This window comes from Macaca nemestrina, chromosome 1 (genome assembly GCF_043159975.1).
Source record: "Macaca nemestrina isolate mMacNem1 chromosome 1, mMacNem.hap1, whole genome shotgun sequence".
In the NCBI taxonomy this organism is placed as follows: domain Eukaryota; kingdom Metazoa; phylum Chordata; class Mammalia; order Primates; family Cercopithecidae; genus Macaca; species Macaca nemestrina.
The window spans coordinates 120,237,802-120,309,552 of NC_092125.1; the positions used below are offsets into that span (position 1 = coordinate 120,237,802).

The 71,751-nt window shown below is 46.9% G+C and overlaps 1 long non-coding RNA gene and 1 pseudogene across 1 annotated transcript; both read left to right on the forward strand.

Annotated features, from left to right (window-relative positions):
• Window positions 1–11,397: 11,397 nt before the first annotated feature.
• LOC105479176 (uncharacterized) lies at window positions 11,398–21,951 on the forward strand. Its single transcript, XR_985737.2, has 3 exons — window positions 11,398–11,599; window positions 21,197–21,284; window positions 21,583–21,951. It is a non-coding gene; the product is annotated as an uncharacterized lncRNA (long non-coding RNA).
• Window positions 21,952–28,983: 7,032 nt separating this feature from the next.
• Window positions 28,984–29,641, forward strand: LOC139362002 (putative uncharacterized protein encoded by LINC01356; annotated as a pseudogene).
• The last annotated feature ends 42,110 nt before the right edge of the window (window positions 29,642–71,751 follow it).

Here is a 71,751-nt window from a genome sequence, read left to right on the forward strand (position 1 = left end):
TTGCAGGTGAGCACATGGAGGCCAGCAGGGAGCCACTGCATGACAGCAGAGCTCAGGACCTCTCTCCTGATCTGTTGGCTGTGTAGGGCTCCTGCATCCCCAGAGGTTTCAGGGACTTCACGGGGCGGCAGGAGAACTGAGAGATAAGTAAAGGACGCAGCGGTCACGGGAGGCAGAGCACGTCTCACAGCAGCGTGAGCTTTGTCTCCTTCTGGCATGGTGGTGGCTGGGAGGTGGTGAGAGGGTCTGGGTCTCAGATCACCAGCTGTGACACAAGCCCTGTGAGCTCGGGCAAGTAAAAGTCTGCATTTGTAGAAAAGAAACTCTTTTGATTCCATTGTGAAAATGGTTTCCCTTTCCTTGGTTAGAACCCAGCCAGATTTAATTACCAGGAGCCAGAGCCAGAGAAAATCATTCAGGGCAGAGATAACTCTTCTCTAAGACGTCTAGCCTTGGGCAGAGACAGGAGAGAAATACAAACTTCCAAGCCAGGGACAGGCCTATTTAAAAGATTAATAATTTAAAAGGTCTGGATTTAGGATGGAAGCAAAGAAGGGCTAAATAATTCAGAAAGCAAATTGAGGAGCAGCTGTTGCTGACGCTGACTGAGGTTCTTGCCTGGCTGGTCTCAGAGCCGCATCCTCAGCCTCCTGGGAGAAAGAGCACAAATTGTCATGATGGGGGAAGACAAAGGCTGGAGGGAACACAAAGCCAGCCTTAAGTGCAGCCCCCCTGGCTTTGTTTCTCAAGACACTCGTATTACTAGCAGCTTAAAACAACAAACATTATTTCACACCGTGGCTGACTGTCAGATATCTGGGTTCTAAGTTGCTGGGTTTTCCGGCTCAGGGCCTCTCATGAGGTTTCAATCAAGATGTCTTTCGGGGCCACAGCCATTGAATGTTTGAGCCTAAAGAATCAAAGACAGACATGCTGTTACATAATAAGGCAAAGTTATATTAGCTCTATATTGGCCCTATACTGTTTTTTGCTTCACAGGAGACTGGGATCATTGCCTCAAAAGTTTACCAGTGCCAAGCTCAAATTTTTTATATACCCAATTGCTTTAAATATAGTCCAAATAAACAGATCGTTAGTCATTGACAGCCTTCCACTTTTGCATACCCCACAAAACAACCTCCCACATTTACTAGCCACAGATACAATAAACTCTGGTGCTATAAAAGGCCCCAGTTGCTGGGCGCGGTGGCTCACGCCTGTAATCGCAGTACTTTGGGAGGCGGAGGAGGGAGGATCACAAGGTTAGGAGATCGAGACCATCCTGGCTAACATGGTGAAACCCCGTCTCTACTAAAAATACAAAAAATTAGCCAGGCACGGTGGCGGGCGCCTGTAGTCCCAGCCACTTGGAAGGCTGAGGCGGGAGAATGGCGTGAACCCGGGAGGCGGAGCTTGCAATGGGCCGAGATCCCCCCACTGCACTCTAGCCTGGGCCACAGAGCGAAATTCTGTCTCAAAAAAAAAAAAACAAAACAAAAGCCCCAGCCATAGCTGCCCTTTGGATCTCTCGGACTCTAAGACTCCACACTCTACTACTGAGGGCATCATCTAGACCTCTAAGGATCCTCTCCAATCTCCGTGTCCCCCAGAAGCTCCCCCGCCCTCCTTCTCTTCTAGCTGGTGGCCTCAGTCATTACCTGCGGAAGGTCTCATGCTGTGGAAAGCTTCCTCAGTAGGCAACCCTGTCAAAGCACGGCCCAAATAAAGCTTGTTGTGTGTTATTGCCACCTCATGGCCATATCTTTTTCTTTTTTTAATTTTTATTTTAGGTTTGGGGGTACATGTGAAGGTTTGTTACATAGATAAACGAGTGTCACAGGGGTTTGTTGTACTTTTTTTTTTTTTTTTTTTTTGAGACGGAGTCTCGCTCTGCCGCCCAGGCTGGAGTGCAGTGGCCGGATCTCAGCTCACTGCAAGCTCCGCCTCCCGGGTTCACGCCATTCTCCTGCCTCAGCCTCCCGAGTAGTTGGGACTACAGGCGCCCGCCACCGCGCCCGGCTAGTTTTTTGTATTTTTTAGTAGAGACGGGGTTTCACCGTGTTAGCCAGGATGGTCTCGATCTCCTGACCTCGTGATCCGCCCGTCTCGGCCTCCCAAAGTGCTGGGATTACAGGCTTGAGCCACCGCGCCCGGCCCTGTTGTACATATTATTATATCTCATCCAGGTATTAACCCCTAGTACTCAATAGTTATCTTTTCTACTGTTCTTCTCCTTCCCAATCTCCCTTCTCAATAGACACCAGTGACTGTTGTTTCCTTGTGTTCGTAAGTTCTCATCATTTAGCTCCCACTTATAAGTGAGAACATGCAGTATTTCGTTTTCTGTTCCTGCGTAATTTTGCTAAGAATGATAGCCTCCCTTGGCCGGGCGCGGTGGCTCAAGCCTGTAATCCCAGCACTTTGGGAGGCCGAGACGGGCGGATCACGAGGTCAGGAGATCGAGACCATCCTGGGTAACACAGTGAAACCCTGTCTCTACTAAAAATACAAAAACTTAGCCGGGCGAGGTGGCAGGCGCCTGTAGTCCCAGCTACTCGGGAGGCTGAGGCAGGAGAATGGCGTGAACCCGGGAGGCGGAGCTTGCAGTGAGCTGAGATCCGGCCACTGCACTCCAGCCTGGGTGACAGAGCTAGACTCCGTCTCAAAAAAAAAAAAAAAAAAAAAAAAAAAAAAAGAATGATAGCCTCCAGCTTCATTCATATTCCCCCAAAAAAATCTTGTTCCTGGCTGGGAGCAGTGGCTTACGCCTATAATCCCAGCACTTTGGGAGGCCGAGGCGGGTGGATCACCTGAGGTCAGGAGTTGGAGACCAGCCTGGCCAACATGGCGAAACCCCGTCTCTACTAAAAATGCACACACAGAAAAATTAGCCGGGTGTGGTGGTGGGCGCCTGTAGTCCCAGCTACTGGGGAGGCTGAGGCAGGAGAATCGCCTGAACCCGGGAGGCGGAGGTTGCAGTGAATCGAGATCGTGCCACTGCACTCCAGCCTGGTCGACAGAGCAAGACTCTGTCTCAAAAAAACAAAACAAAACAAAACAAAATCTTGTTCCTTTGTATGGCTGCATGGTATTCCATGGTGCATATGTACCACATTTTCTTTATCCAGTCTGTCACTGGTGAGCATTTAGGTTGATTCCATGTCTTTGCTATTGTAAGTAGTGCTGCAATGAACATTTGCAGCATGTGTCTTTATTGTAGAAAGCTTTATCTTCTTCTGGGTATATACCCAGTAATGGGATTGCTGGGTCGAATGATAGTTCTGCTTTTAGCTCTTTGATGAATTGCCACACTGCTTTCCACAATGGTTGAACTAATTTACACTCCTACCAACATCGTAACATCATATAAGTCTTCCCTATTCTCCACAACCTCGCCAGCATGTGTTATTTTTTGACTTTCTTCTTTTCTTTTCTTTTTTTGAGACAGAGTCTCCCTCTGTCACCCAGACTGGAGTGCAATGGCACGATCTCGGCTCACTGCAACCTTCGCCTCCTGGGTTTAAGCAATTCTCCTGCCTCAGCCTCCTGAGTAGCTGAGATTACAGGTGTGTGCCACCACACCTGGCTAATTTTTGTATTTTTAGTAGAGTTGGTGTTTCACCATGTTGGTCAGGCTGGTCTCGAACTCCTGACCTCGTGATCCACCCGCTCAGCCTCCCAAAGTGCTGGGATTACAGGCGTGAGCCACCGTGCCTGGCCATTTTTTGACTTTTTAGTAATAGCCATTCTGACTGGTGTGAGGTGGTATCTCATTGTGGTTTTGATTTGCGTTTCTCTAGTGATCAGTGATATTGAGCTTTGCTTTGCTTTTTTTTTTTTTTTTTTTTTTTCTGAGACAATCTCGTTCTGTAGCCCAGGTTGGAGTGCAATGGTACGATCTCGGCTCACTGCAACCTCTACTTCCCGGGTTCAAGCTATTCTGCCTCAGCCTCCCAAGCAGCTGGGACTACAGGCGCCTGCCACCATGTCCAGCTAATTTTTTTGTGTTTTTAGTAGAGATGGGGCTTCACCATGTTGGTCAGGCTGGTCTCGAACTCCTGACCTCGTGATATGCCCACCTCGGCCTCCCAAAGTGTTGGGATTACAGGCGTGAGCCACCGCACCCCTGGAATTCACTACACATGGCTACTTGCTGGAGTCCTCAATTCCTCACACAAAGGGCCTCTCCACAGGGCTGCCTGAGTATTCTCAGAGCAGTTGGTTTCTCCCAGAGTAAAAAATCCAAGAGAGTATCACCAAGATGGAAGCCACAGTGCTGTTTTATGACCGTCTCTCTCTCTTACACACACACACACACACACACACACACACACACACACACACACACACAGAGCATCACTTCCATTTTATTCTATTTGTAAGAAGTGAGTCACTAAATCCAATCCACCCTTGAGGGGAACTAGGCTCTAGGCTCTACTTTTTTCTTGGAGACAGGGTCTCGCTCTGTTGCCCAGGCTGGAGTGCAGTGGTGTGATCTCAGCTCACTGCAACCTCCGCCTCCTGGGTTCAAGCTATTCTCTTGGCTCAGCCTCCTGCGTAGCTGAGACTATTGGGTGCATGCCACCATGCCCAGCTAATTTTTATATTTTCAGTGGAGAAGGGGTTTCACCATGTTGCCCAGGCTGGTTTCAAACTCCTGACCTCAGGTGATCCACCCACCTCAGCCTCCCAAAAGTGCTGGGATTACAGGTGTGAGCCACTGCACCCAGCCTAGGCTCTACCTTTTTAAGCCTCCACCTCTTTTTTTCTTTGTTTTTTTGAGATGGAGTTTCACTCTTGTTGCCCAGACTGGAGTGCAATGGTGCAATCTCGGTTTACTGCAACCTCCACCTTGTGGGTTTAAGTGATTCTCCTGCCTCCGCCTCCTGAGTAGCTGGGATTACAGACATGTGCGAACACGCCTGGATAATTTTGTATTTTTAGTAGAGACAGTTTCTCCATGTTGGTCAGGCTGGTCTTGAACTCCCGACCTCAGGTGATCTGCCCGCCTTGGCCTCCCAAAGTGCTGGGATTACAGGCTTGAGCCACTGCACCCGGCCAAGGCTCCACCTCTTGAAGGGAGGAATATCAAAGAATTTGTGGGCATATTTTAAAAACCACCACAGCACTTTTACAGGCCTCCTCTCTCACCTCACCCCTCATCCCAGGGCCCTGTAAGGGAAGCGGGACAGCTAAGGAGACTCAAGAGGCTGACACCCCTAGCCGTGCTCACATCACTGCCATATGAGGCCTGGAGCCCAGGACCTCACAAGCCAACACAGCCCAGAGAAGAAGCCCTCCCCTCTGTTTGGCATCATTCATTTTCACACCACTTTCTCTCTCTTTTCCACCTTCTGGTTCTGAAGACAATCCTGTGAGGTACCTCAGTGATTACTGAACTTAAAGAAGCCAAAGGAGGCCTGGCTTCTGGTCATGATTTGGCACAGATGAGCTGTGTGATCTCAGGTAAGTCCCACCTCCTCTTGGGGCCTACTTTTCTTCTTCTGTAGAATGTTAAATGAGTAATTTTTTTTTTTTTTTTTTGAGACGGGGTCTTGCTCTGTCACCCAGGCTAGAGTGCAATGGCATGATCTTGGCTCACTGCAACCTCCACGTCCTGGGCTCAGGTGATCCTCTCGCCTTAGCCTCCTGAGTAGCTGGGACTAGAGGCTTGTGACACCACGTCTGGCTAATTTTTTTTTTTTTTTTTTGACTTTTTGGTAGAGACAGGGTTTCACTATGTTGCCCAGGCTGGTCTCGAACTTCTGAGTTCAAGCGATCTGCCTGCCTTGGCCTGCCAAAGTGTTGGGATTACAGGCATGAACACCACACCCGGCCACAGGATTAATATTCTAAAAGGATATACTATTACACAGATATAAAATGCAAAGCATTTAATTCATTAATTAATAAGGAAACCCTCATTAATATAATTTGAATATTATAGTCAATTTTAAAGAAAACTGTGAAGTTTAGAGTCAGATAAAGAATGTTGAGATGCATTTACAAGTGGATGCAAAACTCGAAGAACTGAAAAAACTGGTCAATATTTATGTGTGACAAAGTATTATCTTTTCCCTAAGCTTTGCAAGGTTCATGGCAGTGATCCCTATAACAAAAGACAGATCAGCAAGATAAAAACATACATCTTTATTTAACCAAAGTTTTATGTGACACACGAGCCTTCAGAAACAAAGACCCAAAAGAACTGAAAAATCTGTGTATTTTTATGGGCAGTCATGCAGAAGTATGATCAAAAGACAAAAGAGTATTGCAGGAAAGTTTACACTTTTCCTCTGAAAGTCTGATAATTGCATCTGCTGAAATAAATGGACAATAGGCAGATTAACAGGAGAAAAGGCTTATGAATTCATTAATATGCAAGTCCAAGAGAGTCACACAAATGAGAGTCACACAAAGTAAGTTCAAAGGGCCAGATAGCTGAAGCTTAAATGCCCTCTTCATAGGAGTAAGGGAGGTGGGGGGGTCTAGGCAATTTTAGAGAAAGAGTAAATGATTGTTAGGGGGAATGAATGGGCCCAAAGAACAGGCAATAGCTTGTCACAAAGTTTGTCTGGGCTCTGGGTTTGGTGTCCAGTCTCCTTTCCTGTGAGTTAATCTTCTCTGTTTAATGAGAGGGCCCAAGACAATTGCATTCCTTCTGAAGAAACTTCCCTTGGTCAGATAAGGGAACTTCAGAGAAGGCCTCTCCCTGTGTTCTGGGAAAGGCAGAGGAGCCAGAGACAGGAGCAGGAGGGAACTGGGGGGAACTTAGCAAAGCCTGTTTGTTCAGATTCTTCTTGGTATCTCTGTGTCTTTATTCCTCTTTTTTTTTTTTTTTTTTTTTTTTTTTTGAGACGGAGTCTCACGCTGTTGCCCAGGCTGGAGTGCAGTGGCGCGATCTCGGCTCACTGCAAGCTTCGCCTCCCGGGTTCCCGCCATTCTCCTGCCTCAGCCTCCTGAGTAGCTGGGACTACAGGCGCCCGCCACCGCGCCCGGCTAATTTTTTGTATTTTTAGTAGAGACGGGGTTTCACTGTGGTCTCGATCTCCTGACCTTGTGATCCGCCCGCCTCGGCCTCCCAAAGTGCTGGGATTACAGGCTTGAGCCACCGCGCCCGGCCTCTTTTTTTTTTTTTTTTTTTTTTTTTTTTTTTAAAGATATAGAGAGAACCCCTCTGAAATGAGGGCCTTATGACCTACTTCAGGAGTAGTTCAACTCAGTTTTATGGCCTGCTCCTCAGGGGAGAACAGTGGGAGAAGGTCAGAGAGCCCTTCCTGCTTTTCTTGTTTTCTCAAATGCCGAGGCATATATATAAATCCTATCATACCCAAAGGAATAGAATCAACCGCATTTCACTGTGCAATGGATGCAATTTGCATTTCTTTAGAAGGAAACTGTCTTACTATCAGATTTTTACGAGTCAACTTTTATCTCTACAGAGTGGTAAAATATCCTAATCAAAGACAAACTAGGGGCCGGGTGGCTCACGCCTGTAATCCTAGCATTTTGGGAGGCCGAGGTGAGCGGATCACTTGAAGTCGGGAGTTCGATATCAGCCTGGCCAAATGGTGAAACCCCGTCTCTACTAAAAATACAAAAATTTGCTGAATGTGGTGGCAGGTGCCTGTAATCCCAGCTACTTGGGAGCCTGAGGCAGGAGAATTGCTTGAACTTGGGAGGCGGAGGTTGCGGTGAGCCAAGATCATGCCATTGCACTCTAGCCTGGGTGACAAGAGCGAGACTCTGTCTCAAAAAAAAAAAAAAAAAAAAAAAAAGACAATCTAGGAAGAGATAAAGAGATTATCTGGAAGGATGAACTATTTAGGCCAGGACTCCTACTTAATTTCAAAGTCCTACAATTTTTTCTTACAAGGACAAAAGTGGGCATTCATCTCTAATCCTTTCTCATGCCAGTACTCTGGTTCTAAGCCCCACATCACAGATGGGAAAGTGGAGGCTCAGCTTGTGGTGGTGGTGTTCTGTGAGCTGTCTCCTTCCAGCAGCCCCCACCGGGGTTTACCTCCTGCTTCTCTCCTTCCCTCAGCTCATCCCAGCAGCATAAAGACGAAGCATCCTCTGTCCTTTCTGGACACCAGAGACACCTTTTGAGGAGAAGTGGGTTTTCTGGCTTTTTCTCTGTCTCCAGCCCAGAAGCAGGACACTTAACCAAATTGACTTGAGTATCTAATAAGTAGCACATAAGTCAGAACCAACCTAATGAACAAGGGCACTTATGTTAATAAACACCTTTCAATCCATGCAGGGAGCTAACACTCAGAATACAAAGGGAAGAAAAGACACTATCTTGAAACACCTGGGCTCCCACCTAGGCTGAGCCTCATGAAGTCATTATGGGTAATTATGGGCTATTACATGCTATCACCTTGGCAAGACAACTAGCCTCAATTGCCAAGAGTCACAGGTCCCTCGAGTCAGGGAAGGTAAGGGCAACTTTCTATTTTCAGTTCTTTTCCATCCTACTCCTTGTGAGCACCACCACCAGCACCTCCATGCCATCATTCAGGTTTCACCCTGTTTTGTTACCCTGTTTCCTTTTGCTACTGGGAACTCCAGAAGTCTCAAAGAGCTTTCCCAATTCTCCACTCAACTCACTTTGAGCCGGTTTCTCCTTCCCAGGGGGAGCTGAGGAGGCCTATGGGGCCCAAAGTGGGGAGAAGAATGGGTCCCTGAGTTGGGAGGGCCAGACAGGAAAAGCTACAGCTTGGCCGTAGCTGAATTACAGAGGATAGGACAGCAGGGGAAGGCGGGTGGGGCTGAGAGAGAGAAGGGAAAAGGAAAAACAAGAGAAACTGAGAGCTCAGGGCAAATATTTAAAGCTTTTGCAGATCTCCTTCTTTTTTTTTTTTTTTTTTTTTTTTTTTTGAGACGGAGTCTCGCTCTGTCGCCCAGGCTGGAGTGCAGTGGCCTGATCTCAGCTCACTGCAAGCTCCGCCTCCCGGGTTTACGCCATTCTCCTGCCTCAGCCTCCCGAGTAGCCGGGACTACAGGCGCCCGCCACCTCGCCCGGCTAGTTTTTTGTAGTTTTAGTAGAAACGGGGTTTCACTGTGTTCACCAGGATGGTCTCGATCTCCTGACCTCGTGATCCGCCCGTCTCGGCCTCCCAAAGTGCTGGGATTACAGGCTTGAGCCACCGCGCCCGGCCTGCAGATCTCCTTCTAAAGGGGGTAGACAGTGTGATGGTCTTTTCAAAACTCCTGTTCAGTAAGACAAAGGACAGCCGGGCGCGGTGGCTCACGCCTGTAATCCCAGCACTTTGGGAGGCCGAGGCGGGCGGATCACAAGGTCAGGAGATCGAGACCACGGTGAAACCCCGTCTCTACTAAAAATACAAAAAATTAGCCGGGCGCGGTTGTGGGCGCCTGTAGTCCCAGCTACTCGGGAGGCTGAGGCAGGAGAATGGCGTGAACCCGGGAGGCGGAGCTTGCAGTGAGCCAAGATCGCGCCACTGCACTCCAGCCTGGGCTGGGCGACAGAGCGAGACTCCGTCTCAAAAAAAAAAAAAAAAAAAAAAGACAAAGGACAAAAGTGTGGGCATCCATCTCTGATCCTGGCCAAATTCTTTGTGGTAGATTAAACATGGCCACAAATTATTTGCTGCTCCTCAGAGGTGGGGGTCTATTTCCTCAACCTTTGGATCTGGCCTGCTTTTGTAACTTGCTTTGACCAGAGGCATGTAGGGATGGGATGCGGCCTGCGTTCCAGATGGAGTGCAGGATGCACTACCCTAAAATATGGTGCCTTGACATATTAAATAATTTGGCCAGGCACAGTGGCTCATGCCTGTAATCCCAGCACTTTGGGAGGCCAAGGTGGTCGGATCACCTGAGGTTGGGAGTTCAAGACCAGCCTGACCAACATGGAGAAACACCGTCTCTACTAAAAATACAAAATTAGTTGGGCATGGTGGCACATGCCTGTAATCCCAGCTACACAGGAGGCTGAGGCAGGAGAATTGCTTGAACTCGGTAGGCAGAGGTTGCAGTGAGCCAAGATCGCACCATTGCACTCCAGCCTGGACAACAAGAGTGAAACTCCGTCTCAAAAAAAGAAGAAAAAACAAAAAAGAATTCAAACGGAGGAAATGAATGACGAAACAGCATGTGCAGGGGTGATTGTGCTGGGTGTGTTGCCTGATGTGCAGAAAGTCAATGCACCGAGACGCCAAGTTGCAGCAGAGAAAGAGGTTTATTGCAGGGCCACCAAATGAGATGAGATGAAACCTCAAAACCACCTCTTCAAAGAGTTTGGGTCTAGGGACCTTAAGGGGTTTGGACAAGTAGTGGGCCAAGGTGTTGATTGTTCAAAGAGTGAAGGGTGACTTCATAGGATGGAGGTGAAAAAACTGCATTTTTTTTTTTTTTTTTTTTTTGAGACACAGTTTTGCTTGTCACCCAGGCTGGAGTGCAGTGACACGATCTCAGCCCACTGCAACCTCTGCCTCCTGGGTTCAAGCCATTCTCCTGCCTTAGTCTCCCCAGTAGCGGGGATTACAAGTGCACACCATCACGCCCAGCTAATTTTTGTATTTTTAGTGGAGACGGGGGTTTCACCATGTTGGCCAGGCTGGTATCGAACTCCTAACCTCATGATCTGCCCGTCTTGGCCTCCCAAAGTGTTGGGATTACAGGCGTGAGCTACCGCACCCAACCGAAGAAACTGCATTCTCAGACTGACTTGGTTCCTTGGTGTGGTCTTTGGACTCACTGGCGTTAGTTCTGAAAAACATGTCAAATGAAAAGACGTAGGCTCCTAACGTCGAAGTTGCTATCTACAAGAACAATAAGGAAATTCATGGTTTATGTCCTGGCCTACATAGTCCATAAGGGGCTATAGGGAAATGGGTCATAGGACAACCTGACTAATGCTTACTCTGTACTTTTATCTAAAGCCTAGCATGTAATTATTGTTAACACTGTGGGGAAGGTTTCACGGGGAAGGTCTCTCTGACCCCCTGACTTTCTCCCATGAAGCGGGCCCTAAAAGAATTCTCTGACCTTCTTACAAAATAAGGTCATAAGACCCTATTTCCAGGGCCTCCTTCCAGAAGAAAAGAATGAAGACGCAGAGATGCCAAGAAGCTGTGAATAAACAGGCCTTGTTAAGTTCTCTCCAGTTTGTTACCATTAGATCATACCCGCTTTTGTCCAATCATACTGTATGATAGTCCACTCTTCACGAACCTTAGCATAAAAATATAGTTTTTTCCTGTTTCTTTGGGTCTTCATTTCCTTATTAAGTCTCTCATATGATGTAAAACGTATTAAATAAATTTGTATGCTTTTCTCTTGTATTTAATATTTTGTTATTGGGATCTCTGCCACAATCCTAGGGTGATACTAGATAAAGATGCTAATTTTCTTCCCTACAGTGACTTTAGAGATGAGGGCGTAAAGGCTTGGTGGCTTCCTTCTCATTGTCTCCTGGATCTCTCATTCTGGGGGAAGTTAGACGCCATGTCATGAGGACATTCAAGGAGCCCTCTGGAGAGTTCCCACTGTGAGGAGCTGAGGCTTCCTGACAATAACCAACACCAACTTGCCAGGAGAGGAGATGAGCAGAAGACAAGGGAAGCAGGTAAAAAGAAAAGGGGTGATGAGTGGAGAACATTGAGGAAGGCTTTGTGTAAAATTGTAGCTGTCAGAATTGGAATCCCCCAGAATCTCCTTTAGAAGCCTCTTTAACTCAAGGTACCCAAGGCCTCAAACTCTTTTTTCAAAAAAATAATAATTATTTTTTATTTCAGGGCCAGGCGTGGTGGCTCATGCCTGTAATCCCTGCACTTTGGGAGGCCGAGGTGGGCAGATCACGAGGTCAAGAGTTCAAGACCAGCATGGCCAACATAGTGAAACCCTGTGTCTACTAAAAATACAAAAAAAAATTAGCTGGGGCCGGGCGCGGTGGCTCAAGCCTGTAATCCCAGCACTTTGGGAGGCCGAGACGGGCGGATCATGAGGTCAGGAGATCGAGACCATCCTGGCTAACCCAGTGAAACTCCGTCTCTACTAAAAAACACAAAAAACTAGCCGGGCGAGGCGGCGGGCGCCTGTAGTCCCAGCTACTCGGGAGGCTGAGGCAGGAGAATGGTGTGAACCTGGGAGGCGGAGCTTGCAGTGAGCTGAGATCCGGCCACTGCACTCCAGCCTGGGGACAGAGCGAGACTCCGTCTCAAAAAAAAAAAAAAAAAAAAAAAAAAAAAAAAAAATTAGCTGGGCGTGGTGGCATGCGCTGTACTCCCAGCTACTTGGGAGGCTGAGGCAGGAGAATTGCTTGAACCTGGGAGGTGGAGGTTGCGGTGAGCCAAGATCACGCCACTGCACTCCAGCTTGGACAAGAGAGTAAGACTTTGTCTCAAAAAACAAAACAAAACAAAACAAAAACAAAAAACAAAACACACACACACACACAGATTAGGGAAGAAGACCCCCGCTGAGAGAGTGGCCATATTGAAGAAAGTGGATTCACCTATTAGTTCTGAGATCAAAATGGAGCTGCCTAGTGATGACAATAAAGGGAACTTGTAGTGAAAGCACTTGAGTGCTCTAAGCTGATGGAAGCATAGGAAGAGTGGTAAGAGGCAGGGGATGCCAGCAATCTCTAAGGTTATGAGAAGCCACAGCCGGGCGCAGTGGCTCACACCTGTAATCCCAGCACTTTGGGAGGCCAAGGCAGGTGGATCACAAGGTCAGGAGTTCAAGACCATCCTGGCCAACATGGTGAAACCCCATCCCTACTAAAAGTATAAAAATTAGCCGGGTGGGGTGCCACATGCCTGTTATCCCAGCTACTCAGGAGGCTGAGGCAGGAGAATTGCTTGAACCTGGGAGGCGGAGGTTGCAGTGAGCCGAGATCATGCCACTGCACTCCAGCCTGGGCGACAGGGCGAGACTCCGTCTCAGAAAAATAAAAAAGAATGAGAAGCCACTTAGGTATTCAACTGGGCTTGGACTCAGGGAGTAAAGATAACAGAGCTATGTCTATCTTGGAAATCACTCTCTCCATATCTACCTCCAGTCTAGGCCAGGAGGATACAGGTAGGCCTTAATAGAACTAAGTGAGACTGCGTTTCCTTTGAAATCCAATCTAAGATTTGCATCTCATGGTACTGTATTTAGGGTGGGCAGTGAGGGAAATTTCAAGGTGTAGGAAATGGAAGAGAGTGTGCAGCTGGGCGTGGTAGCTCACGCCTGTAATCCTAGCACTTTGGGACGCTAAGATGGGAGGATTACTTGAGGTCAGGAGTTCGAGGCCAACCTGGCCATCATGGTGAAACCCTGTCTCTACTAAAAATACATAAATTAGTCGGGCCTGGTGGCATGCACCTGAAGTCCCAGCTACTCGAGAGGCTGAGGCAGGAGAATTGTAGGAGGCAGAGGTTCCAGTGAGCCCAGATCACGCCACTATACTCCAGCCTGGGCAACAGAAGGAGACTCTGTTTCAAAAGAAAAAAAAAAGAAAAAGAAAAGAGAGTGTGGGTACATGGGTGATGAGAAGCCTAAGCTATTCATTTATCTGTCTAGAGAGCTCTCCACCAGGGCACAGGAGAGAAAAAAGTATTGTCTTCCTCACACATTGCTAGGTTCACAAGTGACACCCCATAACAAAACGCAGATTAATAAGAGGAAAGCATAACAAATTTAACAAAGTTTTATAAGACATAAGAGTCTTCAGAAATGAAGACCCAAAGACCCAGGGAAAATTGTGTTTTTTTAAAATGCTAAGTCTGCCGAAAGAAGTAGATGATTGTGGAGAACATGACTGGACAAAGGGTATGATCTAATGGTAATAAACTGGGGTAGGGGAATTGGGGGAAATATGACAAGGTCTGTTTGTTCAGATTGTTCTTGGCCACTCTGAGTAGCATTCCTTTTTGCTGAATAGCATTCCTTTTCTCTGAGTATGGGGCCGGGCCAGCCTGGAATGAGGGTCTTATGTCCTGCTTTCAGGTGAGGTAGGTTAAATAATTCCTTTATGACCGCACTGTGCATGAGAAAGTGGGGGGAAGGTCAACGTGACCTTGCTTCTTTAGTTTTCTTACTTGCCAAGGTGCTATATTTTGGGGTATCATGTTCTGAGTCCCATAATGGCCAGGATTACCTTCAGGTGAGGAAACATAAAATTTAAGGAGGCACACACTCTCAAGATCATGTAAGCGCAAGATGGGTCCTTGATGGGTCCTTGAGAATGAAAGCCTCACTTGCCTCACCCTCGTCTAAACCTTGATCTCTACACCAACTCTTCTTTGGCTCTAATCAAGTCTTAAAAATTAACAACAACAACAAAAAAATGGCCTCAAACTCTTTTTTTAAAAAAATAATAATTATTTTTTATTTCAAGGCCAGGTGTGGTGGCTCATGCCTGTAATCCCAGCACTTCGGGAAGCCGAGGCGGGCGGATCACCTGAGGTCAGCAGTTCAAGACCAGCCTGGCCAACATGGTGAAACCCCGTCTCTACTAAAAAATACAAAAATTAGCTGGGGGTGGCAGGTGACTTAATCCCAGCTACTTGGGGGGCAGAGGCAGGAGAATCGTTTGAACCCAGGAGGTGGAGGTTGCATTGAAGGTTGCATTGAGACGAGATCAAGTCATTGCACTCAAACCTGGGAGATAAGAGCCAGACTTCTCTCAAAAAAAAAAAAATTAACAAAAAAAGTTTAACAAGGCCGGGTGTGGTGGCTCACGCCTGTAATCCCAGCACTTTGGGAGGACAAGGCAGGTGGATCACCTGAGGTCGGGAGTTTGAGACCAACCTGACAAAAATGGAGAAATCCCGTACCTACTAAAAATACAAAATTAGTTGGGCATGGTGGCATATGCCTGTAATCCCAGCTACTCAGGAGGCTGAGGCAGGAGAATCGCTTGAGCCCGAGAGGTGGAGGTTGTGGTGAGCGAGATTGCGCCATCGCACTCTAGCCTGGGCAACAAGAACAAAACTCTGTCTCAAAAAAAAAAGAAAGAAAAAGAAAAAAAAAGGCTGAGCACGGTGGCTCACCCCTGTAATCCCAGCACTTTGGGAGGCCGAGGCAGGTGGATCACCTGAGGTCAGTAGTTTGAGACCAGCCTGGCCAACATGGCAAAACCCTTTCTCTACTAAAAATACAAACATTAGCTGGGTGTGGTGGTGCATGTCTATAATCCCAGCTACTAGGGGGACTGAGGCAGGAGGATTGCTTGAACCTGGGAGGCAGAGATTGGAGTGAGTCAAGATCGTGCCTCCAACCTGGGCAACTCCAACCTGGGCACTCCAACCTGGGCAACAGAGCGGGACTGCGTCTCAGAAAAAAAAAAAAAAAATTAAACAAAAACCAAGCTCTAGTCTCTCTTGCTGGACAGCTGTTTTCATCATGTTGAGCCTCTGGTACTGCTTCCCTTGGCCTGTGCCCTCAAACCTACTGCCAGTCAGGATCTGGGCAGAAAACCAACCACTTCTCCAATTTTTTTTTTTGAGACAGAGTATCACTCTGTCTCACCCAGGCTGGAGTGCGGTGGTGCTATGTCAGCTCATTGCAGCCTCTGCTCCCGAGTTCAAGCAATTCTCCCGCCTCAGCCTCCCAAGTGGCTAGGATTACAGGCGCCTACCACCAAGCCTGGCTACTTTTTTTTTTTTTTTTTTTTTTTTGTATTTTTAGTAGAGATGGAGTTTCACTATGTTGGATGGGTTAGTCTTGAACTCCTGACCTCAAGTGATCTGCCTGTCTTAGTCTCCCACAGTTCTGGGATTACAGGCATTAGCCACCACTCACAGACTCCAACTTTGTTCATACTCCTCAGGTTGTTTTGTCTACTCTAAGTTTTGGGGTTTTTAAAATTTTTCCCTTTCATATGAACTTTAGAAGCAGCCTGTCAATTTTTTCTGTAAAATATTTTTTAAAAAAGATTTTAATTGGGATTGCACTGATTCTTGGGATAGTTGAAAAACTCTAACGATATTTTCCCACTGTTCTCACACCACAACAATCAACCCAGAAGTCTTCTGGGACCAAATATGAGTTGGTTTCTCCTCAGACACCAAGCAATCAATTCTGCAGCAGATATCAGCTGGGTGTCCTCCAATTCAATTGAATTCTGACATTATCTACCTGGAAATAGCCTCAGAAACCACAAGTTGGCCGGGCGCGGTGGCTCAAGCCTGTAATCCCAGCACTTTGGGAGGCCGAGGCGGGCGGATCACAAGGTCAGGAGATCGAGACCACAGTGAAACCCCGTCTCTACTAAAAATACAAAAAATTAGCCGGGCGCGGTGGCGGGCGCCTGTAGTCCCAGCTACTCAGGAGGCTGAGGCAGGAGAATGGCGGGAACCCGGGAGGCGGAGCTTGCAGTGAGCCGAGATCGCGCCACTGCACTCCAGCCTGGGCAACAGCGTGAGACTCCGTCTCAAAAAAAAAAAAAAAAAAAGAAACCACAAGTTAAGGGCTCAGTCCCACAAGAACACCTCCTGCTTCTCACTAGTCACAAGACCAGGCCTCTGGATGTTTGATCAGCTGACTTTAAGATGGAGTTCCCATGATCCTCTTTGCTAGAGTGGCTTACAGAAATCAGGGAGACACTTACTTACATTTACTGGTTTATTACAAAGGATATATATATGTGTTTGTGTGTGCTTTTTTTTTTTTGAGATGGAATCTTGCTCTGTTGCCCAGGCTAGAGTGCAGTGGTATGATCTTGGCTCACTGCAACCTCTTTCTCCCAGGTTCAAGTGATTCTTCTGCCTCAGCCTCCCACGTAGCTGGGATTACAGGCACCCGCTATCAGGCCCAGCTAATTTTTGTATTTTTTAGTAGAGACGGGTTCACCATGTTGGTCAGGCTGGTCTCAAACTCCTGACCTCAGGTGATCCACGCACCTCGGCCTCCCAAAGTGCTGGGATTACAGGCATGAGCCACTGTGCCCAGCCATACAAGGGATTATTATTATTATTATTTTTTGAGATGGAGCCTCACACTTTTTGCCCAGGCTGGAGTGCCACTGGCATGATCTCAGCTCACTGCAACCTCTGCCTCCCAGGTTCAAGCGATTCTCTTGCCTCAGCCTCCCAAGTAGCTGGGATGACAGGCACCTGTCACCATGCCTGGCTAATTTTTTTGTATTTTTACTAGAGACGGGGTTTCACCATGTTTGGCCAGGCTGGTCTCGAACTCCTGACCTCAGTTGATCTGCCCGCCTTGGCCTCCCAAAGTGCTGGGATTATAGGCATGAATCACTGTGCCTGGCCCAGGATTTATTAATTTATTTTATTTAATTTTTTGAGATGGAGTCTCACTCTATCGCCCAGACTGGAGTACAGTGGCACAGTCTTGGCCCACTGCAACCTCTGCCTCCCAATTTCAAACAATTCTCCTGTCTCAGCCTCCTGTGTAGCTGAGACTACAGGCATGGGCCACCACACCCACCTGGCTAATTTTTGTATTTTTAGTAGAAATGAGGTTTCACCATATTGGTCAGGCTGGTCTCCAACTCCTGACCTCAAGTGACCTACCAGCCTTGGCCTCCCAAAGTGCAGGGATTACAGGCGTGAACCACTGCGTTCAGCCAGGATACTTTAAAGGGTATAAATAGATAGCCAGATGAAGAGATACACAGGGCAAGGTCCGGAAGGGTCTGATCACAGGAGTTTCTGTCCCTGTGGAGTTGGGGTACACTGCCCTCCTGGCATGTGGATGAGTTCTTGCTCGCTTGTTACTCCCCTTGTTCAGCTATCTGGAAGCTCTCTATAATGTTGTCTTCTTGGGCCTTTTATGAAGACTTCATTGGATAGGCATGATTGACAATCATGTAGAAATGTGATTAGATAAAAAGGGCAGGATCTAAAATAGACTGAATGGGGATACCCAGCAAGGCCTATTTGTCCAGATTCTTCTTGGCCTCTGTGTGCAGCATTCCTTCCTTCAGGGTATGGAGCAGGACCCTTTCTAAAATAGGGGTTTTATGACCTACAGTCAGACAAGGTAGGTCAGGGAATTTCTTTATGGAAAGACAGGGGAAGATGACAGTCCCACCTTGGAAGAGAAAAGGGAGCCCGTGAAAGGACAGCAGTAGAAGATCAGAGAGAGATTCTGTTTCCTGAGGTCTGCTTCTGAGGCCTAAAGTACCCCAACATTATAGCAAGAGCTACTGGAGTTACAAGCTAGTAACTATGGATGAAAATCAATATATAGGTATCATAGTATCACAACTCCATAGATAATTTGGAGATAATTGAGTTCTTCACAATATTGAATCTTCCAATTCATGAACATGATATTATCTCTCCATTAATTTCGGTCTCTTATTTCTCTCAGAAATGTTCTATAGCTTTCAGTGTACAGGCCTTACAAATCTTTTGTCGTAATTATTCCTAATTTTAAGCATGTTTTGCTCCTATTGAAAATAGTACTGATTTTATTATCTACTTAAAAATGTCTGCTAATTCTATATAAAAATACAATTGATTTTTGTTTATTGTTTCTTACAAACTTGCTAAGTTTTATTAGCCTTTTTGTAGATTCCAAATGATTTTTTGTAAAGATGACCATGTTGTTTGTGAATATAATTTTACTTCTTCCTTTCCAATCTTTTTTCTTTTTTGAGACGGAATTTCTACCCATCTTGGCCTCCCAAAGTGCTGGGATTACAGGTGTGAGCTACCGTGCCCAGACTCCAATCTTGATGTCTTTAATTTTTTTTTTTTTTTGAGACGGAGTTTTGCTCTTATTGCCCAGGCTGGAGTTCAGTGGCACGATCTCGGCTCACTGTAACCTCCGCCTCCTGGGTTCAAGCAGTTCTCCTGCCTCAGCCTCCCAAGTAGCTGGGATTACAGGCATGCACCACCATACCCGGCTAATTTTGTATTTTTAGTAGAGACGGGGGTTTCTCCATATTGAGGCTGGTCTCGAACTCCTGACCTCAGGTGATGCGCCCGCTTTGGCCTCCCAAAGTGCTAGGATTACAGGCGTGAGCCACCATACCTGGCTAAATTATTATTATTATTATTTTTGCCTTATTGAACTCATGAGAACCTCCATTAAAATTCTGGGTCAAAGTGCTGAGAGTGTACGTGCTTGCTTGTTTTCATTCTTTTTTTTTTTTTTTTTTTTTTTTGAGACGGAGTCTGGCTCTGTCGCCCAGGCTGGAGTGCAGTGGCTCAATCTTGGCTCACTGCAACCTCCGCCTCCAGGGTTCAAGCCATTCTCCTGCCTCAGCCTCCCAAGTAGCTGGGACTACAGGTGCGCACCACCACACCCAGCTAATTTTTGTATTTTTAGTAGAGACGGGGTTTCACCATGTTGGCCAGGATGGTTTTGATCTCTTGACCTTGTGATAAGCCCTCCTCGGCCTCCCAAAGTGCTGGGATTACAGGCGTGAGCCACCACTCCTGGCCACATCTTTCTATTTCTAAACTCAGATAAATGTTGGGAGAACAATTAAATGAAGGTAGGGAGGTAAGACAGCTAAATTTGAGACAGTTAAAATCCAGTCGAAACTTATTTTCCTGATAAAATATTTGGGCAATGTATTCACCATAAGTAATAACTTTCTAATTTTGCATTTATAAAATAAATTCTCCCTCTCCCTTTACCTTTAATGTGGTTCTCATCCTTGTCTCTAAGTCTTTGTTAAAACTCTAACTTACAGTTGGGCACGGTGGATCATACCTGTAATCCCAGCACTTTGGGAGGCCAAGGCGGGCAGATCACGAGGTCAGGAGTTCAAGACCAACCTGACCAACATGGTGAAACCCCGTCTCTACTAAAAATACAAAAATTAGCCAGGTGTGGTGGCACACACCTGTAATACCGGCTACTCAGGAGGCTAAAGCAGGAGAATCTTTTGAACTTCAGAGACAGAGGTTGCAGTGAGCCACGACTGCGCCATTGCACTCCAGCCTGGGTAACAGAGCGAGACTCCTTCTCAAAACAAACAAACAAACAAACAAAAAAAACGCTCAACTTACTTGAAACTTTCATAAATGTTCCTCTCTAGGGTACTTTTTATCTTAAAGATTGTGCTTCATCCAGTGAAGCCCTGAAAGTTGTTTATTCAACTGGTCAAATCATTCATTAGCTAAGTGGCCTTAACAAAGTCAGTCTCTCTGGGTTTCAGTTTCCACATCTACAAAATGTATAGGGGAAGGAGGGGCATTTGGCTACGTGATGTTCAAGCTCCTTTCAGTTCTAAAATTCCTATCTTGCACTGGCTTAAAATCAGGAAGACAGGCCGGCATGGTGGCTCACGCCTGTAATCCCAGCACTTTGGGAGCCCAAGGTGGATCACCTGAGGTGGAGAGTTCGAGACCAGCCTAGCCTGACCAATATGGAGAAACCCCATCTTTTTTTTTTTTTTTTAATTGAGACGGAGTCTTGCTCTGTTGCCCAGGCTGGAGTGCAGTGGCGCAATCTCGGCTCACTGCAAGCTCCGCCTCCCGGGTTCATGCCATTCTCCTGCCTCAGCCTCCTCAGTAGCTGGGACTACAGGCGCCCGCCACCACGCCCGGCTAATTTTTGTATTTTTAGTAGAGACGGGGTTTCACCGTGGTCTCGATCTCCTGACCTTGTGATCCGCCCGCCTCGGCCTTCCAAAGTGCCGGGATTACAGGCGTGAGCCACTGCGCCCGGCCTCCCATCTTTACTAAAAATACAAAATTAGCCAGGCGTGGTGGCACACGCCTGTAGTCTCAGCTACTCACCAGGCTGAGGCAGGAGAATTGCTCGAACCTGGGAGAATCACTTGAACCTGGGAGGCAGAGGTTGCAGTGAACTGGATCGCGCCATTGCACTTCAGCCTGGGCAACAAGGGCGAAACTCCGTCTCCAAAAAAAAAAAAAAATCTGGAAGATATCTGGAAAAACAGTAAGAATTATATCTGCTTTATTTTAATCAACTTGGCTAGCTCATCAAAACTAGTTTCCTTTTCTTACCCTCCGACTGTCTTTTCTTTTTTCATGTTTTAGTGGCAGGTCTCCCTATGTTACCCAGGCTGGACTCTCAAGCAATTCTGCCCGCCTCAGCCTCCCAAGTAACTGGGACTACAGGCACGTCCCAGAGAATCGCCTCTCCTACTTCTATTTTTCCAGCTAATAAGCTTGGAGTCACTTAGTCACTCTAACACTCTTTATTAACAACTTAAAATGACGCATGAACATTTTTAGAGCACTTTCCAAGTTTTATTAATCACTTTCTCTTTTAATCCGCACAATAGATCAGGTTTGTAGGTATTATCTCCAACGTACCTGTGAAGAAACTAAGGCCTGGAAGAGTTCAGTGATTTACCCACAGTAACACAGCAAGTAAGTTACAAGACCAGGTCTTCCAACTTCAAAGCCTATACTCTTATATTGCTTGTCAGCGGAAGATAAAAGTTTTGCAGGGCCTGAGGTATGCACATCTAAGGTGGCTGTATTAGTTTTCTATCACTGCTATAACAAATTACCACAAACTTTGTAGCTTTAGACAACACAAATTTCTCTCATAGCTCTGTAGTTAAAAGGTCCAGACAGGACTCACTGGGCTAAAACTCAGTGTCAAGAGGGCTGTGTTCCTTTCTGGAGGCTCTGGGAAAAAAATCAGTTTCCTTGTCTTTTCCAGCTTTAGAGACCATCTGCATTCCTTGAGTTGTGGCTTCTTCCTCCATCTTCAAAACCAGCAACAACAGATAAGCCTTTCTTAGATTGCTTCACTCTGACCTCCTCTCTGTCACCTTCTTCCATGTTAAGGACTCTTGATTATACTGGGTTCACCTAGACAATCCAGGATAATCTCCCTATTTTAAGGCCAGCTGATTAGCAACCTTAATTCTATCTGTAACCTTAATTACCCTTTGTCATATTATATAACATATTCACAGGTTTCGAGGATTAAAACATGGACATCTTTGGGAGGGGGTGCTTATAGTGTCTACTACAGTGGCTCTCTTTAAGAAAATAATGAAAAGTTAAAATTATAAACTTAGATACGATCCAGCCGGGCGCAGTGGCTCATGCCTGTAATCCCAGAACTTTGGGAGGCCAAGGTGGGCAGATCACTTGAGGCCAGGAGTTCAAGAACAGCTGGCCAACATGGCAAAACCCCATCCCTACTAAAAAAAAAAAAAAAAAAAAAAAAAAAAAAAAATTAGCTGGGCATGGTGGCGCACACCTGTAATCCCAGCTACTCAGGAGGCCGAGGCACAGGAGAATCGCTTGAACCTGGGAGGTGAAGGTTGTAGTGAGGTGAGATCATGCCACTGAACTCAAGTCCGGGCGACAGGGCAAGATTCCATCTTAAAAAAAAAAAAAATAGATATGATCCTATGAATATACTGTTAGAGCCCCTCCCAAAAACTTCATAAGATTCATGGAAAATCTGTTTCTTTGTATTTATTTGAAGTCAGGTGAATTCATGTAACATAAAATCAACCATCTTAAAGTGCATATTTCTTTTCTTTTCTTTTTTTCTTTCTGAGATGGAGTTTCGCACTTGTTGCCCAGGCTGGAGTGCAATGGCACCATCTTGGCTCACTGCAACCTTTGCTTCTTGGGTTCAAGTGATTCTCCTGCCTCAGCCTCCTGAGTTGCTGGAATTACAGGCATGTGCCACTACACGTGGCTAATTTTTGTATTTTTAATAGAGATGGGGTTTCTCCATGTTGGTAAGGCTGCTCTCAAACTCCTGAGCTCAGGTGATCTGCCCACCTCGGCCTCCCAAAGTGCTGGGATTACAGGCATGAGCCACTGTGCCTGGCTAAAGTGTACATTTCAGTGGTATTTAGTATATTCACCATTCTGTGACTCTTGGTAACCAAAATGTGTGTGGGAATTTCTCCCCAACAGTAACCAATCCATTCTTCGGTGGACACTAGCGTGTCCTCGGATTCAACTCAACTGTCACACTATCCACCTGGAGAGAGTGTCAGATGCCAAAAGTGAGGGCTCAGTCCCACAAGCTTGCCCCTATTTCCAATGCCAATCATAAGCCCAAGGTGGTTTTACTTGTGCTTCTAATTGACTGGCTATAAATCAAGATTCCTACTGCCTGCTCTTGGAGTTCAACTAATTTGCTAAAGTGGCTCACAGAACTCAGGAAAACACTTTACTTACATTTACTGGTTTATTATAAAGGATATTACAAATGAGACTGATGAACACCAGATGAAAGAAATGCTTATGTGGGAAAGAGCATGAAGCTTCCATGCCCTCTTAGGGCATGACACCTCCAGGTGCCTCCATGTATTCCACTAATTTGAAGCTCTCTGGACCCAGTCCTTTTGCATTTTTATGAAAGCATCATGTAGCTATGAGTAATTAAATCATTGGTCATTGGTAATCAACATAACTTTCAGCCCTCCTCCCCTCCATGGAGGTTGAGGAGTGTGCCTGCAAGTCCCAAATCTCTAATCAAGGTTTGCTCTTTCCTGTGACCAGCCCTCAATCCTGAAGCTATCCAGGAGCCCCCAACCATCAGTCAACTCATTAACATATAAAAAGACACATCACTTCGGAGGTTCCAAGGATTTTAGAAGTTGTATGCCACCAGGAAATGGGGAAGAAGACCAAATACATATTTCACAATAGCACACGCAACTGTCAGAGCCGTTTGAACCAGAAATAACCATGAAAATGGGCAACCAGCACCCTTGGGGCTGCTCTGTCTATGGAGCAGTTATTCTCTTATTCCTTTACTTTCCTAAAAACTGGCTTTCAGTTTACTCTATGGACTTTGCCTCAAATTCTTTCTTGCGCAAGATCCAAGAACCCTCTTTTGGGGTCTGGATCCGGACCCCTCTTTGGTTAACACAGTCACCACTTATATTATCAAGTTCCAAATCATTTTCATCACCCCAAAAGAAAACTCCAACCCATTAATCAGTCATTCCCTTTCTCTCTATCCCCAGCACCCCCCGCAACCACTAATCTGCTTTCTGTCTCTATGGATTTACCTATCTTGGGTATTTCATAAAATGAAATTGTTACTGGAAAGGGGCCCCGATCCAAAGCCCAAGAGAGGGTTCTTGGATCTCGTGCAAGAAATAATTCAGGGTAGGCTGGGCGTGGTGGCTCACACCTGTAATCCCAGCACTCTGGGAGGCCAAGGCGGGCAAATCACGAGGTCAGGAGATCGAGACCATCCTGGCTAACACAGTGAAACCCCATCTGTACTAAAAAATACAAAAAATTAGCCAGGCATAGTGGCGGGCACCTGTAGTCCCAGCTACTCGAGAGGCTGAGGCAGGAGAGTGGTGTGAACCCGGGAGGCGCAGCTTGCAGTGAGCCGAGATCGTGGCACTGCACTCCAGCACTCCAGCCTGGGCGACAGAGCAAGACTGTCTCAAAAAAAAAAAAAAGAAAGAAAGAATTCAGGGCAAGTCCACAGAGTAGAGTGAAAGCAAGTTTATTTAAAAAGTAAAGGAATAAAAGAATGGCTACTGCATAGACAGAGCCTGAGGGCTGCTGGTTGCCCATTTTTATGGTTATTTCTGATTATATGCTAAACAAGAGGTGGATTATTCATGCCTCCCTTTTTTGGACCATATAGGGTAACTTCCTGAGGTTGCCATAGCATTTGTAAACTGTCCTGGCGCTGGTGGGAGTGTAGTAGTGAGGATGACCAGAGGTCACTCTCGTGGCCATCTTGGTTTTAGTGGGTTTTGGCTGGCTTCTTTACTCCAAGCTTTTTTATCAGGAAGGTCTTTATGACCTGTATCTTATGCTGACCTCCTACCTCATCCTGTGACTTAGAATGCCTAACCGTCTGGGAATGCAGCTTAGTAGGTTTCAGTCTTATTTTACCCAGTCCCTATACAAGATGGAGTTGTCCAGTTCAAATGCCTCCAACAAAATCACACATACAATTTTGAACCTTTAGTGTCTGGCTACTTTCACTTACCATTTTCTTAAGGTTTATCCACGTTGTGGGATTTATTAGTACTTCATTCCCTTTTATAGCTGCATAACATATTTGTTTATCCATGCATCCATTGATGGACATGTGAATTGTTTCCAACTTTTGGCTACTGTGAATAGTGCTGCTGTACAAGTATTTGTTTGAATGCCTGTTTTATTTTGGTAATATACCTACTACTGATATAGGCGTTAAGAAGAAATTATTTAGGCAGATAAGCTACAGGAGTCCTTGGGAAGGTTTTCCTTTTAATGAAAAACAGCCCCCAAATAATTTTCTTTTGTAACAAAGAACAGCCTGTAAAATCAAGCTGCAAACATAGACAAGCAAGCTGGGTGCTTGCACGGGTTAATGCTGGCAGTTGTGCCAATAGGAAAAGGCTACCTGGGACTAGGCATGTTCAAAATGGCAGCTTCATTGTCCCTTCTCTTTGCTAGCCACCTGTGCAGTAAGGAGCAGGCAACATGGTGCCAGCCAAGCAAAGACCATTTGCATAATAAGATTAGGGTGGGGAAGCCAGCTTACCCAGCGCATGATGTAAACATCACACCTGGTCCAACCAATCTTTGGACCCTATGTAAATCAGGCACTGCCTCCTTAAGCCTGTCTATAAAATCTGGGTGCACTCTGCCGTGGGCCAGAATTCTCACTGGAGAGCCCCTCTCTCTCATGAGAGAGATTTTCTCCTTTCTCTTTCTTTTGCCTATTAAATCTCCTCTCCTAAACTCGCTCCTTGTGTGTATCCGTGTCCTTAATCTTCTTGGCACTAGATGAGGAACCTCAGGTATTTACCCCAGGAAATGACGCTGCTTCAGTAGCAGAATTGCTGCATCATATAGTAATTCTTTAACTTTTTGAGGAACCACCAAACTTTTCCACAGTAGCTGCCCTATTTTACATCCCCATCAGCAAAGTATGAAGTTTGAATTTTTCCATGTTCTCACCAATACTTTATTCCTTAAAAAAATTTTTTTGTAGCCATACTAGTGTAACTGAAATGTGGGTAAGTTGCTCCCACATGCTGAATCCAACTGACAAGAGTAAGACCTGATACAAAGAAAGTAATTTATTCCAAAGTCTGCTTAGGGGAAGAGGTGTAGGCCTCCTGCCTTTACATGTGCCGCTTCCCTTTTGGAGCAGAAAGCAGGCACTTTTAAAAGGCAGGAGAGGAAACAAGGAAGATGGGGGTCCACATGTTAGCTTGGTGCCTTACCTATGCAGTGGTTGAGCTGGTGACTGCTGGCAGCTTTGTGGGCAGGCTGTTGTCTTGAGGTCACCTCCTAAAAGGTGAGAGTTCTGTAGCGGGCATGCTTTGGTTTGTAAATTGACTGTTAACTCTTGAGGAGTTAGATGAACTTGCCCTGTAGGGAGTGTCTGGTGAAAAAGGCTATACCTGCATTTCTAAGGGGCTAAGTAGGACCTGGGGAACCAGGAGAATGAGAAGAGAGGGGAAAAAAATAAACTATCTCTTAGGAAAATGAGGGTACTTAGTTACACTAGTGGATATGAAGCGGCATCTCCATGTGGCTTTCTCTAATGACTAATGATTCTGAGCATTTTTTCATGTGCTTGTTAGCTATTTGTATATGTTCTTTGGGGAAATGTCTATTAACATAATTTGCCCATTTAAAAAATTGAGTTGTCTTTTTGTTGTTGAGATGCAAGAGTTCTTTATATATTCTGCTTTTTTTTTTTTTTTTTTTTGAGACAGAGTCTCCCTCTGTTGTGCAGACTGGAGTGCAGTGGCGCCATCTCAGCGCACAGCAGCCTCCTCCACCCCACCCGCCTAATTTTTGTATTTTTAGTAGAGATAGGGTTTCACCATGTTGGCCAGGCTGGTCTCAAACTCCTGACCTTAGGTGATCCACCAGCCTGGGCATCCCAAAATGCTAGGATTACAGGTGTGAGCCACTGCACTTGGCCTATTCTGCATATTACACCCTTATCAGATACATGGTTTACAAATCTTTGTCCCATCCTGTACTTTGTCTTTTCACAGTGTTGATCATACCCTCTATACATAAAAGCTTTTAATCTTGATAAAGTCCAATTTTTTTTTTTTTTTTTTTGAGACGGAGTCTCACGCTGTTGCCCAGGCTGGAGTGCAGTGGCGCGATCTCGGCTCACTGCAAGCTCCGCCTCCCGGGTTCCCGCCATTCTCCTGCCTCAGCCTCCTGAGTAGCTGGGACTACAGGCGCCTGCCACCGCGCCCGGCTAATTTTTGTATTTTTAGTAGAGACGGGGTTTCACTGTGGTCTCGATCTCCTGACCTTGTGATCCGCCCGCCTCGGCCTCCCAAAGTGCTGGGATTACAGGCTTGAGCCACCGCGCCCGGCCTAAAGTCCAATTTATTCACTTTTTCTTTTGGTATGCCCTGATATTGTATCTAAGAATCTATTATCAATTTTAGGTAACAAAGATTATCTAGCTGGGCGTGATGGTTCACGCCTGTAATCCCAGCACTTTGGGAGGCTGAGGCGGGCAGATTACGAGGTCAAGAGATCGAGACCATCCTGGCTAACATGGTGAAACCCCGTCTCTACTAAAAAAAATAAATAAATAAATTAGCCTGGCATGGTGGTGGGTGCCTGTAGTCTCAGCTACTCGGGAGGCTGAGACAGGAGAATGGCGTGTACCAGGGGGCTGAGCTTGCAGTGAGCAGAGATTGTGCCACTGCACTCCAGCCCCGGCGATGGAGCGAGACTCCATCTCAAAAAAAAACAAAAAAAGATTATCTGTATATTTTCTTCTAAGAGTTTTACAGTTTAGCTCTGTTATTGATGAATTTTGAGTCAATTTCATGCAACTTCATTCTTCTGCATCTGGATACCCAGTTGCCCCACCACCATTTGTTTTATTTTTTATTTATCTATTTATTTAATTAATTTATTTATTTTGAGATAGAGTCGCCCAGGCTGGAGAGCAATGGCATGATCTTTGCTCACTGCAACATCTGCCTCCCAAGTTCAAGCGATTCTCCCTGCCTCAGCCTCCTGAGTAGCTGAGATGACAGGTGTCTGCCACCATGCCAGGCTAGTTTTTGTATTTTTAGTAGAGACGGGATTTCACCATGTTGGCCAGGCTAGTCTCGGACTCCTGACCTCGTGATCCGCCCACCTCGGACTCCTAAAGTACTGGGATTACAGGCGTGAGCCACTGCACTTGGCCTATTTTTTTATTTTTTGAGACAGTCTCGCTGTGTCACCCAGGCTAGAGTGCAGTGGCATGATCTCAGCTCACTGCAACATCCACCTCCCAGGTCCAGCTAATTCTCCCGCCTCAGGCTCTTGAGTAGCTGGGACTACAGGTGCATGCCATCATGACCGGCTAATTTTTGTATTTTTAGTAGAAACGGGGTTTCACTATGTTGGCCAGAATTGAAGGGGAAGTGCACCCTTTGATAGCTCAGCTGGTAGAGCGGAGGACTGTAGCCTGCAGAGAACTGAGGGGGAGCGTAAGTGAGGGGGTGAGTCCTGGAAGGGAGGAAGACACGAAAGGAAGGGCAGGGTTCTGTCAAGCAAGTGTTCTGTCAAGTGCTCAACAGATGTTGGTTAATTTGTGCCTGACTCAGTTAACCAACCAAGGAAGGACAGGGTTCTGTCAAGTGCTCAACAGATGTTGGTTAATTTGTGCCTGACTCAGTCTCCCCCAAAAACTTGCAAGCTCTTTGAAGGCAGGGGCCTTGCCTCATACTTTTTCAGTATTTCTCAAAGTCCTGGACATCAGAGACACTCCATCGTCATCTGATCACTTCAACACACACACGTTGGTTATCCGGTCAAAGAGGCTATTACGATAAAAACAGACTCTGGGGTGTGACTTCAAATGCTGGCCGCTGACAAGCTGGGCCGTCTGGAAAGTTACTTCACCTCTCTGAGCCTCGGGTCCCTTATTTACAAAATGTTCACGGCAGCGCCCGCTTCACAGGGCTGTGAGGATTACAGAGGCTAATCCGGGTGAGGCGCATCAGCCCCAGCGCCGCCTGCCACGATTCTATCCGGCCCCACACACGCATCGTCCATAGGCGTCCGGCCCCTGCATTCTCGCTTCTCCACGTGGCCGAGGTGCACACCCCAACCCACCGGCCAGTCTCCCCGCCCTCTTACCTGCTCTTCTTTCCCGACTGTCTTTAATACCCACCAGGCGCCAACCGCCGCGGGCCTGGCTCTGCGGTGGCAAGTTGCATGGGTTCCCCCTTCAGGGCCTCCCGATGAGCCTACGAGGTCAGTTCTATTACTGTCGCCACTTCAGAGGGAGGAAACAGGCCCGGAGGGTTGGGGAACTTTCCGAGGTCACTCAACTGGTGTCAGGCCCGGATTGGAATCCAAACACATCCCAGCCCGTGCCCGGCTCCACAGCGCCGGCCCCCGGCGTCTTCCCGGGTGCCAGCGGCACCCGCATCCATTCAAACGCTGCCCAGTCCCCGCTCCTCAGACGCTTCCCGCTACTCCGCGCGCTCGTCTCCCCCCACCCGTCAGGGTCAGGCCTCTAGGTGACTTTTCCTATTTCTCTGGCAGAAACTGAGGGGTGAGACCGACGTTTGTGTGCCGGACGCGTGCAGGTGGCCGCGACGCTCCCGGGAGACTCGCGGGGGGAGAACAAGTCTGTGCGCGCGGCTGTGAGAAGCCCGGACCAAGCTTTCCACGCGCTTGTTTTGGGGAGCAGAGGGCGCGAGGGCCGACTGCGCCCCCATTGCGCAGGCTCGGCCGGGGGCGCGTTATCAGGCTGCCGAGTGGTCCCTTCAATCGCAGTCAGGTGAGCTCTAGGCGTGGGGACCGCATGGTGCCTAGAGCGCAGCCCAGCCCCGCCGCGCCCCTCTGCGCCACGCCACGCCACGCACGCGCTCGGCGCCGCACTTGATGGTTAGTTGGGTAACAGCCTGCGGTGCCCTAGTTGCCCGGGTGGGGTCAGAGGGACCCTCGCGGGAGGGGAGACCACGTCTCCAGGGCGTGGGAGGCGGCCTCACTGAGGACTTCGTGGTCGCAGGCAGCTGCGTGACCTCGGAGCGCGGCGTTGGTGGAGGGGCGGCCGGCACCGGCTCCAGGAGAGGAATGTGGCCAGGTGACCTGGGGTAATCACTTCATCCTCACAGGAAGTGCTTTTTTTTGGCTGGAATAATAGTGACTGAGCTGTAAAAACAAATGCCCCTGCCTTCCAGGCTCTCTGGGCAAGATATACCCCCTTGGGAGATGACTGGGGCTGGGACGAGGTGGGGTTTGTTTTGGGGATTGTGGCGTGCCACCTGTAACCTTCTAATCTTTAAACTCTATTTGTTCCTTTTCCTTTAATTAAACCTGACAAATAATTCTCCCCAGTTCGTGATTCCCGTGACCCAAGACTTTGCTCTGCCCATAGAAATTCTCTTCTAATTCCTTCCCGTCTGCGTTGTAGTATGTGAACCTTGTATTATTTTTGTTTGCTGTCTCCTCTAACAGATTGTAAGTTTCTTTTCTTTCTTTTTTTTTTTTTTTTTTTTTTTTTTGAGACAGAGTCTTGCTCTGTCGCCCAGGCTGGGGTGCAGTGGCCGGATCTCAGCTCACTGCAAGCTCCGCCTCCCGGGTTTAGACCATTCTCCTGCCTCAGCCTCCCGAGTAGCTGGGACTACAGGCGCCCGCCACCTCGCCCGGCTAGTTTTTTGTATTTTTTAGTAGAGACGGGGTTTCACCGTGTTAGCCAGGATGGTCTCGATCTCCTGACCTCGTGATCCGCCCGTCTCAGCCTCCCAAAGTGCTGGGATTACAGGCTTGAGCCACCGCGCCCGGCCTCTTTTTTTTTTTTAGACGGAGTTTCGGTCTTGTTGCCCAGGCTGCAGTGCAGTGGAGCCATCTTGGCTCACTGCAACCTCCGCCTCCCGGTTCAGGTGATTCTCCTGCCTCAGGCTCCCAAGTAGCTGGGATTACAGGTGTCTGCCACCATGTGCAGCTAATTTTTTGTAGTTTTAGTAGAGATGGGGTTTCACCATGTTGGCCAGGCTGGTCTCGAACTCCTGACCTCAGGTGATTCATCTTCTTTGGCCTCCCAAAGTGCTCGATTACAGTTGTGAGCCACCGCACCCAGCCCAAGATTGTTTCTTTAAGGTAGTGACCATCATTGTAGTTTCCATAACTACATGGTTAACACATGGTTAAATACGAGTAACAGTGGGCATCTTCAGTTAATTTTGGGGTAATTATTGTGACCTGTGGAGTACCCTTCCTATGTGGTCGCAGTCAGACGCATCAGTCACGTTACTTAAATTATCGCCAAACTTTGTCTTCAGTAACTCACTTTAAGATGCAGGCCTTTGGCTGGGTGCAGTGGCTCACACCTGTAATCCCAGCACTTTGGGAGGCCGAGGCGGGCAGATCATGAGGTCAAGAGTCGAGAACATCCTGGCTAACACGGTGAAACCCCATCTCTACTAAAAATACAAAAAATTAGCCTGGCGAGGTGGCAGGCGCCTGTAGTCCCAGCTACTCGGGAGGCAGAGGCAGGTGAATGGCGTGAACCTGGGAGGCAGAGGTTGCAGTGAGCCGAGATCACGCCACTGCACTCCAGCCTGGGCAACAGAGCGAGACTCCATCTCAGAAAAAAAAAAAGATTCAGGCCTTTGTCGCGCCAATTTCAGCAACCCATGTAGAGGTCAATGAATGTCAGATTTGGAATACCTGCTCTGCAAATTAGAAATGCAAAAACTTACCTTCCTCTTTTGTGATTGGACTGTGTTGCTATTTGTGGTTTGTCCTGTAGAAAACTAAACAGGCCTGGCGTGGTGGCTCATGCCTGTAATCCCAGCACTTTGGGAGGCCGAGGCAGGTGGATTACTTCAGGTCAGGAGTTCGAGACCAGCTTGGACAACATGGTGAAACTCCGTCTCTACTAAAAATACAAAAATTAGCCGAGCATGGTGGCTTACACCTTTAATCCCAGCTATCCCAGCTACTCGGGAGGCTGAGGCAGGATAATCACTTGAAACCCGGAGGGTGGAGGTTGCAGTGAGCCAAGATGGCGCCACACACTCTAGCCTGGGTGACTCCATCTCAAAAAATACATAAATAATAAGAAAGAAAACAGGGAACAGGGCCAGGCATGGTAGCTCATGCCTATAATCCCAGCATTTTGGGAGGCCGAGGCGGGTGGATCACTTGAGGTCAGGAGAGACCAGCCTGGCCAACATGGTGAAACTCCGTCTCTACTAAAAATACAAAAATTAGCCGGTCATGGTGGCATGGGCCTGTAGTCCCAGCTACCCAGGAGGCTGAGGCAGCAGAATCGCTGGAACCAGCGAGGCAGAGGCTGCTGTGAGCTGAGATCAGGCCACTGCACTTCCAGCCTGGGTGACAGAGCAAGACTGTCTCAAAAAAACAAAAACAAAACAGAGAACAGAGATGTGAAGTAGATTAACAACTTACTGACAATTTTTGGAAAGATAAATTCGATTGTTGCAGTTATTGTAAATGTACTGTAAAGGATGTGATTTTTATTTTAATGACTATGTTCTAGGGTTTATATTGTCAGCATTTAAGCATTTGTGTAAATGTTCTAAGATGAATAAACCGGCCGGGCGCGGTGGCTCACGCCTGTAATCCCAGCACTTTGGGAGGCCGAGGCCGGCGGATCACAAGGTCAGGAGATCGAGACCACGGTGAAACCCCGTCTCTACTAAAAATACAAAAAATTAGCCGGGCGCGGTTGTGGGCGCCTGTAGTCCCAGCTACTCGGGAGGCTGAGGCAGGAGAATGGCGTGAACCCGGGAGGCGGAGCTTGCAGTGAGCCGAGATCGCGCCACTGCACTCCAGCCTGGGCGACAGAGCGAGACTCTGTCTCAAAAAAAAAAAAAAAAAAAAAGATGAATAAACCTTAATTTTTTTTTTTTTTAACTGTTTATTTAGAGAAAAATATAACATGCATGCCCTGGGGATTTCTATTTAATTCTAGAACCCAGATTGTTTCCTTTAAACTGATAGTATGCTTCTATAATTCAAATGGAACATTTAGAAATGCTAGCATAAGTAACCTTTAGTTTCAAACGTTGGTATCGTTTTCAAAAGTTACTTTACAAATCCTCAGTTTCATATGTACCCTGAATTTAAAATGATCTCTCCTGAAATAAGAATGGGTACCTCGGCCGGGCGCGGTGGCTCAAGCCTGTAATCCCAGCACTTTGGGAGGCCAAGGCGGGTGGATCACGAGGTCAGGAGATCGAGACCATCCTGGCTAACCCGGTGAAACCCCGTCTCTACTAAATAATACAAAAAACTAGCCGGGCGAGGTGACGGGCGCCTGTAGTCCCAGCTACTCGGGAGGCTGAGGCAGGAGAATGGCGTAAACCCGGGAGGCGGAGCTTGCAGTGAGCTGAGATCCGGCCACTGCACTCCAGCCTGGGCGACAGAGCGAGACTCCGTCTCAAAAAAAAAAAGAATGGGTACCTCTGGCCAGGCACGGTGGCTCACGCCTGTAATCCCAGCACTTTGGGAGGCCGAGGCAGGCAGATCACAAAGTGAAGAGATAGAGACCATCCTGGCCAACATGGTGAAACCTCGTCTCTACTAAAAATACAAAATTAGTTGGGCGTGGTGGCTCACGTCTGTAGTCTCAGCTACTCAGGAGGCTGAGGCAGGAGAATTGCTTGAACCCGGGAGGTGGAGGTTGCAGTGAGCTGAGACTGCAGCACTGTACTCCAACCTGGCGACAGAGTGAGACTTGTCTCCAAAAAAAAAAAAAAAAAAAAGGAATGGGTGCCTCAGGACTTCTTTCACAACTCTATTACACAAATCTTCTCTCTCAGTACAAAAGAAAGGCTAACTCACTCATTCCAGTTCAAAACCTTTGGGGAGGGCCGGGCGCGGTGGCTCACGCCTGTAATCCCAGCACTTTGGGAGGCCTAGGCCAGCAGATCACGAGGTCAGGAGATAGAGACCATCCTGGCTAACACGGTGAAACCCCATCTCTACTAAAAAAATACAAAAAAACATTTAACTGGGCGTGGTGGCGGGTGCCTGTAGTCTTAGCTACTCAAGAGGTTGAGGCAGGAGAATGGCGTGAACCCGGGAGGTGCAGCTTGCAGTGAGCCGAGATCGCGCCACTGCACTCCAGCCTGGGCGACACAGAGAGACTCCGCCTCAAAAAAAACAAAACAACAACAACAAATACCAAACAAAACCTTTGGGTAGAAAATGTTTAGCTCTGGAGAGAAAAATATTGAAGGAGACAAACTTATTTCACCTAAGCATCAAACTTCTACCTTTTATGTATGTGATTACCTTCTATCATGCTTAGAATTTGAAAGTGACGGTTATAACAGAAATGTTTATCAACTCACTGCTTTGAATGCAAATGAGTTCAGACCTTTTGAAGACTGGCCAGTAAGTGGCCCTTTTCCATAAACCAAGTGAGCAAAGCACTGAGGTCTTGACAAAGATATATTTAAAGCACTTATATCACAATATACAATATGCCAGAAATCATATCTTTGCAACTATTAAACAGCACATTTTAGTAAGCAATGTGTAAGGGGATATATATATATTCCAAAGTTCTTTTGGGACAAAACAGTTTAAGACCACAGACTTGTGAGTCACTTTAACACACATTTAGTTCTCTTGAATGTAAATCTGAGATGTTAGATTAAAAGACAATAGAATAGTATGGCCAGGTGTGGTGACTCACCCCTGTAATCTCAGCACTTTGGGAGGCCAAGGCGGGTGGACAGCCTGAGGTAAGGAGTTCGAGACCAGCCTGGCCGTGGTGAAACCCATCTTTACTAAAAATACAAAAAGTTGGGCATAGTGGTGAGGGCCTGTAACCCCAGCTACTCGGGAGCCCGAGGCAGGAGAATCACTTGAACCCAGGAAGCAGAGGTTGCAGTGAGCCGAGATCGCACCACTGCACTCCAGCTGGGTGACAGAGTTAGATTCCATCTCAAAAAAAAAAAAAAGAGTAGTATAAATGAGGACTTTATGTAATCCACTGAAAAATAAGTTGATTTTTAATCTTTAGGTATGAATGTCTCTAAATATTCAGGATACATTATAAATTTGGTTTTAAAATAGATTTAAATCTATAACAGGTTTTTAAATTATTTCAATAAATCAGGCACTCTAGAACATAGTGAGGAGGTGCAACAATTATGTAATAATTTTTTTTTTTTTTTTGGGATGGAGTTTCACTCTTGTTGCCCAGGCTGGAGTGCAATGGCACGATCTCAGCTCACTGCAACCTCCGCCTCCTGGGTTCAAGAGATTCTCCTGCCTCAGCCTCCCGAGTAGCTGGGATTATAGGCGCCCACCACAATGCCTGGCTAATTTTTTGTATTTTTAGTAGAAACAGGGTTTCACCGTGTTTGCCAGGCTGGTCTCAAACTCCTGACCTCAGGTGATCCACCTGCCTGGGCCTCCCAAAGTGCTGAGATTTCAAGGGTGAGCCACTGTTCCCAGCCATAATGATTTCTTAATATTCCAAGGAGACAAAGAGTTTTTCAGATATAGAAATTAGTTTTTCTAGTGTTAATCCCTAAGAGTTTATTCTTCCGTATAGACAATACTATTCTCAGTTTCCAGTGTCTTTTCTTTTTCTTTTCTTTTTTTTTTTTTTTTTGTTTTGAGACAAGGTCTCACTCTGTTGCCCAGGCTGGAGTGCAGTGGCCTGATCTTAGCTCACTGCAACCTCTGCCTCCCGAGTTCAAGCAATTCTCCTGCCTCAGCCTCCCGAGTAGCTGGGATTACAGGTGCCCACCACCATACCTGGCTAATTTTTGTAATTTTAGTAGAAACAGGGTTTTACCATGTTGGCCAGGCTGGTCTCCAATTCCTGACCGCAGGTAATCTGCCTGTCTCGGTCTCTCAAAGTGCTGGGGTTACAGGTGTGAGCCACCGCACCTGGCTACTGTCAGTTTCATATACTTGTTATTTTTTGTTGTTGTTTCTTTTTGAGACGGTGTCTCACTCTGTTGCTCAGGTTGAAGTATAACAGCGTGATCTCGGCTCACTAAAACCTCTGCCTCCTGGGTTCAAGCAATTCTCCTGCTTCAGCCTCCCAAGTAGCCAGGATTACAGGTGCATGCCACCACGCCTGGCTCCTTTTTTGTATTTTTAATAGAGATGGGGTTTCCCTATGTTGGCCAGACTGGTCTCGACTCCTGGCCTGAAGTATCCGCCTGCCTCAGCCTCCCAAAGTGCTGGGATTACAGGCGTCAGTCACCATGCTCCACCAATTTTATAAATAACTTCTAAAGGAAAAAATTTCTGGATGTTTCCCCAGATATATCCAACTACATTCTTCTTTCATGCTTATAACATCTGCAAAATATGGTACAGCCAGGTCCAGATTCTTAAGATCAAGGGGCTTCATAATCACCTCCTCCTTATACTTTCTGACGTTGATCATATTCACAACCATTCCTGTAACTGGATCAATCCCTCCATATACTATAACTACAACTTTATAATCATGTTCATGGACATTTGCATTGTTGCAGTTTGAATGCAGACGCATTGTTACTGTCTGACGGTTCCTTTGCTACTCAGAGATTTGCTGTGCCTGCCGGTGGCTTATTGCTGAAGGAGTGGAGGCTGCACACTGGCACTTGGTGTCTTCTAACACCATCCTCTAGCACCTCTCTCTACCCATAGCAGGGCTGGGCTGGGGTCTGTCAGGCCTCTGAGCCCAAGCTAAGCCATCGTATTCCCAGTGACCTGCACATATACATCCAGATGGCCTGAAGCAACTGAAGATCCACAGAAGTGAAAATAGCTTAACCGATGACATTCCACCATTGTGATTTGTTTCTATCCCACTCTAACTGATCAGTGTTCTTTATAATCTCCCCCACCCTTGAGAATGTACTTTGTGAGATCCACCCTCTGTCCCCAAAACATCGCTCTTAACTCCACCACCTATCCCAAAACCTGCAAGAACTCATGATAATCCCACCACCCTTGCTTACTCCTTTTTCACACTCAGCCCACCTGCATCCAGGTGAAATAAACAGCCTTGTTGCTCACACAAAGCCTGTTTGGTGATCTTTTCACACGGACGAGTGAAACACGGTCGTCTAGTATTTTACTTGACTTTTTTTCCTGCCCCCCACCCCCAGCTCCTTCACGCCCAAAGTGAATCTTATAAAAGCCTGTAGTTGTGAAAGAAAATAAGATTTGGTAGCCCTACCTAAAAAGACCCTAGGGAAAGGATATTATAGTATATGACACAACTTTCCAGTAAATAAAAGAAACCAAGCTAGGTCCCAGGTTCCTTCATCAGAACCAACTAGTGTCAGCAGAGTCCTTTACCAAAGATGACTTATACTTTGGGAGATTGGGGCCCAGATTGGAGAATCTTTTTTTTTTTTTTTTTTTTTTTTTGAGACAGAATCTTGCTCTGTTGCCAGGCTGGAGTGCAGTAGCGCGATCTCGGCTCACTGCAACCTCTGCCTCCCGGGTTCAACCAATTCTCCTGTCTCAGCCTCCGGAGTAGCTGGGACTACAGGTGCACACCACCAAGCCCAGCTAATTTTTGTATTTTTAGTAGAGACGAGGTTTCACCATGTTGGCCAGGATGGTCTCAGATCTCTTGACCTTGTGATCCACCCACCTCGGCCTCCCAAAGTGCTGGGATTACAGGTGTGAGCCACTGCGCCCAGCCCCAGACTGGGGAAACTTTGAAATGGCTTCTACATTGATCATAACTATTGCAGGGGAAATGGAAGATACTTATTCTCTCAAGGACTTTTGATTATCTCTGTTTGTCTGCTCCATCAATGAGTGAGTGGCAATGGGTGGAAAATTGTATTTCTAAGTACTTCATGGCATAATCTTACTCATTCTGATGAATAATCAAAATAATCAGGGGAAGACAGAAAGGTGGAAGACAGGGAAACGAACTAGGAAGCTGTTGCATTAAACTGTAGGAAATGGTGACCCGATCTCGTGTAGTGGTTGTGAGAGTGGAGAGGAGGATAGGTTCAGGAGCTATTCATATTGGTCAGATATGGGGCATGAAGGCAAATGACAGAAGGATGGCTCTCAGCTTCTGGTTTGGCCAGTGATTTGAGTTGGTGATCGAATCATCACATAAATGGTAATGATGCCACTGAAACAGATGTGATTTGGGTGTAGAGAGTATTGATTTAGAAGGGTATGTGTTTTTGTTTTTTTTTGTTTTGAGACGGAGTCTCACTCTGTTGCCAGGCTGGAGTGCAGTGGCACGATCTCAGCTCACTGCAACCTCCACCTCCTGGGTTCAAGCAATTCTCCTGCCTCAGCCTCCCAAGTAGCTGGGACTACAGATGCACGCCACCACGCCTGGCTAATTTTTGTATTTTTAGTAGAGACAGGGTTTTGCCATGTTGGCCAGGCTGGTCTCAAACTCCTGACCTCAGGTGATTTACCCACCTTGGCCTCCCTAAGTACTGGGATTACAGGCTTTACCAGTTCTGTAGGTATTCCTTAACCCAGTCAAGTGAACTCCTGTAATTAATCTTCATGCTTGCTAACGGTCTAGAGATACAGTATTATAAAAAGTTCCTGGCCGGGCACGGTGGCTCATACCTGTAATCCCAGCACTTTGGGAGGCTGAGGTGGGCGGATCACCTGAGGTCAGGAGTTCAAGACCAGCCTTACCAACATGGAGAAACCGCATCTATACTAAAAATACAAAAATTAGCTGGGCGTGGTGGTGCATGCCTGTAATCCCAGCTAGTTGGGAGGCTGAGGCAGGAGAACTGCTTGAACCCAGGAGGCAGAGGTTGCAATGAGCTGAGATCGCGCCATTGCACTCCAGCCTGGGCAACAAGAGTGAAACTCTGTCTCAAAAAAAAAAAAAAAAGTTTCTGCTTTAGGCCAGGCACAGTGGTTCACACCTGTAATCCCAACACTTTGGGAGGCCGAGGCAGGCGGATCAACTGAGGTCAGGAATTCGAGACCAGCCTGGCTAACATGGTGAAAACTCATTTCTACTAAAAATACAAAAAATTAGCCTGGCGTGGTGGCACGCACCTGTAATCCCAGCTACTCGGAAGGCTGAGGCAGAGGTTGCAGTGAGCCGAGTTCGCACCCTTGTACTTCAGCTTGGGCAACAAGAGTGAAACTCCATCTCAAAAAAAAAAAAAAAGGTCCTGCTTTAATGCACCATATTTTTTTCGTGAGAGAGACTGAGAACAATAAGAGGAAACATAGCCTAGTGCTAAAGAGCACAGACTTGGGAGACATTCTGATTAGGTTTGAATTTCTACTCCACCACATCCTGAGCAAGCTACTTAACCTTTCTGTTCCTCAATTTCCCCTAATCTTTTTTTTTTTTTTTTTTTTTTTTGAGAAGAAGTCTCGTCCTCTCCCCTAGACTAGAGTGCAATAGTGTGATCTTGGCTCATTGCAACCTCTGCCTCCCAGAAATGATTCTCCTGCCTTAGCCTCCCGGGTAGCTGGGATTACAGATACCTGTCACCACACACAGCTAATTTTTGTAGTTTTAGTAGAGACAGGGTTTCACCATGTTGGCCAGGCTGGTCTCAAACTCCTGACCTTGTGATCTGCCTGCCTCAGCCTCCTAAAGTGCTGGGATTACAGGCATGAGCCACCGTGCCCAGCCTCCCCTACTCTTAATTTGGGAAGAGTAATAGTACTTTTTTATACGGTTGTTGAAATTATTAAATTAGTTAATCAAGTAAATTGCTTAATCTAATTCGTGCCTCATAGAAAGCACTATATGAATGTTTACGCTTATTTAGATAATCTTTTAGATAGGTGCTATGGAGAAAGATAAATTAAGGTATGGAGTGGGAAGTCAGAGGTTGACATTTGATCCAGGATGACCCTGAAAAGCCTCCCTGATAATGTAAACATTTGATTTGAAGTGATACCTGGGTAAACAAACACTCCAGGCAGACCTGACCCCTTTAGGGTTGAGAAACCCTAAAGAACACACTTGACATCCTCAAACAATAGTAAGAAGGCCATTGTAGTTGGAATAATATGATCCAGGAGGGATAAATGCAGGAGATGAAGTCAGGGCAAATTATGTAGACCCTTTGTAGCACTTTAAAACTTCGGCTTTACATTCTATCCACTAGACCCCAGGCTTCAGGAGTAAGCATGCAAATTAGATCCTGCCAATCAAAGCTTACACAGTGATTAGCCTTGAGTGAACCAAGTACTTACTCAAAGCTAGTTATATTCCCAGTATGTTCATTCTGGTAATTCTGTTGCCGGGAAAGAAGCTGGAATTGTTATAGGAGAGTGTATAAAGTTGGAGTTACTAGCAATTCTTTTTTTTTTTTTTTTTTTTTTTTTTTGAGACGGAGTCTTGCTCTGTAGCCCAGGCTGGAGTGCAGTGGCCGGATCTCAGCTCACTGCAAGCTCCGCCTCCCGGGTTCCCGCCATTCTCCAGCCTCAGCCTCCCGAGTAGCTGGGACTACAGGCGCTGCCACCTCACCCAGCTATTTTTTGTATTTCTTAGTAGAGACGGGGTTTCACCGTGTTAGCCAGGATGGTCTCGATCTCCTGACCTCGTGATCCGCCCATCTCGGCCTCCCAAAGTGCTGGGATTACAGGCTTGAGCCACCGCGCCCGGCCGTTACTAGCAATTCTTGCACCAGTGAATTGAGGGCATGTCTGAAAGTGGAACCAACACAGAAGAAAGTAGAACCAATATTATTTGGTCCTTACATTCAACTGTGCCTAAAACCAGAACCCCACTTTAGATTTCTCAGTTACATGAGCCAAACGCATTTTCTTTTTCGTTTTGAGACAAGGTCTCACTTTATTGCCCAGGCTGGAGTGCAGTGGCATGATCACAGCTTACTGCAGCCACAATTTCCTGAGCTCAAGCCACCTTCCCACCTCAACTTCCTGAACTCAAGCCACCCTCCCACCTCAGCCTCCTGAGCAGCTGGCACTACAGGCTTGCCACCATACCCGGCTAATTTTTTGATTTTTTTTTTTTGTAGAAGCAGTATCTGACTGTGTTGCCCAGGCTGGTCTTGAACTCCTGGTCTCAAATGATTCTCCTGCCTTGGCCCCCTAAAGTGCTGGGATTACAGGTGTAAGCCACTGTACCTGGCCTGCATTTTCTTTTTATTCAAGTCAGGTCAAGTTATGTTTTGGGTCACTTGCCAACATTTGTTAAGACAAAGTAGGCAGAAGAAATGGAGTCACTGAATCAAAATAGAAAGGAGTAAATGGCCTGCATGAGAGGAAGAAAATCCAGAAAAAAGTAAAGGGAAGAATGCATTCAGGAATGCATTTTCAATAATTTGAACACTGGATGATGAAACGAAGGAATGCTAAAGTAAGGACACAAGAAGCTTATGAAAGTATTCGGTACAAAATAGATCAAAAATTGTATCTAGTGGTATGTATACACAGTGGAATACTATTTTGCCTTAAAAAATGGAAATCCTGCACTTTGGGAGGCCAAGGTGGGTGGATCACGAGGTCAGGAGATCTAGACAATCCTGGCTAACATGGTGAAACCCCGTCTCTACTAAAAATACAAAAATTAGACAGGTACGGTGGCGGGCACCTGTAGTCGCAGCTACTCAGGAAGCTGAGGTAGGAAAATGGTGTGAACCCAGGAGGCGGAACTTGCAGTGAGCTGAGATCATGCCATTGCACTCCGTCCTGGGTGACAGAGTGAGACTGTGTCTCACACACAAAAAAAAGGAAATCCTGTTATTTGTGACAACATGGATGAACCTGGAGGACATTGTGTGAAGTAAAATAAACCAGGCAAAGAAACACAAATACTACATGATCTCACTTATATGTAGAATCTAAAAAAGTACAACTCATAGAAACAGAGGATAGTGATGGTCAAGGGCTGAGGGTGAAGAAGGGGAGAATGGGGAGATGTTGGTCAAAGGATACATATCTTTTTTTCATTTTTGAGATGGAATCTCACTCTGTTGCTCTGGAGTGCAGTGGCATGATCTCAGCTCACTGCAACCTCTGCCGCCTGGGTTCAAGCGATTCTCCTGCCTCAGCCTTCTGAGTAGCTGGGATTACAGGCACCTGCCACCACACCTGGCTAATTTTTATAGTTTTAGTAGAGATGGGGTTTCGCCATCTTGGCCAGGCTGGTCTTGAACTCCTGACTTCGTGATCCACCTGCCTAGGCCTCACAAAGTTCTGGGATTACAGGCATGAGCCCCGGCGCCCGGCCAGGATACAACATTTCAGTTAGGAGGAATAAGTTTAAGAGATCTGTTGTATAACTGGCGTCTATAGTCAATAAAAACATATACCTGAGGCCGGGCGCGGTGGCTCAAGCCTGTAATCCCAGCACTTTGGGAGGCTGAGACGGGCGGATCACGAGGTCAGGAGTTCGAGACATCCTGGCTAACACGGTGAAACCCCGTCTCTACTAAAAAAATACAAAAAACTAGCCGGGCGAGGTGGTGGGCGCCTGTAGTCCCGGCTACTCGGGAGGCTGAGGCAGGAGAATGGCGTAAAAACCTGGGAGGCGGAGCTTGCAGTGAGCTGAGATCCGGCCACTGCACTCCACCCTGGGCGACATAGCGAGACTCCGTCTCAAAAAAAAAAAAAAAAAAAAAAAAAAAACCATATACCTGATAATTGCCAAGAGAATAGATTATAAAAGTTCTCACCCCAAAGTAATAAAAGTATGTGAGGTAATGCATATGTTTATTAGCTTGATTTAGCCATTCCACCATGTATATGTTGTACCTGAGCGAGTCAGAGAGAAATGCCACACTTTGAGATGAATTCAGGAGTCCTTTATTAGCCGGCGACTGAGAGACGGCTAACGCACGAAATTCTCTCGGCCCAAAGAAGCGGCTAGATTTTCTTTTATACTTTGGTTTAGAGAGGGGAAGGGGATTCTAGCTGTAGCAATCTTACAGAAGAGAAACAGACAAAAAGGTTAAAAAGACAAATGGTTACAGGAAAACAAACAGTTCCAGGTGCAGGGGCTTTAAATTCATCACAAAGTGATAGGTAAGGGGGCTCTGGGCGTTATCTACCAGACAAACGTGGGGGCTTTATGGTACCATCTCCAAGTAAATTGCTGGGAACTGCAATTATAAGTGTGAGCCACTACACCTGGCCAATATATACAATTTTTATTTGTCAATTAAAAAAACCAAAAAATTGGCTGGGCGCAGTGGCTCACACTTGTAATCCCAGCACTTTGGGAGGCTGAAGTGCGTGGATCACCTGAGGTCAAGGAGTTCAAGACCAGCCTGGCCAACGCTATGAAACCTCATCTCTACTAAAAATACAAGAGTTAGCCGGGCATGGTGACGGATGCCTGTAATCCCAGCTACTCAAGAGGCTGAGGCAGGAGAATTGCTTGAACCCAGGAAGTGGAGGGTGCAGTGAGCCGAGATTGCACCACTGCACTCCAGCGTGGGAGACAAGAGCGAAACTCCGTCTCAAAAAAAAAAAAAAAAAAAAAAAAAGGCCAGGCGCGGTGGCTCACCCCTGTAATCCCAGCACTTTGGGAGGCTGAGGCAGGTGGATCACCTGAGGTCAGGAATTCGAGACATCCTGGCCAACATGGCGAAACCCCGTCTCTACTAAAAATCAAAAATTAGCCAGGCGTGGTGTTGGGTGCCTGTAATCCCAGCTACTCGAGAGGTGAGGCAGAAGAATCTCTTGAACCCAGGAGGCAGAGGGGGCTGGTTTCCAGGAAGACCTAGGAGTGGAATGGGAATGTTCAGCTTTACTTCCTGAACCCTGGGGAGGGAAATGGGGCTGGATGTTGAGGTCAATCACCAAGGCCAAAGTTTCAATCAATTTTGCCCATGTAATAAAACCTCCATTAAAACCCCTGAACAGGGGCCAGGTACAATGCCTGTAATCCCAGCACTTTGGGAGGCCGAGGCGGGTGGATCACTTGAGCCCAGGAGTTCAAGACCAGCCTGGCTAACATGGTGAAACCCCATCTCTACTAAAAATAAAAAGAAATAGCCCAGCATCATGGTGTGTGCCTGCAATCTCAGCTACTTGGGAGACTGAGGCAGGAGAACCACTTGAACCCGGGAGGCAAAGGTTGCAGTGACCTGAAATCATGCCACTGCACTCCAGCCTGGGCAACAAAGTGAGACTCTGCCTCAAAAAGCAAACCACCCCTGAAAAGGCCAGGTGCAGTAGCTCACACCTGAAATCCCAGCACTTTGGGAGGCCGAGTAGGGCAGGTCACTTGAGGCCAGGAGTTCGAAACCAGCCTGGCCAACATGGTGAAACCCCATCTGTACTAAAAATACAAAAATTAGCTAGGCATGTTGACCCACGCCTATAATCCCAGCTACTCAGGGGACTGAGGCAGGAGAATCGCTTAAACCCAGGAGGTGGAGGTTGCAGTGAGTCAAGATGGCGCCACTGCATTCTAGCCTGGGCAATAGAGCAAGACTCCATCTCAAAAACAAACCAACCAACCCCTGAACAATAAGAATTGGAGGGCTTCTGGGTTGGTGAACACATCAAGGTACCAGGAGGGTAGTATGCCCAGAGAGTGCATGGACGCTCCATGCCCCTTCCCCATATCTTGCCCTGTGCAGCTCTTCGTCTGGCTGTTCCTGAGTTGTATGCTATATAATAAACGAGTGCATGTCCCTTCTCTACAAAATAAGTTTTTTAATAAATTAGCCAGACTACTGAGGAGGCTGAGGCAAGATCACTTCAGCCCAGGAGTTCAAGGTTACAGTGAGCTGTGATCATGCCACTGCACTCCGGCTTGGGTGACAGCAGGGCGAGACTCTGTCTCAAAAAAAAAAAAAAACACCAGTAAATGTAACGTGTTTCTCTGAGTTTTGTGAGCTGTTTTAGCAAATTATTGAACTTGACAAGTAGCACAATCATTGGATCAGGGTCACAGGAACCCCCAACTTATAGCCAGTTGATCTTAGAAGCCCAAGTGGCAGCCTGGTACTTGAAAATAGCATCTGCAGTGAAAGCAGTCTTGTGGGACTGAGCCTTTAAGCCTGTGCAGTCTGACACAAACTCTGGGTAGTTAGTGGCAGAACTGAACTGAATTGTAGTGACACCCACTTGGTGTCTGGAGAGTTGGAGAACCGGTTGTCAGAAGTGTTGTGAGCAAAAATAGTTCAGAGTAGCCTTCTGTGTCTGGCTGCTTTCACACAGCATCATGTTTTAGCATTCATCTGTGTTGTTGCTTTTTATTACTGAATTGTATTCCTTTGTATGGACAAATTATAATTTGTATATCCAATCACCAGTTGCTGAGCAGTTGAGTTTTCCCATCTTTTGTTTATTATGAATAAAGCTGCCATAAACATTCACATAGAGATCTTTTGATAGACATGTGGTTTCACTTCTCTTGCGTAAATGGCTAGGATCGGGATTGCTGGTCATATGGCAAATGCATGTTTAACTTTATTTTATTTTATTTTATTGAGTATTTAGCAAAACTATAGTCTCTTTTTATTGTGTAAACAGATAACAAGATAAAATAACTATATAACTCAGAACTTTAAAGTTTCTCATGTTTATGCTAGACATATTGTATTTTCAGAAAATGCATGCTTTCTAAACTGTGTTAAGAAAAATCCTTAAAACTATTCAATCAAATCAGGCCAATTATACATCATCTTGACAATTTTCTTCCAATAATACTGTGTATCTAAAAGACACTAAATGTCTTATCTTGGAAAGAATTCCCCTCTTATTTCATCTGGCTTACTCTTACTATCTTTTAGGTCTCGAATGTTAACTTCTTCCAGAGGCCTTCCCCAAATCCACATTATATGCCCTAGTTATATACTCCTGATACCACTTTCTACTTCCACTAACAAAGCATTTAAATACACTGTATTGCAACTGTCTAGAGGTCAAAAATAAAATTAGAACAGCCTCAAACTGGTAGAGAAATCAACCCTTCAGATTAGGCTGCAGTTGTAAACAAGGAGGGTGGGCAGAGGCAGGAGGGCCATAAGTGAGAAACTTCCTTGTGAAGTAAAAGGCTCTGCAAAGGCTTCTCAAAGAAGTGTGACAGCCAAACAGGAGAGTAAGACTGACTGTATGCTGTGACTTACACTGATCCGTTCACTTTTATAGTAATATATATGATGGTTTAAAAATTAGATGAGTCAATTTAAGAAAAAGCGTAGTACACACTTTATTTTAAAGATTCACGAACTGGATAAACCTCACCTGTCATAGGATCAAATTGCTGATTAGCTTCTAAGTCTGTGAAAGTACTACTCAGACAAGACATTTGAAGGAAGCCTGGTTGGTCGAATCTCTCTCATCAGTCTCAATACTCCTTCTCATGGGGTCCAATTTATATTTTACTACATTAACAAGAGTACAATAATTGATGAAGTAGTAATTATGGCGAGTGGTTTTGCTGTCTGCAGCAGTCTCTACCCTCATTCTGCATTTGATAAACTTGTCTCCCTTTAAATTATTCAAAACTGATCGAAGTTGCTTCCGATCAAACTTGAGCAGCTCCAGCATAAACTCCTCTTTCACAAAGGGGTTCCTGATCAAGATCTCCAAGACCAAGGCATGCTCAATGCCATAAAATCCCCGGATCACATACTTGGCTAACCGCTTCAATGCTGCTGGAACTTCAGTGAGGACATCTGGGTCTGCCATCTTTAGCAACAAACTCCAACTTTAAATATACAAAGCGAATCCTCGAACACTCCTGCATGTTTATAAGAAACTACCAAACTATTCTTTAAGTGGCTGTAATTTTGTAATTCCACTAGCAATGTGTGAGAATTCTAGGTATTCTGCATCCTTGTCAGCAGTTGATATTGTCAGTCTTTTTTTTTTTTTTTTTTTTTGAGATGGAGTTTCACTGTTTGTTGCCCAGGCTGGAGTGCAATGGTGTGATCTCGGCTCACTGCAATCTCTACCTCCTGGGTTCACGTGATTCTCCTGCCTCAGCCTCCCAAGTAGCTGGGATTACAGGCGTGCACCACCATGCCCTGGTAATTTTTGTGTTTTTTAGTAGAGACGGGGTTTTGCCATGTTGGCCAGGCTGGTCTCAAACACCTGACCTCAGGTGATCCACCAGCCTCGGCCTCCCAAAGTGCTGGGATTACAGGTGTGATCCACCATGCCCAGCTGGAAAGATACTTACAAGCATACTACAACGTTACATGAAAAAAGCAGAACACTTGCCAGGCGCGGTGGCTCACGCCTGTAATCTCAGCACTTTGGGAGGCCGAGGCAGGTGGATCATGATGTTAGGGGATCGAGACCATCCTGGCTAACACGGTGAAACCCCGTCTCTACTAAAAATACAAAAAATTAGCGGGGTGTGGTGGCACGTGCCTGTAATCCCAGCTACTCGAGAGGCTGAGGCAGGAGAATCACTTGAACCCAGGAGGCGGAGGTTGCAGTGAGCGGAGATTGTGCCACTGCACTCCAGCCTGGGTGACAGAGCGAGACTCCATCTGAAAAAAAAAAGAAAAAGAAAAGAAAAATGCAGAACACAAACTAGGTGAATTCAGTATATATAATATAATTTCAGAAAAAAAGGGGGATGGAAATGCACACAAAATTCCAAACATACTTGAGATGATTTTTTTCTATACTCTAGTTTTCCTTGATGTGACTATGATTGTTACCTTGTCACTAATAATAAAAGAGGAAAAGCAAATAGATGTGAAATAGAGGGGTTCTAGCCAGAGACACTTGACTCCTATAAAGACATGAATGGTTATTACAAGCACGTTACTTTTTCTGCTTCTCCAAGAGTTGCATTCTGGTGAAAGAGAGGTGAGTGTGACATGGAACTCAAGAGCACAGTGGTCTTGCATCACTATTTTGCTGGTGCTGGACCAAAGCTGTGAAGTGTAGAGTCCACAGGCCACCTGTGCCGGCCACCAGTGCCTCCTTCTTGCAGGCAGTGCTCTTGGAGACAGCATTCCTGTCATTCCCTTCTGATCATCATTCAGCTGCAAGTGAGTATTACCTCAGGAAACCAGAGCGTTCAGCTCTGTCACTCACACTATTGTGGTTATTCTCAACCATTATCTTACTGAGATCAGCATCCGAAATACATTGATGTCACAAAAAAGATGGTGATGTTGGCCAAAAGAGGAAGCCTAACTTTCCACATAGTCATTCAATGGATATTACTGACAGCATGTGCCAGTGCTAAGCACTGTTCCAGACATTGAGGATTCAGCAAGGAGCAAAACCCAGCTGTCTGTATTTCATAGATTTTACCTTCTAGTAAAGGAAGACAGAACAGTAAATCATAAGGAAATAAGTTTTCTGAATGAAGCAATAGATATAGGATTAAGCTTTTCATTAATTCATTCATCTAAACTATTTTTTGGAGCAACTTCTGTATGCCTGACTGCTGGATAGGAGGGAGGTAACACTGAATAAACAAATTCCTAACACCTGCAGCTTCCAGTTTATAGGCAGGACTGGGTATTTTGCACTATGATAGGACAGCACATAAAAAGACAACGGCCAGTTAGGGCGCAGCGGCTCACGCCTGTAATCCCAGCTCTTTGAGAGGCCGAGGCAGGTGGATCATGAGGTCAGGAGTTCGAGACCAGCCTGGCCAACATAGCGAAATCTCATCTCTACTAAAAATACAAAAATTAGCCGGGCATGGTGGTGGGCGCCTGTAATCCCAGCTACTCGGGAGGTTGAGGCAGGAAAATCGCTTGAACCCGGGAGGCAGAAGTTGCAGTGAGCTGAGATCATGCCATTGCACTCCAGCCTGGGTGGCAAGAGCAAGACTCCATCTCAAAAAAAAAAGAAAGAAAAAGAAAAGAAATGCCATATTAGGCCAGGCACGGTGGCTCATGCCTGTAATCCAAATACTTTGGGAGGCTGAGGCTGGTGCATCACCTGAGGTCAGGAGTTTGAGACCAGCCTGGCCAACATGGTGAAACCCTGTCTCCACTAAAAGTACAAAAATTAGCCTGGTGTGGTGGTAGGCACCTGTAATCCCAGCTACCTGGGAGGCTGAGGCAGGAGACTCACTTGAACCTGGGAGGTGGAGATTGCAGTGAACCAAGATCATGCCACTGCACTCTCCAGTTTGGGCAACAGAGGGAGAATCCATCTCAAAAATAAATAAAGATAATAATATAGGTTATTGTGGAAGACAGTAGTTATTCAAAGTAGTTACACAATCCTTTGTCAAAAGCCCCCTTAGTAGAGCACATCTCTCCCGTGATTATTTGCTTTATTATTTCATATATAAACAAGCATTGGACCTAAGATGGGCACCTTCCTCCTCTTGCTTCTGGGAACTCCCTGCTCTGTCCACGGAGTAGCTATTCTTTCATTCCTTTGCTTTCTTAATAAACTTGCTTTTTCTATACTCTGTGGACTACCCCCAGATTCTTTTGTAGCAGGACAAGCCACAGACAAAACTCTTCAGACACTGGGTTAAAGAAAGAAGGAGCTTTATTTGGCCAGGAACTTTAGCAGACTTGCGTCTCAAAAGCTGAGCTCCCCAAGTGAGCAATTCCTGTCCCTTTCAAGGACTTACAACTCTAAGGGGGAAGGTCCGCGTGAGAGGGTCGTGATTGACTGAGCAAGCAGGGGGTACGTGACTGGGGGCTGCATGCACCAGTAATCAGAATGGAAGAGAACAGGACAGGGATTTTCACAATGCTTTTCCATACAATGTCTGGAATCTATAGATAACATAACCAGTTAGGTCAGGGGTCGATCTTTAACCAGGCCCAGGGCGCAGCACCGGGCTATCTGCCTGTGGATTTCATTTCTGCCTTTTAGTTTTTACTTCTTCTTTCTTTGGAGGCAGAAATCGGGCATAAGACAATGCGAGGGGTGGTCTCCTCCCTTATTCCCCCACTTAGAGAACCTCACTCCTTAGTGGGAGTTTTCACTTTCATTCTCACTACCCATGTCTTCTTGCAAGACAAATCGACAGTGATTCATATAGTACACTTGTGCTGAAGTATTTTGATGAACTAAGGTAGTAACAAAACTTTTCATTACTTAAAGGAGCAAAAGCAGCACACAGGGAAGCAACAAGCAGGTTGCTATTACTATTATAATTCCTATGATAGGAGTTTTAAATCTTCCTAGTGCTGGAAACCATTTTCCAAACGTGGACCTAGGATTGCACCCATGCCACACCTGCACAGTCACATGTGCCAGCTTTGTTATATCTTTAACTATATCTTCAACTACTTGCCCTTGGTCGTCTATGTGCAGACAGCAATTGGTCAGGTTAAACTTTCCATAGACCCCCTCCTTCAGCTGCTAGCAAGTAGTCTAGGGCTAGTCTATTTTTATAGATAACATTTCTCATCTGGGTTTCTTTTTTTTTTTTTTTTTTTTGAGACGGAGTCTCGCTCTGTCGCCCAGGCTGGAGTGCAGTGGCCGGATCTCAGCTCACTGCAAGCTCCGCCTCCCGGGTTCACGCCATTCTCCTGCCTCAGCCTACCGAGCAGCTGGGATTACAGGTGCCCGCCACCTCGCCCGGCTAGTATTTTTTTTGTATTTTTTAGTAGAGACGGGTTTCACCGTGTTAGCCAGGATGGTCTCGATCTCCTGACCTCGTGATCCGGCCGTCTCGGCCACCCAAAGTGCTGGGATTACAGGCTTGAGCCACCGCGCCCAGCCTCATCTGGGTTTCTTGCCGGGCTAGAACAGTTAAAGCTCTGCCAGTTTTGTTAGTGATTATTTCTAAGATAGTTTGTAACCGTATGATTCGGTTGAGCATATAAATGGGGGTCTGGTACCCCCACAAGCCGTCCTGTGCCCAAGTGGCAGGCCCATGGTACTGTACGATTCTTTCAGGGGGCCACTTGTCATCTTTCCAGTTGCCTATAGCTATGCTTTTTTTTTTTCCTCAGGAAGCATAGACAGGGAAGCCTAGGAGCTCCCCTGTTTCTATGGGCAGTAGGAAAAAGGGTGGCTTAATGGCGTCAATAACACAACTACCTGCCCATTGGTCAGGTAACTTGGCATAGGCTCTATGCCCACATATCTGGTATAATCCAGTGGGGGCTGTCCAGTCCTGGTGGGACGCCAGGTGGGTCCACACGGTTTGCAACTTTGGAAATTTACTAAACAGATTTTTTTTCAGTGTGGTTTGAACTCCACCAGGTGGCTGTTTTTGTAGTACTGTTATACAGTTTTTGCCCAAGGCAGCTGAGTCTTCTCACAGGAAGGGAATGTCTTCCACATTCCTCACCCTTGCTATACAGTATTGTCTAATAATTGAGGTTTTTCAGAACCCAGAAGTTGCTGGTTTTTAATCTTTTTTTTTTTTTTTTTTTTTTTTTTTTTGAGACGGAGTCTCGCTGTGTCTCCCAGGCTGGAGTGCAGTGGCGTGATCTCGGCTCACTGCAAGCTCCGCCTCCCGGGTTCACGCCATTCTCCTGCCTCAGCCTCCCAAGTAGCTGAGACTACAGGTGCCCGCCACCACGCCCGGCTAGTTTTCTGTATTTTTAGTAGAGACGGGGTTTCACCATGTTAGCCAGGATAGTCTCTATCTCCTGACCTCGTGATCCACCCGCCTGGGCCTCCCAAAGTGCTGGGATTACAGGCTTGAGCCACCGTGCCCGGCCGGTTTTTAATCTTATTTTAAAAACGGTAGTCATAGGCGACTCAGATGGGTTATAGCACACATTAGGGTGGTCACTTCCTGGGCTACATACCTTGTATAGCATTATACAAATCAGTTCCTTTTAGAGTCCCTGTACACTTTTAATAACCATAAAATAAGAGGACTGTAGCAACCTTTTGTCCTACCTCAGTGACTTGATGTATATACTGGGAACAGTCCTCAGTCTGAGGAAGGTCAGTTGAAGTCCTTACTGTGCAAGTCCAAATTTTAAGGAAAATGAGTCCCGCGATGAGTTTCCTCATGCTTCAGCCATGCGTGGACCAGTCAGCTTCCGGGTGTGACTGGAGCAGGGCTTGTCGTCGTCTTCAGAGTCACTTTGCAAGGGTTGGCGAAGCTGCTCCCATCCACATACAGCTCCCAGTCTACTGATGTTCAAGGATGGTCTCGGAAATTGGGCCTGCTAGAATAAACTGAGTCCAACACCTCTACACAGCTATGTTCAACTGGGCTCTCTGATACCGGGAGCAAGGTGGTGGGGTTCAGGGTGTTGCAAACTTCAATGGTTATGCGGGAATTTTCACAGAGTAAGCTTTGGTGTCTAGTTAGTCTAGCATTCATTAGCCAATGATGTCCTTTGGTATTTATTAAAGTCAGCACAGCATGGGGGGGCTTTATGTTTAGATTTTGCCTAAGAGTTAGCTTATCCGCTTCTTGTGCTAGCAGGGCTGTTGCTGCCAAGGCCCTCAAACATGGGGGCCAACCCTTCTTGTTGTTTAGAGATGTAGGCCACTGGCCTCGGCCAGGGCCCCATGGTCTGGGTCAAAACTCTTTTTTTTTTTTTTTTTTTTGAGACGGAGTCTCGCTCTGTCGCCCAGCCCAGGCTGGAGTGCAGTGGCACGATCTCGGCTCACTGCAAGCTCCGCCTCCCGGGTTCACGCCATTCTCCTGCCTCAGCCTCCCGAGTAGCTGGGACTACAGGCGCCCACAACCGCGCCCGGCTAATTTTTTTTATATTTTTAGTAGAGACGGGGTTTCACCGTGGTCTCGATCTCCTGACCTTGTGATCTGCCCGCCTCGGCCTCCCAAAGTGCTGGGATTACAGGCGTGAGCCACCGCGCCCGGCCAAGGTCTGGGTCAAAACTCTAACCTGCATTTTTTTTTTTTTTTTCTCTCTCTGACACATATAATGTAAAAGGTTTTGTCAGGTCAGGTAGCCCCAGGGCTGGGGCCAACATGAGTTTTTCTTTTAACTCATGAAAAGCTTGTTGCTGTTGGTTATAATAGATGTAGTTTACCTAATCTACATTTTTATTAACTGTCACTCACCAAAATATTGACTCAAATCCTGCAGCTATTTGATTCAGGCTTTAAATTGATCTGGTTTCCCCGTGGGACTCCAATTGTGTCTAAATAGACGTAAGAGTCGAAAGACCCATAAGGGGCTTCTCTCGTTTTATGATGTCATATTTTTCCTCTCTCTGGTCAATGAAATGCCAGGGTGAAAGGGATAGCCAAATGGACTAAAGCACAAGTGCCACTCCAGTTATTCGGCAGAGTGCTCAGTAAAGGTCCACCACAATACCACCACACACCCGCTCGGGGATGAACAAGGGCTGACTGATTGATAAGCTGTTGAAAATTCTTAAGCTCACTGCATCCCTTCAGGTCTCCAAGGAATGCTAAGTTTCCTCCTGGTCGTGAGAGACATGAAGAAAACTTAGTGTTGGGAGAGGGAAGCTGGATGGCCCTTGGGGGCTGACCCACAGGGTGCCGGACGTTGGCAGAAAGAGCTTGGCATGACTTATTACTCCAGGCTGTAGAATCCTGGAAAAGAGCTACCATGAAGCCCATGCCTGGTCTACTGGAGGACCACTTTAGTGGAAAGCGGACAATCTGGGCCTCTGGGCCTCCATGTGCACAAGCATAACAATTGCTTTTGTTTAACGTGCAGATGGAATATTTGATCCATTCCAAACAGGCATTTGCATCTTGGTATCCTGTCTTAATTGCTGAAGTTTGTTTTAAGTCTTTAACTTCTATGATCCTCTAGTAAAATGAATGTATGATTTTAGGAAATTACAAAAACCGGTTGGGGCAGTCTATCCTTGCTCTTTAGTGGTCCACAGATTGTTGAACCAACTACGGCATAAAAGCTCTACATCAGGGGGCAAGACTCCTGGTTGTCAATGGGGTCTTCATCGAAATCTCCCTGGATTAAATGGTCCCAATTTACTAATGCCCAGTCTGAGGAGAGTCAGGAGGGACAGAGGTACTTTTCTGAAGTAGAGAGCTGTCTTTGACTTGGCAAGTCCCCACAGGGTATAACAAGGCAAGCATTAAATGCAATAGTTGGAGATGAAATTGACTTTATGTTAATAACTAGATGGTCAGCAGTAGAGCGAGGAAAGAAGAAAGAGTAATAGAATAGATGAAAGAGTTAAATTTTTCTTAGCTTTAGTTTGGTAGGGTTTTCCCCTGGGACTATATAGCCCACGACTCTGGAGGGGGTCAAGCTTTCTTGACTCGGGTGTGATGAGTCCATCCCCTTTCCTCTGTATGAACAGCAGTCTTGTTGGTTAGCAGCACAAGGTAGGGTCCTTCCCAGGCTGGCTTGAGTTTTCCTTCTTTCCACCCTTTGATGAGAACATGATCTTCAGGCTGGTGCTGGTTTACCGGAAATTCTAGGGGTGGTACATGTGCTAAATCAAGTATATAATTTTTAAGAAATTGACCTTTTGTTTTAAACGTGGGGATATCAGCAGTGGACTTTATAGTCCTTGGGCCTTTTTACTGGGAAATTTCCTTCAGCACCTATTTTTATTAGTTTTTGGACCAAAGAAAGCCAAACACCATTTTATATTTGACAATGCTTCCTGTATGATTTTTATACCAGATAAGCTAAATTTCCCCTTTATATTAGTGTGTTACTAATGTTAAACTTTGTTTTAATAAAACTTTGTAGACATATTTTTTCAATTTTTAATGTCAGACCATAACGTAAGATTTTTATAGACTCTTTTTAACCGTTTATAATTTTTGTTAAAGAGCAGGTTAGTGCTTTAAGAAAAACCTGTTGTGTGTGTGTTTTTTTTTTTAATGTTCAGTTCACAGAAAAACTGTATGATACCCCTTTAACTTTAGCCAATATGTTTACACACAGGATTTCCTTTACAATTAACGTTTTAAAACTTGCTTAAACCTTCAAAACAAAAATGTTTAAAACTTTTAATGTAGGTAAAAATCCACATTCTTATGCCTCCTTATAATCCTTTTACCAGAGGTATATTTTACTTTTCTTATACACCTTGCACATAAACTGTTTCTTCAATAGTTTTGCATTCAGGAGGACTAATTACTTTTAAATTATACAACATTTCTTGCATAAATTCTTTTTTTATAACTTTTTTTTTCACTACTTTTGCAGACAATTGTTCGACATGCCTCAACTTTCTGACTTATTGAAAACATTTATTTCTTTAAACAGCCAGTTAATTTATTTCAGGACAAGAATTTACCATATAACATTCTTTTTAGATAAATTCTGCCCCCCTTTTTTCCCCTTTTTTTCCGAAAATGATAACCATCTTTTCCGAAGCAAACTTCCTTCATGTCTGTGGACTAGACTGTCTAAGGCCACAAGATTAGAAGTTACTATAATATATGTTACACCGTTAACTTTTAACAAATTTTACTTTTGTTGAAAACCTTGTAAGTCTGGGATTTCAATTATCCTTTGCTATTAATAAGACCTTGTTTAGTCCAAATTAACTTAGAATTGGTATAGACGGCTTTTTTCTTTCTTTTTTTTTTTTTTTGAGACGGAGTCTCGCTCTGTCGCCCAGGTTGGAGTGCAGTGGCCGGATCTCAGCTCACTGCAAGCTCCACCTCCCAGGTTTACGCCATTCTCCTGCCTCAGCCTCCTGAGTAGCTGGGACTACAGGTGCCCGCCACCTTGCCCGGCTAGTTTTTTGTATTTTTAGTAGAGACGCGGTTTCACCGTGTTAGCCAGGATGGTCTCGATCTCCTGACCTCGTGATCCGCCCGTCTCGGCCTCCCAAAGTGCTGGGATTACAGGCTTGAGCCACCGTGCCCGGCCTCTTCTTTTTTTTTTTCCTTCAATTACCCAGGAGGAACCATCTATCCTCCTGTCCTAACGGGAGTTCCTCCTAGGTCTGGTCGGACCTTTGTATGGTAATTAAGATTTAGATACCCTGGTAAGAAACCTGCTGGGTTAAGGGAATTTTCAGTGGTTAATGTTAAATCATCTTTTTTTTTCTTTTTTCTTTTTTCTTTTCTTTCTTTTTTTTTTTTTTTTTTTTTTTTTTAACAGAATAGCCCTATACTAAGATTTTGATCTTAGTAAGCTACCTTTTTGCCTTTTTTTTTTTTTTTTTTACTTAGGATACTTCTGAACTGGTGAGGTGTGCTCACAATGAGGTTTTCTCTAAAAGTTATTTTTCTACTTTCTTCTGTTAGCAAAGCAGTTGCTGCTACAGATTGAATGCATTTGGGCCATCCACAAGTTACTGGGTCAAGGATTTTTGATAGGAAGGCTACTGGTTATCAGTGGCCTCAGTGCTTTCAGGATACGCCCTTGTCTACACTGACAACAAAGTGGTATTGGAGTGTTATAGGGTTACGGAGAATACCTTTAATTATCAATTATAGGTTTTAAATATACCTTGGCTTTTAAAGGAATAGGGTCCACTGTTTCTTTTCTTAACTACTTGTATATCTCTTTTTTTCTTTCTTTTTGTCTTTGACTTTCTGTCTCTTTCCTTTTGCCTTTCCTTTTGCCTCTGGTTCTTTCTCTCTCTCTCTCTCTCTTTTTCTCTCTCTCTCCTTGACTCCCTCTTTGTCTCTCTGTCTCTTCCTCTCCCTCTTTGCCTCTTTTCCTCTCTGTCTCTTTCCTCTCTCTCTCTCTGCTGGTCTTTCCTTGCCTCTGCCAGCCGCTTATGCTGCTATTCTCTTAACCACTGTCGGGGGGCGTCTAAAACCAGCTGTAACCAAGGTCTATGTATGGGAGCTGGGCTAGGTGCCCTGGCTCACAGCTTACCTTGAGCCATACCTTTGAAACAAGGGACCTGTCCAGGCTTCCTTCTGATGGCCAACCCACCTCTAATGCTGGCCAGTCTATTTCACACAAAGTTCCAAGTTTTCCTGGTATCATTGTAACACTGTAATCTCCCTTAAATCCTGTCTTGAAATTTTTTCAGCATAGTTCCTTGTGGGGTGGGCTTACTTTGTGCCTGACCCATGCTTCCTTGAGGCAAAACACCACACTCACACCACAAGCACACCACAAAAAGAACAGGTAACAAGGGCACACACACACTTTTACAGTTTACACCTAACCAGAATCAAAACCAAAATCAGAGTATCAAGAAATCCAAACCAGGTCAAAACCGAAACCAAAGTATCAAGTAATCCAATTCAAGTCAAAAACAAAAACCAAAGTGCTGGTAGAGGCACACCGAGGGTGATCAGGCCACGCTTCCACTCGAATGGAGTGGGCAAGTTCCAAAGACCAGTCTTGCCAAGTTTCAGGTGTCCGGACTCCAAGTGCCAGTTCCTTCCCGGTGTTCAGCCACTGCATTGATCTTCTGTGGGGGCCTGTCACACGCTGCTCTGGCGAGGCGTCCCACCGGGGCAACTGCCTACCTGGGAGCGCTCTTTGGATCTGCATCACTCAGGCTGGTCGGAGTCCCTGTAGGGATGCTCCACAGGGCAGGCCTAAGTTACCTAAGGGGCTGCCTTGACCATCCGCCAATCACCTCACTTCCCCGTCAGGGAACCAGGAAATGTAGCAGGACGAGCCACAGACAAAACTCCTCAGACACCGGGTTAAAGAAGGAAGGAGCTTTCTTCGGCCGAGAACTTTGGCAGACTTGCACCTCAAAAGCTGAGCTCCCCAAGCGAGCAATTCTTGTCCCTTTTAAGAGCTTACCACTCTAAGGGGGTCCACGTGAGAGGGTTGTGATCAATTGAGCAAGCAGTGGGTACGTGACTGGGGGTTGCATGCACCAGTAATCAGAATGGAACAGAACAGGACAGGGATTTTCACAGTGTTTTTCCATACAATGTCTGGAATCTACAGATAACATAACTGGTTAGGTCGGGAGTCGATTTTTAACTACCAGGCCCAGGGCATGGCACTGGGCTGTCTGCCTATGGATTTCATTTCTGCCTTTTAGTTTTTACTTCTTCTTTCTTTGGAGGCGGAAATCGGGCATAAGACAATATGAGGGGTGGTCTCCTCCCTTACTTTCTTTCAGGAGATCCAAGAACTCTCTCTTGGGGTCTGGATTGGGCCCTCTTTTGGTAACAGTATTCTAGGATTGATTCTGGAACTTAAAAAGGACGTTAGGGGAAAAGCTGATCCACGGTTTAGTATTGTACCAATGTTAGGTTGACAAACGTACCACGGTTATATAAGATTAACAGCAGAGGAAGCTGGGTGAAAAGTATACAGGACCTGTCTATACTATCAAACTGTTTTTGTAAATCTGAAATTCCAAGATAAAAAGAAAGAAAACACCCATCACCCTGGCTCTTTAGCTGAGCCTTTGTCCCGCCAGGGCATCTTCCCCACTATCAGAAAGCACAGTGCCAAACAGTGTCTCGTAAAGCAAAAGCATTACAGCTCAGTGGCTACAGCTGAAGGCTGTGCTGGATGGAAGTTCAGGAAACAGAAGAGGCTGAGTCCTGGGTGATCCTGAGGGTGAATAATGGTCAAACCTATCACTGGCTCCTGCAATTCTGCAGTTTTGTCCCTTGGCTTTGAAATTCACAGTGTGATTTTTCTCACTTGTGGATTTCCTTCCCTAATATGCTTTGCTGTCTCAAGAATTAAAAGAGCCTGCATTTTACTTACTTGCTTACTCCAGGTGGGTTCCAGGAGGAAGTGGCCATCAGTCAGGAAGAAGTTAGGATTACGTCGCTAATGATAAGCACAAGATTAGCACAACAGGGGAAGACTTGGATGTGCAGGCGGTGGTTTTCCAAGCCAGAAGCTTTGTCCAGCTCCTACACTCCTTCCACCCACACAAAAGAGTCATTGGTTTTATTTATATCAGCCTCCCCGAGGTTTGTGTGGATTAGATGATAAATTGTATGTAAAAGGGCTTTATACACTGTAAATATGACCAGCATTCATTCATGTGCTGGTGCGCTGACTATATGTATATACAGAATGTTTTGATTTTTTTGAGACGGAGTCTCGCTCTGTCACCCAGGCTGGAGTGCAGTGGCATGATCTCGGCTCACTGCAACCTCCGCCTTCCGAGTTCAAGCAATTCTGCCTCAGCCTCCCAAGTAGTTGGGATTATAGGCATGTGCCACCATACCTGGCTAATTTTTTTGTATTTTCAGTAGAGATGGGGTTTCACCATATTGGCCAGGCTGGTCTCGAACTCCTGACCTTGTGATCCACCCACCTCGACCTCCCAAAGTACTGGGATTATAGGCATGAGCCACCGCGCCCGGCCCGACTATATGTATATACATAATTAAGAGAAAGTTCAGCCGGGCACGGTGGCTCATGCTTGTAATCCTAGCACTTTGGGAGGCTGGGTGGGTGGATAGCCTGAGCTCAGGATTGCCTGAGCCTGGGCAACATGGTGAAACCCCATCTTTACTAAAATACAAAAAAAAAAAAAAAAAATTAGCCAGGCATGGCGGCATGTGCCTGTAATCCCAGCTACTCGGGAGGCTGAGGCAGGGGAATCACTTGAACCTGGGAGGCAGAGGTTGCCGTGGGCCGAGATTGTGCCACTGCACTCCAGCCTGAGCGTCAGAGGCAAGACTCCATCTCAAAAAAAAAAAAAAAAAAAAAAAGAAGAGAAGGTTCACCCTAGGGCGTTTTTCTCTTGCTGTTTTTTATTCTCTGTGCCCTCCCATCCCTCACGTTTTTTGTTTGTTTTAAATGAAAAGGGCCCGAGTGCCTTTCTATCTGATTGTAATTCTGAATGCGATTCACATTGGAAGTTATGGAGACATTTGGTAACAACTGTGGCCCCAGCCCTAGAACTGGGTGAATTCTAAGCATTCTAAGCATTGTCCTGCTTCTCAAATGCTAACGAGGAGCACAACAGGGAAGACCTGGGCTTGCAGTGGGTAGCTTTCTGAGCCAGAAGCTTCAGCAGGTTCCTGCACTCCCTCCACCCACACACCGGCCCCACCCCATTCCTCCTGCATAGTTCTCATCAAGTACCAATCCCTGCAGGTCGCCCTGCTTCGGTGTCTCCCTATCAACCCCCGCCCCCCTTGCCTTTTTCCCTGCTATAGCTGTGGGTCAGGCTCTCACAGGACCTCATCAGAATTCCTGAAATCACCTTTGAAAAGCCTCCCAGCTTCACTTCTCACTTGCCACTTCCAAACCATCAATGCTACTATCACAGTATAATCTCGAAAGGTTAAAAATGAGCCTCAATTGGCCGGGCGAGGTGGCTTATGCCTGTAATCCCAGCACTTTGGGAGGCCAAGTAGGGTGGATCACCTGAGATCAGGAGTTTAAGACCAGCCTGGCCAACATGGTTAAACCTTGTCTCTACTGAAAACACAAAAAATTAGGCCAGGCACAGTGGCCCACACCTGTAATCCCAGCACTTTGGGAGGCTGAGGCAGGCGGATCACCTGAGGTCGGGAGTTCGAGACCAGCCTGACCAACATGGAGAAACACCCATCTCTACTAAAAATACGAAATTAGCTGGGGGTGGTGGCACATGCCTTTAATCCCAGCTACTCGCGAGGCTGAGGCAGGAGAATCACTGCCGTGAGCCGAGATTGTGCCATTGCACTCCAGCCTGGGCAACAAGAGCAAAACTCCGTCTAAAAAAAAAAAAAAAAAAAGAAAAAGGAAAAGAAAAAAAAAAGTTGCCAGGCGTAGTGGCACATGCCTGTAGTCTCAGCTACTAGGGAGGCTGAGGCAGGAGAATCGCTTGAACCCGGGAGGTGGAGGTTGCAGCGAGCTGAGATCATGCCATTGATTGCACTCCAACCTGGGCAACAAAGAGTGAGACTCCGTCTCAAACAACAGTTTATATTACGGTATTTTGACTGTACTTTTCCTATGTTTAGGTATGTTTGGATACACACATACTTATCACTGTGTTAGAGTTACCTACAGCATTCAATACAGTAACATACTGTACATGTTTGTAGCCTAGATACCATATAGCCTAGGTGTAAGGTAGGCTGTGCTGTCTAGGTTTGTGTAAGTATACTCTGTGATGTTTGCACGATGACAAAATTGCCTAATGAAGCATTTCTCAGAACTCTCCGCATGCCACATCGCCATACTTTGGTGCATTATGTTCTGAGCCCTGACACGTCCCATCAGCCTTAAGGCCTGACTGCAATTTAATTCCTCAATAATTATTAAGCTCTGCAGCTGCAAAAGTGAGGGTGGGGAGAAGGGAAGGGAAAGTCTACTGACAATTTCTTTGTACCCTGGACTTTTCCCCTTTCCTGAGAAGGAAGCCAGGGGGAAGCCCCATCATGCATGCTGGAGAGAGACTCCCCAAGCACCAGGTTACCCACTCACATCCTCACTGCCACCGCTCACAACCATAACACAAGCTACCCCGCAGAGGAGACAGCCCTGACAATGCAGAGGCATGCATTCCTCAGGGCCTGAAAACCGACTTTGTTTCCACTTGTCAGAGGGACCTCACGCTGACCTTCTTCAAGAAACCTGGAGAGTGGGGCCAGTGTGTGGGCACACAGGACATTCCCTCCCGAGAAGGCCTCTTCGTGGTCTTCATTCCCCATCCCCTAGCCCAGATATGACAATGTGGAGCGCCCTCGTGTGGCCAGAGGGGCCCTGCAGCCTCTTGGCAGGATCCCGGCTCCCCTCCGGCACCCAGGCATCCCTCCTCCAGGCTGCCCACTCCCTGCCTGTCAGGGCACCACTCACATTACTTCCAACCGGCCTCCCTCAAACCTAGATTCCCTTTTTTCTTTTACCTCTGACTGTTTTCCTTATTGATTGATTGATTGAGACAGTCTCTCTGTCACCCAGGCTGGAATACAGTGGTATAATCATAGCTCTCTGTAACCTGGAACTCCTGGCCTCAAGCCATCCGCCACCTCAGTCTCCTGAGTAGCTAGGACTACAGGTGTGCACCAGCATGCCAGGCTAATATCTTAAAATTTTAAAATTTTTTTGTAGAGTTACAATCTCGCTATGTTGCCCAGGCTGGTCTCAAGCTCCTGGCCTCAAGCAATCTTCTCACCTTGGCCTCCTAAAGTGCTGGGATTACAGGTGTTAAGCCACCACACCCTAGACCCCCACTCATATTTTAAAGTTCAATATTCTATGCATATCAAATAATTATGTATTAATTATTTAATCTTATGTAACAAATTATCCCCAAAATGTTGTGGCTTAAAATAGCAAACATCTATTACCTCACACAGTTTCCAAGGGTCAGGAGGCCAGGAGCAGCTTAGTTGAGAGGTTGTGGCTCAGTGTCTCGTGAGTTTCAGTCAAGATGTTGGTCAGGGCCGGGCGCGGTGGCTCACACCTGTAATCCCAGCACTTTGGAGGCCAAGGCGGGCGGATCACCTGAGGTTGGGAGTTCAAGACCAGCCTGACCAACATGGAGAAACCCCGTCTCTACTAAAAATACAAAATTAGTCAAGCATGGTGGTGCATGCCTGTAATCCCAGCTACTCGGGAGGCTGAGGCAGGAGAATCGCTTGAACTCAGAAGGTAGAGATTGCAGTGAGCCAAGATCGCGCCATTGCATTCCAGCCTGGGCAACAACAGCGAAACTCCATCTCAAAATAAACAAACAAACAAACAAACGAAAGATGTTGGTCAGGACCGCAGTCATCTGAAGGCTAGGAAGGATTCACTTCCAAGATCACTCACATAGCTGTCCTTGGCAGGAGACTTAGTTCCTTGCCACTGGGCCCTCCTGGTAGGCTGCTAGGAACATAGCAGCTGCTTGCCCCAGAGCGAATGTGCCAAGAGAGAGCAGGCAAGAGAAACCAAAATAGAAGCCATGGTGTCTTTTAGAACTTAATTTTGGAAGTGACATACTATCACCTCTGCCATATTCTATTGCTGACACAGGCCAACCCTGGTATAATGTGAGAGGGAATGTGAATTCTAGGAGGCAGGAAACATTGGGGTCCTTTCAGAAATGAGATACCACAAAACAGATTTCTAAATGTTAATTATTAAACAAAATACGCTCAACACCCATGAGCCCATCACTCACGAGAACTAAAAATCACTTAATAACTTGCATCTTCCTATATGTATGTGTCTTTTCGTCCACCCCTCTCCCTCCCTGTGGAAGAGGTAATTGCCATTTAAATTTGTGTTTATCGTTCCCTTGCTTTTTAAAAATTTTGCCACATAGGTACATATGTCTAAACAACATTTGCTGTTAGTTTTGCATTCGGATCTTTATAGAATTGATTGGCTCCATGAGTCAGGGGTCTGAGCCCCACTTGCTCAGGGCATCCTCATTTACTCTCCAAGCTTCCATAAAATGCTTGCCTCTTATTCCCCAACTCTGGTAGCTGCTTCCTGCCTTTCTTCTTTCTGGGTGACCTCAGCATTCTTTATTTATCCATTCTCTTGTCTCTCAATCCTATTCTCCCCGAGGCTAGTCATAGAAACTAGAATCCCTCTTCCCCAAGTCCCCACCTCCCCACCACAAGTCATTGAAACCAGCACCTTTTCCCCAAAGCCGAAAATCATTACTCTAACTTTCCCTCTGCTTTTCTGTGTAAAAACTGGTCATAAAGAAATTACCTTACCTACCTTGTTTGACTATGGGTTATAAGCCCCCCATTCCAGAGAGGGTCCTGCCCCTCACTCAGAAGGAAGGAATGCAGGCATGCGTGCTCTGAGACGCCAAGAAGAATCTAGACAGACCGGCCCTGCTGGGATTCCCCACTCAGTCTGTTAGTGTTAGATCTTACTCTTTTTGTCCAATCATACTTTTTTTTTTTTTTTTTTTTAAGACAGAGTTTCACTTTTGCTGCCCAGGCTGGAGTGCAATGGTGCAATCTCGGCTCACTGCAACCTCTGCCTCCCGGGTTCAAGCGATTCTCCTGTCTCAGCTTCCCGAGTAGCTGAGATTACAGGCACGCACATCCACACCTGGCTAATGTTGTATTTTTAGTAGAGATGGGGTTTCTCCATGTTGGTCAGGCTGGTCTCGAACTTTTGACCTCAGGTGATCCACCTGCCTTGGCCTCCCAAAGTGCTGGGATTACAGGCATGAACCACCGAGCCCAGCCTTTTTATTATTATTTTTTTTTCTGAGACAGAGTTTTGCTCTTGTTTCCCAGGCTGTTGTGCAATGGTGCAATCTCAGCTCACTGCCACCTCTGCCTCCTGGGTTCAAGGGATTCTCCTGCCTCAGCCTCCGGAGTAGCTGGGATTGCAGGCATGTGCCACCACACCCAACTAATTTTGTATTTTTAGTAGAGACGGGGTTTCCCCATGTTGGTCAGGCCCAGTCTTGAACTCCCGACCTCAGGTGATCCACCAACCTCGGCCTCCCAAAGTGCTGGGATTACAGGTGTGAGCAACCACGCCTGGCCTGTCCAGTCACATTTCTACATAGCTGTCCATACTTTGTTGAACCTCTGCATAAAAATGGACAATTTCCCCAGTGTCTTTTGGGTCTTTATTCTGAAGGCTGCCACGTACACATTAAATCTGTTTGTCTACCTTTTCTCCCACTAATCTGCCTCTTGTCAGTGATTTCCAGCAAAACTTCAAAGGACGAAGGGGAAATGTTCCCTTGTCCCTGCAATTTGTACAAATACTGTTAATCTGTATCCTCTCCCTGAGGTTTGTGTGGCCAGGAGGTGAACCCAGGGGCCTGGGAGAGGAAGGCACAGAGGCTGGCAGTGGGAGGCCCTCACATCCATGATGCCAGTGCAGTTCAGCCGCAGGCGCTTTTGTTCCCCGGGGAAGTATTCAGCTGGCCCCTCCTGAGGAAGGCTCACTCACACGGGAACACTTTTGCACCCGGCTGCTTCTGCTGGTCCAGGGAAGGCCACGTATGCCCTCCTCATGGTAAGGATTTCATGTTGTAAGGACTTCGTCAGCGCCCCGCTGCACACAACAAATGTCGGCAGAGCTTCTTTCCTTTCTCTGCCCCCACACGCACCAAGCCAGTTCTTTTGGAAAGTGGAAGTAAATGAAAGAAACAAACTCCCAGGCAAGTCACGGTGCTCTGATCGCCGTCCTCATGAACAGAGCATTAATTAATTGCTCACTCGCAGAAAGGAAAAGTTAATTACCAACCATGGAAACTTGAAAAAGAAAAAAGGAAACATGAGTTTAAAGTTTAATTAGGGCCCTTGCATGGTGGGAATAGAAAGGAGCTGGCTCTAATTGTGGGCATTTAAGGCAAGAGCCTCTTGTCCCTTTGTGCACCTCCTGCGCTCACCACCTCCTCACCAGACCCCAGCCTGAACCTCCTCTCAGAATAGGCAGGGAAAATGAATGTGGAGGGGCCAGAGCACCCCCTCTAGGACTCTGGTCATTGCTCCTTAGGGAGCTGTTCAAGGGCAGGGATTCAGAAACACAGGACAGGGTCCACTGCCCCAAACAACCTTCCTTACTGCTCACTGCTGCCTAAAATGTCAGCACTGGAAGAGTGGCAGATGCTGCCATGTGCAGACCCCCTCCAGGAATGCAGGACACATTCCCTACCCTCAGCCAGCTCCTTCCAGGACTGCCCTAGATCACACCACCTGCCCAGGGCAGCCTGCACCCAATGACAGATCAATATATACCATGAACACTCAGCCTGCTTTCCCCAATTTGAGACAGCTCTGAAGGTCATTCCAGCTCCCAAGCTCCCTGTAGGGTCAGCTGGGGCTGTTGTGCAGACTGCAGTGCAGCTCAACTTCTCCCTCTGTCCAATCTCACTGCCATTGCCCCTCTCTTCCACAAGGGATCATCCCGAGAGAACTCCCTAACAAATGTCCTGAACACTTATCTCCATCTCAGAGTTGGTTTCTTGAGGATCCTAGCTTGTGACACAGATTTTGTTTTGTTTTTTTTTGTTTGTTTGTTCGTTTTTTTGGTTTTTTTTGAGACGGAGTCTCACTCTGTCGCGCAGGCTGGAGTGCAGTGGCGCCATCTCGGCTCACTGCAAGCTCCGCCTCCCGAGTTCATGCCATTCTCCTGCCTCAGCCTCCCGGTAGCTGGGACTACAGGTGCCCACCACCATGCCCGGCTAATTTTTTGTAATTTTAGTAGAGACAGGGTTTCACATTGTTAGCCAGGATGGTCTCGATCTCCTGATCCACCCACTTCAGCCTCCCACAGTGCTGGGATGACAGGTGTGAGCCACCGCGCCCGGCAGTGACACAGATTTACAGTGAACAGTGTTAAAGTGCTATAGGTGGGATACACATTGAGCAGTTTACATTTTATACAATTGTCAAGTTAAGGGACTGTCAGAAGTCATCCAGCCCAGTCCAATACAGCGCTCCCAGCTTAGCATTTGACCCAGCTAAGGCCGCCTCGACCTGAGCACTGACAGTGACAGGGACTCACCCTCTCACAGAACAGCCCTTCTGGTGCCCACACAGCTCCAACTGCTAGAAGGCTCTTCTCACCGGTCGGCTTCTGCCAGGCAGAGCCACAGAGCAAGGGTCTATGTGCTTGCCAGGCCGATGCCAGGCTGTGAGGAAGACAGGATGCTGTAGACCCTGTCCCTGACCCATGGACAGATCAGGTCTAGAGTGAGGATGTGAGCAGGGGCCTGGCTCCCAGCACCCTCAGCAGCCCTGGGGACACGCATTTGTTCCGCATTCAGAGTTCTGTACTGCCCCCTGTACGATGGGGTCATCAAGCGTAGAGTAGGACAACACCCAGTGACCTGGACACTGCCTCTGTAAGTAGCCTGGTCACATGTAGTCATTTCCAGGTGCTTTTGATAAGTTCAGTATCCATTTGGGGCTCCTTCAAGGGCATCTCCAGCCTGACCCTGGACTCCCCTTATAGCTGCCTAGGCCTCAAGTTGGAGACCAATTAAGCTGAGGCTGTGTCAACCCCTTAGCTGCTTGCTTGCTAAGGAATTAGCAGTACCCAGGGACTTCCTGTATGACATCGCTTTGACCAAACCAACTTGCGGGCCCTGTTGTTGCTTTGTCCCCAGCCGCAGCTAGATGGCACTGTCCCATCGCGCCAGGCACTTGCCCTGCCTGGCCAGGCAGGCTCACTGAGCACCCAACCTTGTGACTACAGGAATGCAGAAGGGACCCCACAAGGTTTCTGGACCCCAGCCCCAGATTTTTACTAAGGTAACTGTCACAGTCCATTGGAGACACTGCCCACCCTTCCTCCAGGGCTCAGAGAATTATTTGTTCTTGTACTACTTGTTACAACTACTGGACTCCAGACCAGGTACAGGAGATAAAGTCATGAGCACTGAAGTCACTTTCCTGCCCTGCCTGGAGATAACAGACCAACTAGGGAGACAGAAACACATGTAAATTCACACACCTGGGAGTGTTTCAAAGGACCAGGATAGGATGCAGGGTGGGGGAGAGGGGGTGTTGGACAGGCCATCCTGTCCTGCTCTGAGAGGCTGGGGGATGTGGGGGGTTCTGAGAGAGTGGTCCCTGCACTAAAGTTTGAAGGAGGGTCCAAGTTCACCAGACAGAGGAAATGTCCTGGGAAGGGCTTCTGCACCCAGAAGGGTGCAGATTTAAACTTTGTCAGCTAGACATGGTGGCTCATGCCTGTAATCCTAGCACTTTGGGAGGCTGAGGTGAGCAGATCACTTGAGGTCAGGAGTTTGAGACCCTCCTGGCCAACATGATGAAACCCCACCTCTACTAAAAATATAAAATTAGCTGGGCGTGGTGGCATGTGCCTGTAGTCCCAGCTACTCGGGAGGCTGAGGCAGGAGAATTGCTTGAACCCAGGAGGCAGAGGTTGCAGTGAGCCGAGATTGCGCCACTGCACTCCAGCCTGGGGGACAAGAGCGAAATTCTGTCTCAAAAAAAAAATATATCAGAAGAGATTCAAGTCAGGTTCATGGAAGAACATATAGGCTGAGAGTGGTGAGAGTGAAAGGGGATGGGGGTGTCTGCCAACTCTGCAGGGTCACTTCCAGCTCTGAAGATGGGAAAGGAAGGGCAAGCCGAGTGGGCACCAGCCACATTACACATGCTCTGTGATGCCAGCTGAGGTTGGCCATTGTCATTTAGAGAGAGAGAGAGCACTAACGGAACAGAATGGCAGGCAGGAAACCCAGACTGTGAGGGGCCAGAAGGACTGGGAGATGCCCAGAAAAGCCAGATGAGTGGGCACCAGGACGAGGAAGGAGTGCTCCCTTCTGGGGGCTCCGTGGAGCCAGGTTGTAGCTTTCTCCAAGCGGGGCCCAGAGGACAGGCAGGGAGTGGAGCGGAGGGCAGGACTGTGGGCTGGTTCAGGCTACAGGACCCACAGATAGACAAATGAATGCAAATGAGACACAAAGAAGCAGGCAGGGGCCGGGCGTGGCGGCTCACACCTGCAATCCCAGCACTTTGGGAGGCCGAGGCAGGGGGATCACAAGAGGTCAGGAGTTAGAGACGAGCCTGGCCAACATGGTGAAACCCCATCCCTACTAAAAATACAAAAAATTAGCCAGGCTCAGTGGCGAGCACCTGTAATCCCAGCTACTTGGGAGGCTGAGGCACGAGAATCGCTTGACCCCGGGAGGCAGAGGTTGCAGTGAGCTGACATGGTGCCACTACACTCCAGCCTGGGTGACAGAGCAAGACTCCATTTCCTTTTTTTTTTTTTTTTTTTTGAGACAGAGTCTCGCTATGTCGCCCAGGGTGGAGTGCAGTGGCCGGATCTCAGCTCACTGCAAGCTCCGCCTCCCGGGTTTTTACGCCATTCTCCTGCCTCAGCCTCCCGAGTAGCTGGGACTACAGGCGCCCGCCACCGCGCCCGGCTAGTTTTTTTTTTTTGTATTTTTTAGTAGAGACGGGGTTTCACCGTGTTAGCCAGGATGGTCTCGATCTCCTGACCTCGTGATCCGCCCGTCTCGGCCTCCCAAAGTGCTGGGATTACAGGCTTGAGCCACCGCGCCCGGCCTCCATTTCCAAAAATAAAGAAAGAAAGAAAAGAAAGAAAGAAAGAAAGAAAGAAGGAAGGAAGGAAGGAAGGAAGGAAGGAAGGAAGGAAGGAAGGAAGGAAGGAAGGAAGGAAAGAAAAAGAAGCCGGCAGGACTTCCTTAGTCTCAGGTGGACTCTCCTGAGCCCCACACAGCAGAACGCTTCATCCTCTGGTCCTGGCACCCAAGGACTTTTCCTCCCCTGACACCTCCATCCCTACCCCATAGGAGGTCCCCCTGCTCTCCCTGGGCTGTTCCTCTGGGGCATCTACAACAACCGGAGGCTTCCAGGTAGTCCACACAAAGTCTCTCCAGGTCTTATGTGGGCCGGAGCTAGGGGCGAGGGCAGGAAAGCCTCAGCCCCAGGGAAGAGGCCGGTATCTATCAACCCTGGATGAGATGTCCACCTGTGTGAAAGCAGGGGAAGGTTCAAAATGACTTTGGGAGTCTTCCAGCCCCAGGGCTGCCATTGGCTTACTGGATGAAGGACGTTAAATATTTGGCAAGTGTTCAGCAAGAATAGATGGGAGAACCCATAGCCAGGACCTCAGAGCAGGGACTAGCAGAGGGCAGGGCCTCTGCCTCACCCTGGCTGGGCCTGTTCCCTCATTAGGACCCAGGCACTGTCAATTACCACCAGGCATGGTGAGAGGGAAAACCAGTCTATATGGAGATATGCCCTCTCCAAAACGTTATGGCAGGGACAGTAAGGAAATGTTGTTTCCCAACCCAAAGCTCAGGCCTATTTGAAGCTTTAATGTGGTAAAAGGTCTGAGGGTGGGCTGGGAAGAGGAGGGCTAAATAATTCAGAAAGCAAATGGAGAAGTGGTTGTTGATAATGCCGACCGAGGCTTGTGTAACTGGCTGGGTTCAGCAGCATCCTCAGGCTCCTGGGAGAAAGGGCACAGGTGGGGCTTTGGGGAGAGAGAGGCAGGAGTGAGCACACAGCTGGCCAGTAGAATACTTTGACAGGTTTTGCCTCTCAAGGCACTTTCTTTTTTTTTTTTTTTGAGACGGAGTCTCGCTCTGTAGCCCGGGCTGGAGTGCAGTGGCCGGATCTCAGCTCACTGCAAGCTCCGCCTCCCAGGTTTACGCCATTCTCCTGCCTCAGCCTCCCGAGTAGCTGGGACTACAGGCGCCCGCCACCTCGCCCGGCTAGTTTTTTGTATTTTTTAGTAGAGACGGGGTTTCACGGTGTTCGCCAGGATGGTCTCGATCTCCTGACCTCGTGATCCACCCGTCTCGGCCTCCCAAAGTGCTGGGATTACAGGCTTGAGCCACCGTGCCTGGCCTCAAGGCACTTTCACAAGCCCCCTCCTCCCCAGGGCCCTACGAAGCAAGCAGGGCAGGTAAGGAAACTCAGGAGGCTGACCCCCAAGGCCTGGCGCCCAGGACCTCATGAGCAGCACAGCCCAGACAGGAAGGCCTCCTTCTGCCTGGAGTCCTTCACTTTCACACCACTTTCCTCTCTTCCACCTCCTGTGAGATACGTCAAGGATTGCTGGACCTGGAGTAGCCAAAAGACCTGGGTTTTGAGCATAGTTTTGGCATACTTAAGGTGTGTGATCTCGAGCAAGTTCTATCCCCTCTCTAGACCTGCATAGACTTCTCACCTCTTTTATTTTTCTTTTTCTTCCTTTTTTTTTTTTGAGACAGAGTTTCACTCTCGTTACCCAGGCTGGAGTGCAATGGCACAATTTCGGCTCACCACAACCCCCTCCTCTTGGGTTCAAGTGATTCTCCTGCCTCAGCCTCCTGAGTAGCTGGGATTACAGGTGCCCGCCACCACGCCTGGCTAATTTTGTATTTTTAGTAGAGATGGGGTTTCTCCATGTTGACCAGGCTGGTCTCGAACTCCTGACCTCAGGTGATCCACTCGCCTCGGCCTCCCAAAGTGCTGGGATTATAGGTGTGAGCCACCATGCCCGGCCCTCACCTATTTTTTAGGATAAAAATATGAACATTGATATCTGAGGTCTCTTCTAGCTTTCATAGTCTCTGGTTCTAAGCCCAATGAGCAGATAAGAACATCAAGGTTCAGCTCGTAGGTGGGATAAATAGGGAAAAGGCCTCTTCCAGTTGCTTTGCCTCCTGCCTCTTGCCTCCCTTTTCATTCAGCTCAACCCAGGAACATGAGAAGAAAGTGCTGCCTTTCCCTATCTGCACCCCGGAGACCTATGTGGAGGAGAATTCTGTCTTCTGGCTCCTTCTCTTGTCTGGACCCAAAAGCAGGAAGCCCGTCCATATTTAATGAAGCCAGGACCAACCTAATTATCAGGGGCACTTGTGTTAATAAGCACCTTTCAATGCATGCAGGGAGTTAATACAGACAGAATAAAAAGGGAAGAAAAGTCATTAGCTTGAAATGTCTGGGCCCCTACCTGGGTTGAGCCCTGTGAAGTCATTATGGGTAATTACGGGTTATCACCAACACACACAGTCCCAGGCAGGTACAGGTAATGACAGGGGAGCATGTGGCCCCTCTGGGGTAGAGAAGTCATCAAAAAGGACAACTTTCTGTTTTTCGCTCTCTTCCATCCTGCTTCTTTGAGGGCCCCCATCAGCCCCTCCCCTGCACAGTCTGGTTTCATCCCTCATCAGATTTGTTACCCCAACTTTCCTTTTATTTAGAAACAGGAGTCATCACTCTCTGAGATTCTGTAACTGAGTATTCTGGAAGCATTACATAAAGAGCTTTCCTGATTCTCCCCTCGACTCACTCTGAGCCAGGGCTTGCTTGACTAGGGTGAAGCAGTGAAGATGGTGGAAAGTCAGTTAGACTTTGCTGATGAACTGGATGGGAGCAGGGGAATTGTGAGAGCCAAAGACAGATGCTAGGAAGACCCAGGGATTCTTGGCTTGAGCAACTTGTTATTGGTGGTAGTGTTATTAAAATGAAGAAGACTAAAGGAGATGCCTGTTTGGAGGAGGAGAAATAAAAAAAATTATATTTGGCTTTGTTAAGTTGAAGAGGCCTATAGACCCAAATGCCTAACACTTCAAATGTGGGGAATAGGGAAGAGTCAGAGATAGAGATACAGATTTGACAGTCATGGGAATATATGGCACATAAATCCATAAATGAGCTGAAATCATTCAGGGAGAAGGTCTATACAGAGAAGTGATAAGCATGCAGGCCTGGACGCTGGCCCTGGTGCATCCCACATTTCGAAATTGAGGCTGGGCTCACGCTTGTAATCCTAGCACTTTGGGAGGCTGAGGCGGGCGGATCACCTGAGGTTGGGAGTTCGAGAACAGCCTGACCAACATGGAGAAACTCCGTCTCTACTAAAAATACAAA